The sequence below is a fragment of the Melospiza melodia genome, unplaced genomic scaffold (assembly GCF_035770615.1).
Source record: "Melospiza melodia melodia isolate bMelMel2 unplaced genomic scaffold, bMelMel2.pri scaffold_28, whole genome shotgun sequence".
NCBI lineage: Eukaryota > Metazoa > Chordata > Aves > Passeriformes > Passerellidae > Melospiza > Melospiza melodia.
The window spans coordinates 2,875,672-2,947,429 of NW_026948600.1; the positions used below are offsets into that span (position 1 = coordinate 2,875,672).

The 71,758-nt window shown below is 51.2% G+C and overlaps 1 protein-coding gene across 1 annotated transcript; it reads left to right on the forward strand.

Moving 5' to 3' along the window:
- Positions 1-18,517: 18,517 nt before the first annotated feature.
- On the forward strand, positions 18,518-57,821 carry LOC134433851 (olfactory receptor 14A16-like; the record flags this gene model as incomplete). Its single annotated transcript, XM_063182553.1, has 3 exons — positions 18,518-19,252; positions 56,972-57,337; positions 57,621-57,821. Coding segments are annotated over 3 exons (1,302 nt in total), but the record flags the coding sequence as incomplete, so codon positions are not given.
- Between the last annotated feature and the right edge of the window lie 13,937 nt (positions 57,822-71,758).

Here is a 71,758-nt window from a genome sequence, read left to right on the forward strand (position 1 = left end):
CTGCCATTCTGGCTTTCCCTGTAAATAGAAAAACAGATCAACATATGGTACTTCATCCCATTTTCCTTCTTGTTTAAAAAGCAACATTAACCATGAAATAGTGTTATATTTCAGAGTACCATATTTTGGCCATTTTTCGCCATTCTCCAAGGTATATTCTGGCTACCATGAATTACAATAATCAATCAACTTAGTTTTACATAATTCTTCCCCAAAATTACCCTGTTTCCAATGTGCTAATAAGCACCCCAAAGGAGAATTTTGCCGGATAGGGGTGTTATTGCCCAAAATCCCTTTAAGTTTCTCCATTTCAAATACACCACAAATGCCGAACCCGCAAGGCTTTCGCGATTGTCTTATGGAACGGCGCCTAGGCTTGTACCAACAGGAATTCCTTTAGCCCAACCAAGTGTAGCTTTCGCTGCATCTTATTTGGCAGGCATCCAAAACCAAACCAAAGTAAAAAAAAGCACCTTACCTTTATCCCGGAGACATTTGTGAGTGTCGGAAGCGGTTGCGGCCGATGGGCTCCCCGAGAATCCCTCGGTGCCAGCTGGAGCATGATCGAGTTGCGAACTCGCTCAGCAGCACCCACAAGTGTCCAATCTGGGGGTCCCAAAATGTTAACGTTCAAAAACATAATCACAGGGGATTTTATGTGGTGCTTTTTATTAAGAGCTCTGAGTGTCAGGGGTATATTCAACCCAAATCTGACTCCGACCATACATCCTAAATGATCATGTTTTATACTCTATCATTACATAACTTTCATGTTAATTATTAAACTTATATTGTTCTATTGTATACATAAATTTAGCCCCTCTCTGAACTTCCAACATAGTTTCTCATTATTCTTCTTATGGTTGTATAATAATTATATTTAATTACTAAACAATCATCACATCTAACAATTATATAATTTTTCATACTGCTTACGCAGGTGCAGTTGATATGGGAAAGCACAAAACTTAACATTTTAGATTCTATCTTTAACTTTTTCCAGGGCTCCACTATCATTTTCAGAGATGGTGGATCCTTTTCACATAGTAGAGAAGAGCCAGAGAAAGAAAAAAATAATTCCAAGAGCAGCTGGGAAGACCCAGACTGGACACCAGGAGAAAGGAATTTCCCTGCCAGGGCAGGGCTGTGGTGCAGCACATCCCCCAGAAGGAGCCTGGAGCAGCCCAAGGCTTTGTGTGGGCAGGCAGGAGGCAGAGCTGTCCGCAAAGGAAGGGGCCAGCCAGGTGGGGAAGCCAGGGGATGCCGACAGCCTGCAGGGACAGAGACACAGGTTTGCTCAGCATCAGAGACACCTTTTCCATGATTGTCACCATCTGTCATCAATGCCACCAGTGTTCTGCTCTACCTGGAACCTGGGGAGACTTTCTCAGTCCTGTCCCTCAGATGGATCTATTTAAAGTATGAGAAACTTCAGTGTTTCACTCTCTTTTTGAGTCCTTGAGAAGTTTTTTGAGCCCTCTCTGAGAGACTGAGTCTGATGCAAAGAGCACCAAAGCCCCAGGAGGTTCTTTAAAGTCCCTGTGCTGTGTCTGTGCTGCTGAGCTGGGCCGGGCTCCTGGCCCAGAGGCAGCTCCTTGCAAGGGCAGTGCTGCAGAGAGACAACTCTGGCCAGGAGCAGCTCCTGTGCACAGCCCAGCAGGGCTGGGGCACTGCCAGGGCCCCTCAGGGACACCAGCAGGGCACAGACAGAGCTCACAGGGGCTCAGCACTGGCAGTGGCTGTGGCATGTCCCAGAGGGGGCTATGTCACAGCAGCACCTCTGTGGCTGTGTCATAGAGGCACAGAGCAAATGTGATGTCAGAAAGGGGCTGTGTGACAGCACAGAGTGGGCTGTGTGAGGTCACAGATTGGGCTCTGACATCACAGAGTTTGTTGTGTGAGGTCATTGAGCAGATACAGCAACATGGAGGGGATTGTGGGACATCATAGAGCAAGCTGTGACACCATGGCATGGCTGTATGGCATCATGGAGCAGGCTGTGATGTCAAAGTGTGTGTTGTGACATTACAGAGTGGCAGTATGAAATCACAGAGAGGGTTTTGTGACATCACTGAAGGGATTGTTACATCACAGAGCTGGCTGTGATGTCATGGAGTAGGATGTGATGCCACAGTGCAGACTCTGCCATCATAGAGTGTGGCTCTGTGACACCAGAGAGTGGGTTGTGACATCACTGGCTGACTAAGTAACATCACAGAACTGGCTGTGACATCACAAAACAGACTATGATGTCACGGTGTGACTGTGTGATATCACAGAGTCTTCTGTGACATCACAGAGTGACACAGACATATTTTATGAAAGATCCTTTGCCAGGATTTTTCTCCTGAGAAGCTGAGAGGCCTTAGAAACAAAAGGTAAACAATAATTATCTGTTGCTGCGGAATGCAACTGGTACATCTTTGATTGGTCTCATGTGGCTGTTTCTAATTAATGGCCAATCACAGGACTGTCTCGGACTCTCTGGTCAGTCACAAGATTTTATAATCATTCCATTCCTTTCTACTCCTTGCTAGCCTTCTGATGAATTACTTTCTTCTATTCTTTAAGTATAGTTTTAATATATAATTTTCTTTTAATATAATATATATAATAAAATAATAAATCAGCCTTTTGAAACATGGAGTCAAGATTCTCTTCTCTTCCCTTGTCCTGGGATACCTGTGAACACGACCAAATCAGAGCAGCGGTATCACAGCACAGGGTCACATCTCAGAGTTGGCTCTGTGACATCACAGGGGCTGTGTGAGGTCACTGGGGAGGTCACTCTGCCCCAGCCCCGCTCACAGTTCCCCCCCAGAGTAGTCCAACCCTGCCCGTGCACACTGGGGTGCCCTGTCACCCCGGGTCCCCCTGCCCCCAGCCCCGCAGCCTCCCCCAGAGGATGTTCCACGAGATCGACCCCAGAGCCTGACACGGGGACAGGGGGCCGGGGCCCTGGGGGTGGCACAGGGGGACAGGGACCCCCCGGCAGCGTCCCCGTGTCCCCCAGGGCCAGAGCCTGGGCCAGGGCTCCTTCACCCTCGTATGAACGAGGGCTTGAGAGTGCTGAAAAAATCCCCAGCAAGGGAACAGCAAAAGCCAGATTTAATATTAAGGGACAGCATGGCAAACTTCCTCGGTAAGAATCACTCTGCTCCTGACTGGACACTTCAGGCACACCAAGGAAACAAAGGAACAACAAAACCAAACCAAATCCAGGCAATCAAACCAAAAATTACCCGAGAACTGCGTGTGTGTGTGTGTGTGTGTGTGTGTGTGTGTGTGTGTGTGTGTGTGTGTGTGTGTGTATGTGACACAAGGAAAGTGAGGGCAAGGATAAAAGGAATACGGCCTAAAAGCTTAACAGAGCTCAAACTTAACAGGACTTAACATAACCTTGACTGATACTTTTAAACTTGACAATTTAACAAAAGAACAGCACTTAACAGTATTTAACCTAACTTATAACTTATGACTTTGCAATTCAACAGAGGAATTACATTTAACAGTATTTAACTTAGCTAATAACTTAAACTTAACATCTTAGCAAAAGAGCAACTCTTAGCAGCATTTAACTTAGCTTAGACCTTGTGACTTGACCTTACTTACAGGCATGACTGACTCAGCTATCCAAGGCACTCAAACCTCTCAGAGAGCAGCATTTCTGCCATATTTCCCCAGCACAGGCACTCCTCTGTGCACACAGAAACTAAGAGTCAGTTGTCGAGATCCGCCTGAGTGAACGGGTGACGGATGATTTTTTGGTGCAAAATAACCAACAAGGCACAGGGGGTTTGCAGTAACAAATCAACAAAATGCGATTTTATTGATGATAACCACAGCTGAATATGCGTTTGGTTAGGGAATCTAGGGAAGAAAAGGGTAAGACAAGGGAAGAGGGAAGAAAGAAGGCCAGGTGGGGTATAGCTACCGAAACGTGTCATTGTCCTTTGGGGGTCCAGCCGTCGAAGCTCACTGGTGCACATCCCAGGGAGATCTCAAAGCATGGTCAGATTGCACCCCAAAATATACTGTTTTTCGTTGGGGGAAGGGTGGCCAAAATAAGGTTTCCAAGGAGGGGAAAAGAATAGGAACAAAAGGAGGGGGTGCTTATTCCATTGTTTTCATGGCCGAATGCTTCGCATGTGCGTTTATTCTGGGCAGTTTTCCCCCTTCGTGCACAACCCCCACCCTGAGCTGGAGGGGGTTCAGTCCCAGGGGGTGCCAGGGGGGTGCCAAGGGGGTTTCTTGTCTTGTCTTGGCTCCTTGATGAAGAGGCTCACATCTCTATTTGTCTGTCACAGTAGTTGAAGGCAGGCAAAAGGGGTCTTCCCTTGGAGAGGGGGAACCACTCCAGAGCTCAGACCAGCCAGGTCAGGAGGTAGGGAGAAAGTCCAGATCCATTGTTCAGAAAGGGCAGCATGCCCCTTTCGAGTACAGCATGGCATGTTCTGCAAACACCACCTGTGAACACATTGAATAAGCATAAGACTTTCTTTCCCAACTGGCTCAACAGTTTTTACCCTTTCAGTGTCTTTTCTCTTCATGACAGTTGTGAGGCAAAAATGAAAGATTTTTGGACAGACCCTCACCTTCAGTGCAAGGCACCTGTGAGAAATTCCCCTGAAGGCAGGAAATGTTCCCTGTGGATGCTTTGGCATCTACCCAGTGGGCAAAGGGTTGAGCCTGGAGGAATGGGGGGATCGGCCCAGGCTCCGTCCTTGTTCAGGATCCCTGAGTGCAGCAAACAGGAGAGTTCCTGGCTGGGAGAGGCCCCACTCAGAGGGAGTCGCTAGCCCAGGAGTGTCACTATAGGACACAAAAGAACACAAGCTCACCTCGTTTTTCTCAAGGTGAAGTAAAAAGGGGAAGTTTATTTTCTGACTCCAACATTTACAGTTTTCCAAAAGTGACAGTGGATTGGAGGGTCACTGTCCCATCTCTCCAATGACACTGGACAAACCAACAGTGCATCAACTCTCTCCTCCTCCATAAAGGAATGCAAAACAATGAGTTATTTACAGAAAGTGTGTGAGAAAGTTCACTACAAGAATGTCAACATCAGAAGGCTTAGAAAATCTTAAAATACCAGGGTGACATCTCACCCTTTTCCATTTAAAAAAGAAAAAGAGAAAAGAAAACGAACAATATGAAAAAGAAAACATGAACAATGTTCAGTGCCCACTTGCAGAGGAATCATCAGAGTGATCACTCTCATCATCTGCATCTGACAATTCACCCGCTTGATGCCTTTCAGGTTGGTCACGGTTTCCATCTTGCTCATCGGCTGGATTCTGTCTCTGCGGTCGCAGGTCAGGGCGAACACACTTCGAAGGTACCCAGCATACCCAAGTATCTGTGGATACACAAGCATACCTGCGCCCCAAAGCGATAAGGTCATAGGGACCTTCCCACTCTTTGGTGAATAAATTCCACACCCGAACCTTCGCTCGATGCTGATGTGCCTCATCTGCAGTCTGCAACGAGAGATGATGATTCAAAGTGACAGGATTATTTGAGTTCTGTGGCTCTGTGAGATGATTGACTGTGCACAAAACTTCTGCCAACCGACTGTGCAGGGTTTCACCCTGCATTCCCCATTTTTGTTTTTGAAGAACCCGCTTCAGAGTACCATGAGTGCCTTCTACAATACCTTGACCAGTCGGAGAATGAGGGATACCAAACTTGTGCGAGACACCCACAACTGCAGGAACTGCCGTACCTTTCGCGATGCGTAAGCAGGACCACTGTCGGTTTTCACAGCAGAAGGTATGCCCAGAACGGCAAAGGTCTGCCTCCAGTGGGCAAGGACATCACGGGCCTTCTCCCCAGTGTGAGTCAAAGCCCACATCGCAGAGGAGAACATGTCCACTCTGACATGCACATACTTGAGCCGGCCAAACTCGGCAACCTGGGTGACATCGGTCTGCCAAAGCTCGAAGGCCCTAAGGCCTCTGGGATTTACCCCTGCCGGCAAAGGCGAAGCAAGTGCATGGCAGTCATCACATGACTCGACAATGTCACGAGACTCAGCTGGCATCAGCTGAAACTGCTTCTGCAGGGTATGTACGTTCTGGTGAAAAAACCCATGGGATGCCTTGGCCTGCGTGAGTGTATCAGGCTGAGGCGCTCCCCACACTGGGTTAGCCAACTTGTCAGCCCTCACATTACCTTCCACTATAAAACCTGGCAAATTGGTGTGACTCCTCACATGCAGAACATAGAATGGATGAACCCGGGACTGAATGGCACATCACAAGGTCTTCAGTAAATGAAACAAGGCAGGATTACTGACCTCCTTCAAAACGGAATGACCCAACCTCTGTGCAATATCAGCCACATAGGCAGAATCCGTGACTAAGTTGAAAGGTTCCTGGGAAAATTTCTCAAATGCCATAACAGCAGCTCTCAGTTACAACCAATTGGGCTGACCCATCCTCATGGCCTTCCAGAACCTGCCACTCAGATCCATCCCTCCAGGTAACAATGGCTTTTCCTGTTTTCCCTGAACCATCAGTGAAGACGGCGGGTCCTTGCACAGGCTCCTGACTATTTTTGGGCCGCAAAGAGATTTGTGTGAATTTTGCCATATGCAGTAGCCTATGACTGGGCAGATGATAAATGACCTGCCCTGAAAAATTTTCCAGAGCACTCTGCAGGCACACACTGTTTGCAAAGCTCCAGTCAAAATCCTCCCGTTGCACCAGGAGTATGATCTTTGCGGGATCCACACCCATCAATTGCAAACATCATTGCCGGCATTTGATTATCAAGCGAGCAATCAGCTCAAACAATGCAGCTGCCGTCTTCTGCGGCTGATGGGACAGGAAAACCCATTCCAACACATGCAAGGAATCAGACCATTTTTCACTCCATTGGCCAATGATGCCCGTGGGATACGAATCCGGAGTGATGATGAACAGAGTGACATCAACGGAGGGATCAATGCGATAACCTTGGCAAGCATTGAAACAGCTTGCTGAACCACCTCCAATGCCTTAAGTGCCTCAGGGGTCAGTGTGCGAGATGACTTTAGATCAGAGTCTCCTTTCAACAAATCATACAGAGGAGACAGCTGTGCGTCGGCTAGCCCCAAATACGGACGTAACCAAGTGATGACACCTACCAATTTCTGAGCATCATTCAGTGTCTTCACAGAATGCACAAATTGCACCTCCTGGTGACAGACCGTCCATTCCAGAATTTTGATCTCCAAGTTCTTCCAAGGTGGTTGTTTTTGAACCTTTTCTGGAGCCACCTGTAGTCCATGAGCATGCAAAGCATTGAGCAACCAAGGCTGAATCCTCAGCAGCTCATCCTGGGTGGACACGGCCACCAAAATGTTGTCCATATAATGATACAGAAGTACATCAGGAAACTGCTTGCCAACTTCACACAAGGCACAGGCCACATTCCACTGGCATATGCAGGAGAATTGTGCGTGCCCTGGGGCAATGTCCTCCATTGATATCTCTGTGCAGGTTCAGCCTCGTTAATCGCTGGCACTGAGAAGGCAAACTTCGGTCTGTCATCGGGATGCAAAGGAATCGTAAAGAAACAATCCTTCAGATCCACAATGAGGACTAGCCACTCTGCGGTAAGCATGGTAGGCGATGGCATGCCCACCTGCAATGTTCCCATGCCCATCACGGCATTAACCTTACGGAGGTCTTGCAACAACCTCCATTTCCCAGATTTCCTTTTGATGCAGAAGAACGGAGTGTTCCAGGGAATGGTAGAAGGCTCCAGATGACCCTGGTCCAACTGTTCCTGCACCAGATTCTGAAGGGCGACCAATTTATCTTGAGGGAGGGGCCACTGCTTCTCCCAGACAGGCTTGTCCAGCAGTCACCGTATAGGAGGCGCAGGACACACTTCATCGCAGTGGCCCACATCAAAAATCTGTCTCGATGCACATCCCCCGGACAGACAGAACATCCCTCCCCCAGAGGTTAGGAGGAGTTGAAGTAACATGAGGCCTAACCCAGGCTGTCTGTCCCTCTGGGTTCATAAGCAGCATGGGCCGCAGGCTCACGTAGCATTGTGCCGTCCCTCCCAGGCCCACAACAGACGTCTCCACCGGATCCAGGGACCACTCCGAGGGCCAGGCAGCAAGTGAGAGAATCAGGATGTCAGCACCGCTGTCAAGAAGCCTGCAGAGGTGGATCTCCGACGGCGTCGCACCAGGAACAGACAGGGTACACAGCATCTCGGAACGATCCTTGGTCAGGACCGCAGTCCAGTGAACTTGAGGCAGCCCAGTGGATCCAAAGCCACCAGCTCCACACAACTGGTCAGCTGACCTGCGAACAGAGGACTTAAAAGGCACAAGTTGAGCAAGTCGTGTCCCTTTTGGGATCATGATGGGAGGGGGTGGGTGTGGAGACCATGGCACAAATCTGCCCTGTGAAATCTGCATCAATGAGCCTCAGGTGCACAATGATGCCCTGAAGGGTGGCACTGGACCTCCCCACAAGGAGAGCACTCATGCCCCCACCCAAGGGACCAAAGGCATCCAGGAGAGCCTTGTGTATTTTACAAGATTCTAAGACAACTGTTGCTGCGGTGCAGACATCCACACCTGCTGATCCATGGGTGCTGGCTGCAAGCTGGCAAAGGAGATCTCCATTGGCTCCTGGGTATTGAGAGAAGCTTGTGTCTGGGCATGTCCCTGCTGCACGCTCCGCTTCACGTTTCCCGAGTCCGGTAAACCCTGGCCATTAATGTGAACCTTGCAGATAATGGACATGTGATTCGGCCTACCACACTGACCGCACAAGAACATGGGGAATTTGACCTTCTGTGCTTTCTTCCCCCGCTTCTTGCCAGCCTGCGCAGTCCCCTGCTGTGGTCACCTGCCCTGCGGTGCCGTCCAGACTGGCTGCACAGCAGCAGCCACAGCAGCCAACTTCCAACCCGAGGGGATGATGTCTGCACAGGCCTCTGCCATCTGGGAGACAGCAGGAAAACCAGGCACAGCCGCTATGACCCTCCTACAAGCATCATTGCAATTACATCTCACAAGGTCTGCAATCACAATCCTCTTTGCCACAGGATCAGGCACCTGCCTCTCCACAGATGCAGTCAGCCTTGCTACAAATGCCATGAAAGGATCATCAAATCATCCCCCTGGACAATGGTCGCAAATGGCTGCCTCGGAGCAGCCACTTCCAGGGTCTGAACAATCACTGCCATGCCCAGTGTGTGGCACTGGTCAAGCACAAGGGGATCGAATCCACTCTGCCCCTGAGTATTTTCATAAATCCCTGTTCCCAAAAGCATGTCAGTGACATCCACACGCCTGGGGTCCTGTGGCCCCAGCACAACATTTTGCTCCACTGCATCGGCTGCCAAATGAGACCACTTGGTCTCAAAAACATCAAACTGCACGGGGTCAAAAAGACAGGACGCCACACGACGGAGGTCATGAGGCGTCAGCACGTCCATAGCAACCCTCCGGAGAGTCTACATAACCTCAGCAGACCCCAAACCATGCTGAGCAACCGCATCACGGACTTCCCCCTCCAGCTTATACGAAAGGGGTTGACGGGTGTTATGAGTAACACCCCTGAGAACAGGGAAAGGCTGGGAAGCCCCTGGCAAAGCCACAGCACCTGCTGTGTCCCGGTCCTTGGGCCCCAGAGGGACAAGAGTAGATGATCGACTGGGAGGCAGGTCAACACCACTCACCCCTGCACCCCCTGCAGCACCGGCAGAGCCAGAGGACCCCACTCTGCAACCCTGCGGATGCTGTGAGGAGGCAGGCTCAGACATCTCATCGGTTTTAGTATTGGCTTCTTGCCAGAAACACACAGGGTTCCTCAGACACACAGTCACCTGGCATGAGGGAAACATCCACAAATCTGACAAGGAGGCGCCACGGCCCTGGGAACCCACTAGCCTCCCGCTGGCCGTGTCGGCATTCGCACTAAAGGTAAATACCTCAGCACCCTGTCGCACCGCAGACACAGCAGGGGGCGCCTTGGCAGGCACAGGTGCCAGCACGGCCTGCAAACCCAGTGTGGACTGGGATGAGACCAGCGCGGGGCCCCCGGCACCCAACATGGGGGAGGAGGGGGATGCCATAAGAGGCGGGACCCGCGGAGCCACATCACTGCAGAGCAGCACAAGGGAGACTGGCACAGCCCCTATGAGCATCCATCCTGAGCCGCAAGACTCCACAGCGGGCACTGCCCCGGCTGAGTGGAGTGGGGCGGGCTGCCTGCCTACCAGAGTGGGGCCAGACAGAACACTGTCCATGGCCCCACACCCCCACGGCTTCCACTGACTGCGCATCCCTGGCAGACTGCACAGACTCAGAGATGGGTAAAGCCACCCTCCCCACCAATGAGCCCAACTCGAAGGCGGTTGGACCTGCTCCTGCCGTGCTCAGGGGGAACGTTGTGGAAACATCGCAGTTTGGACAAAGAGTTGTCACCGAATCAGACTCAATCCGAGGCAGAGGCTGATCCTCAAAGGCTGGAAGGCACAAAGAGAGGACAGCACGCCCTCCGCCCTGCCGCCCACGCAGGGCGAGGCAAGGATGACCTGCCGAATCCACAGAGCCATCCCCCAGTTGGACCTGTTCCCCATAACACCATCCTAGGTCCAGGGGGAGGGCTCCACATCACACAGAAACTCAAACTCTCCCTCGTCCACGTCCGAGACAGGAGCGCATCCCTGGGAAATCTGAGAGGTGCAAGAAGCAGACCCCTGCCAAAGCTCCTCACACTTCTTCCACTACATCAGCAGCGATCCCACTTCTACAGTGCAATCATCAAAGAGGGCCTGCATGAGGCGGACCCCCATGAGAAACCGCGCCTCCCTGGAGAACACCTTCGCAGGGTCCAAAAAGAGCTCTCGCTCTCGGGCCCACAGAAACAATCTCTCAAAATCATCCCAGGAAACAGAAACTTGTTTCCACTCCAGGACCCCTGTCTAGACATCCAAAATGAGGGAATCCTCCTTGAAACCCACAGCGGTTGCCATTAGCCCAAGAACAGCAGGCAAAGCACCAAAGAGGGGGAACAATAAAACCTCACCAACTATCTGCACTCTGTCTGAGCCTGGGCTGCAGTACACTTAGGCAGTCACCAGATCTCACTGTAGAACACAAAAGAACAGAAGCACACACCACTTTTCTCAAGGTGAAGGAAAAAGGGATATTTTATTTACTGACTCCAACATTTATAGTTTTACAAAAGTGACAGCGGATTGGAAAGTGACAGTGCCACCTCTCCAATGACACTGATCAAAATAACAGCCCTTCAATGCTCTCCTCCTCCATAAAGGAATGCAAAATAATGAGTTATTTACAGAAAGTGGTTGAGGAAGTTCACTACAAGAATGTCAACATCAGAAGACTTAGAAAATCTTAAAAATCAGGGTGACACAAGTCTGGCTAGACCTGGTCTCTGGTGACTGCCTCTCTGGTGACTGCCCCTGCACCACTGGGGCTCACTTGTTTCCTTCCTATGGAGACCATTGTGACACTGCGGAGCATTGTGGATCCAATGGGCCATGGTGACACTGCAAGCCCTTTTGGAACCTGTTACACTGTTGGGCCTTAAGGAACCAAGAGGAACATTGTGACCCTGCAGGGTACCACGGATCCAAGGGGGCACTGTGACACTGTGGGGCCTTGTGGAACCAAGAATATCTTTGTGGCTCTGTTGGGCCCCATGGTCCCAAGGGACCAGTGTGAAGCAGCAGGGCTTTGTGGAACCAAGAGGCCATTGCTGCATTTCAGGGCCTCGTGGAGCCAAAGGGCTGTTGTGATCCTGCAGGGCACTGTGGATCCATGCAGAGCATTGTGGCATTGCAAGGCCCCATGGAATCATGGAGACCATTGTGACCCTGCAGGACCTCAAGGAGGGAAGGAGCCATTGTGACACTATGGGAAGTTGTGGAAACAAGGGAATCATTGTTGCACTACTGGGCCCCAATGGAACCAAGGGGCCATTGGACTCCCAAAGTCTATTATGGCACTGTGGGGCCTTGGGCTTGTTGAACCATGGAGACCATTAAGATCCTTTAAGGACTTGTGTAGCCAAGGGGCCATTAGGACACCTTAGGGCCTCATGGAAGCAAGGAGCCATTGTGACACTGCAGGGCCCTGAGGAAGCAAGGGAACATGAAATATGTGTGGCTGCCTTGGTCTCTCAGGGGTCACCTGATAGGTCTGGCTGACCTTGGAATGTGGAAGGCCTCTCCCATCTGCCCCTGAAACACTGGGGCTCTGGGCTCTTCTTTTTATGGAAAAGAGCTGTCCATTTTTTCCAGGCATGGCCAAAATTTGGATTCCACTTCCAAATTTCTGTGTATCCAAGGATTGCTGCCAGACAAAAGTTGCCAGGACAGACAAGTCTGGCTGGTCTTGACTCCTGAGGGGCACCACTTACCTGTTTTCCAAACATTGGAAAGAGCTCTGTGCTTTTCTTTTTATGAAAAAACTCCATCCCTCTTCTCCATCCACAAATGTTTTAAATTAGGACTCCACATCCATAATTTCAAATTTCCAAGGGTTGCTCCAAGCAAACCTGCCAGGACAGACAGGTCAGGCTTGCCTTGGCCTCTGGTGGTTGCTGTTCATCAGCTCCTGAAACATGGGGACTCTGTGGTTTCCTTTGCATGGAGACCAAAGTGACATTTGTTAGCCTTGTGAAATGAAGGAGCCATAACCTTGTGAAATGAAGGAGCCATTGTGGCACTGCAGAGCACCATGGATCCAAGGGACCATTGTGACACTGCAGAGCCTCGTGGAACCAAGGACATCATTGTGGCTCTGTTGGGCCACATGGTCCCAAGGGGCCAGAGCAAAGCAGCGGTGTGGGAGTTAGCCTGGCTGTAACTCAGAGTCAGCCAGATTTTACCCTAGAAGACCTGGGCACAAGTTTGAAGCCCTGGGAATCATTTGTTTAACCTAGGGTGAGCTTGAGAGTTCCCTCATATGCCTTTAGTGTTGTTATGCTAAGTTGTCCAAGTTCTCCTCCCCTATTTGTTACTTGTTTCCCCTCTTTGATTTTTGTTCTAGAGTGTTCTACCCCCAAGTGTATACATTGTTGCTTCGCCTTTATCTCAGATCTTTGGATCCCACATCCCTGGTGCTGTGCTCGACTTCTCCATGTGTATTGTTTTTCACCCTGTTACTAAAGTTTTTTTTGGTAACTCCATTGATCCTGCTTGTAGGAGCATCGAGGGGTAGGACGGTTGGGATGGATGGAGATGATAGATCTCTGAAGCCAGGTCTTGAACTTGTGGTTTATTGCAAAGGGTGTGTGTCAGGACCCAGGACATCCCTCTGGCTGTCCTGAGCACCAAGACCCCTGCCAGGGGTCTCAGAGACCCTGGCACAGAGCCCAAAATGCCTGTGGTTTTGATTATGACCCATGGAGCAAATTACCAACATTGTATGAAGGTCAGCAGGGCACAAAAGGTTAAGTAGAATATCAGTGAAGTTAGCACAGGGGAGAAAAGTAGATTTTAGAATTTTTGGTATGGGGGTTCAGGAGGCAGGATGGAGGGAACTGGGTGTATCCAGCCTTTCTCCTTCTTCTTCTTGGCCTCCATCTTCTGCTGTGATGTTGGCACTTAGAGGTTGCTTTAGAGTAGAAGCTCACTGTCTAACATAGGTGATAGGTTTTGGAAAGTAATTGCAAACATTGTACATGTAGTTTTTAGTATAAAGACATAACACTGCCCCAGGGGCAGGCAGAATGCCTCGGACTGTCTTGCTGAGCTGACCTCAGCAGGGCAGGAGAAAAGTTTTTACAGATAAAATAAAATAAACAACCTTAAGATGGAGAAATGAAGAGCCCTGACTCCTTCTTCAAGCGCTGGGCTGGGAAAAGAAACTTTTGAACTTTTCTCAGGGTCAATCTGACCAGCTAGACATCCCAACAGGTGTGGGTACAGGGGCCTTGTTTGGAGCTGCCAGCCACAGCTTGGAGCAGGCCCAAAAGAGGAGCTCAAAAGAGGCGCCCAAAAGGGATGTCCAAAAGAGGAGTTCCCATTACAATACAATAAATCTTCTTCTGTGACACATATTCTAATTTTCAGTAACCACTCTAGTACAAGATACAAATCTTATGGCATTTACATACAACCTATAAGAAACTTTACATTGCCATACTGTGTTATATTTTAAACCCTAAAAACTACTCTTTGGACCCCTTCTGCCAAACTAGTAGGGTCTGCTCTGACCTTTGGACCTGTCTGCAAGCAGAGGGATTTGTTTCATCAAAAGAAGATTACCTTCAGCCGGCCATACCATTTTTTTCCAGTTGTTCAGTAACTAAGGCTTGGTATCTAAAAGCTTGCTTTCATTTCAATCTCACTTACAGTTTCTCTATTCTCAAAATCTTTTGCCAGGCAATCATATTTATAAGGCTTTCCTGTTTCATCTTCCCCAGCATCTGCTCCTTTTCATTTTCACCACCCTTGCCCTGAAGTTGGGGAACCAGAAAGGTTTGTCAGAGCCACCCTCATTGTGACATTTGGTGCACAAACAGGGACCCTGATATTCAGTCATGTCAGCTGGGGTTAGCTGATGGATAGGCCAGTGCTCCCCGGGATTTTGGATTGTGCCAGGCCAGCAGATTCATCATTGTTTCGAGTGCCTCAGCCAGGATCCACAGGGACAATGACAGTTTCAGCTGCGTAGGATTGCAGGTGGGTTTGGGGAAATACAGGACAATTAATGCCCATTTTGCTACTGTGTTTTTACAATACGCATCCACATCCCATAACTGATTTGGGGTGTTCCAGTGGCTGTTCCACCTAAGGCGGAGAAAGAGAAAAATGGGCAGCCGGATGTCCAAAGTAGAAAGGTGCGTATATGGATGCTTTAAGTTAATTCTCACTGATCATGACCAAATATCTTCAAAGAACAAATTAAAATCAATCATGAAGTGGATCATTAAAAATTTTCCAGATGTCCCTCACCCTGACCGTCTTCCCTCCATCTTGGCTGCTCCACTTCCTGCTACCACAACCTTCTCTTCCACCCTGAATGAACCTCCAGACTCCACCCCCGCAACCACAGGTTATGCCTCCACGGTCAATCATTCCCCCACTACCCTGGGCCTTGCCTCCAGAAGGCCAGCCTGGAAGTCTGCCATCCTAGGTCAAGGCCCTTCCTCCCCAACACCTGACGCCTTTTGCATCACCCTCTGGCAACAATATAACCCTGTATTCAAGGTACTAAGCCCAACTGTCACACTATTTCTAATCCAAATGTTTCTCCTCCAAGTCATTCTTCCTCCCCAGAAGACAGTTTGGACTCCTCAGAGCCACCTTGCCCCTCAACCCCAGAAGATCCCTGGGAAAGTAAGAAGACTGGCATGTAGTCTCAAAATTCCTCATTGCCCCTGTATGTTATAAAAGAAGGGGGCAGAATCCCAGGTATCAGCCATTGGTTTACGGGGAAATCAAGGATCTGTGTAGGGCAGCTAAAGACCATAGGAAGGACTTAGCTTGTTTTAATGGTCTAATTAGGGCCATGTTTACAGCACATGTCTTAACCCCCTATGATCTAAAATGTATTATGACCATGTTGCTGTCACCTATAGAATACACCCTGTGGGAAAGGGGATGGAAGTGTTTACTAAATCAATAATAGCAGACAATGCTAATAATGAGGCAAGATCTGAATTGACAATCAACCATCTAGCTGGAGAAGGACAACACAGCCTACCAGATGATCAAGAAGCAGGTATCCCCAGAGAAGTATTGGATGATATCAAAGAGATGGCTTTGCAAGCTTTAATCCAGGTATCGGATGGTAGCACCCTCAATATGGACTACCTTGGGTGGCTGCAGCTAAAGCTTTAGGACAATTAGACCATCTTGGGTGCCTGTTACGTAAGCAAAACAATGCTGCCTCCCTCACATTGAGTTGCCCGCTCTCAGACATAGAGACCATCAGACATGCCACCTTGCAGAACAGCAATAGAGTTTTTACTATGGGCACATGGGGCATGGCCGTGTAGACTCTGAGGACATGTGTTGCATGAACTTCTCCATCCACAGCAAGTCAATCCACAAGAGCATTCAGGTACTGAAGGAAGGGGTCAAGAAGCTTTAAGTAGAAAACAAAGACTGGGTCAATAAACTCTTCCAATCCAAGGGACTAAAGAGTTGGATGATGTCTAGCTAAAACAGGACTATTAATTTTCTTACTGATTGTTGCTGTATTGTTAATTGTCCCATGATTGTTTGGATGCTTTTAGAAAGTCTTACAAAATTCTCTCAGTTCCATCTTTGTTGTAAAACAGAAAGGGGGAAGATACCCAACACAAGCTCCTCATGGACCCCTTGGAGGAGAGAATTGGAGACCAGGATGGCACAAAAACCTCTCAGAGACTCAGCGTGGGAAGGAAAATTCTTAAAAGCACCTAAAAGTATTCTTAAATCCATAAAGTATCTTAAAAACCTTGAGTTTCTCAAGGCATTAATGAGCCCCACTGAGTGTCAGTACAAAGCTCTCAAGAGATTCGTTAAAGCAGATAACTGGGGCCTTGAGTGAACAAACCTCTCACAGAGTCTGTATCAAAAGGGAAACACCAAGTACCTTCAAACAACTGAAGTACCTTGAAGCATTAATGAGCCACAATGAGTGTTGTTACTGACAAAGCCTCTCCAGGGACTAATTACAGCAGATAATTGCAGGCCAGGATTGCATAAACCTCTCAGAGACTGCAAGGCAAAAGCAAAACCCAAAGTCCTGGGAAAAACCTGCAGTCCCTGCAGGGAGCATTAAGGAGGCCCCAGGGCCATTGCTGAGCAAGGTTCCCCAGGGACTCCTTCTAGCAGATCCTTGAGGCCACTGGGATGTGGGCTAGGGGAGGATGCTGAGGGCAGGACAAGGGGCTGACAGTGCCCAGCCTGGATGGGGCTGTGCCAGGAGGCCCCAGTTCCTCAGGACAAGGTGTGTCCTCCCAGCCCTTGGTGGCACAGACCCTGCTTTGCCCCAGGGCACCAAGACTTGGCTTCTCTTTGTCCCCACCTGTCATCACTGCCTCCAGTTCTCTGATCTGCCTGGGGCCTGGGGACACTTGCTCAGTCTTGTATCTCAGTGGGACCCATTAAAAATCCAAGAAAGTTTGGAGTGTGATTCTGACTTGGAGTTCTGCAGAGGTTTCTTCAGCTCCCTCTCAGGGACTGATGTTCAGGACCTGGGCACAAAGCCCCAGAGGCTCATTAAAGTCCTTATGCTGTGTCTGTGCTGATGAGCTGGGCTGGGCTCCTGGCACAGAGGGAGCTCCTGGTAACCAAGAAGAGCTTCAAAAGCACATTTGTCTTGATGAGCAGCTCTTCTGCCAGCCCAGCAGGGCTGGGGCACTGCCTGCAGCCACCCCAAGCACAGCAGAGAGGCACAGAGAGCTTCAATCAGTCAGGGCTGGGAATGTGCTGAGAAGTGCCTGGGGCAGAATCACTGCCAGCCCTTGGCACAGGAACCTCTGGCTGCAGGACAATGCAGCTGCAGCTCCTGGAGCCGTCTCCTCAAGCTGGAACATCCCAATGCCTACAGACTCTGTGAGTACATTCTCTGATTGTCTCTTGTGCAGAGCAGCCAGGGGTGCCCAGGGCTGTCCTGCAGAGCAGGGTCCTGCAGCCCAGGGCGCTGTGCTTGGGCAGGGACTCTGCTGCCTGCCAGGGACAGCTCTCAGCCAGCCCTGGCAGCTGCTCACAGTGCTGGGGGACAAGATCTGGGTGGGAGGAGACAGCTGGTAAGGCTTAGAAGTGTTCTCCTTTTGTGGGGAGGATGCTGCAGGGTTCAAGACTGCTCCCAGCATGACATTTAACTGAAGAACATTTCCAAGTATATTATGCAGGGAGCGGAGCGAGGCAGGGACTGCATAAAAGGGAAAATCCTGCTTTTTTAAAGTACTGCTCTGGGTTGTCTTGATGGGAAATTGCACACAGATATTCATCTTGCAGTCCAGGATGAGAAAAAAAAATTTTCTCAGATGTTGCTAAACCAGGCAGTGACAGAAAACAGCACAGGGCCCCTTAGAAACTGCATTTTGTCTTGTTTATCCAGCCTCCTCAGGGTGGCTTTGAGGTTGCCATCAAAGCCTGCAGGTCCAGAGCTGTCCCTGGGCAGTGCCAGAGCTGGGAGGGGTCTGCAGGGCAGAGCTGAGTCCCCAGGACTGGGCTGAGCTCTGGCAGCACTGGCAGGGCCCAGCCCTGGGCACAGGGAAGCAGCTGCTGGCAGGGACAGCTCCAGCCAGCAGAGCCCTGGGTAGGGAGTGTGTGGAATATGCCCCGAAGCTGTGCTGGGATATTTAAGGTCCTCTCCAAACCCAATTATTCCATGATCACTTTTTTTACAGATCCAAATGCCAAGGCACAGCAAATGTCCAACAGCAGCTCCATCAGCCACTTCCTCCTGCTGGCATTCGCACACACGCGGCAGCTGCAGCTCCTGCACTTCTGCCTCTTGCTGGGCATCTCCCTGGCTGCCCTCCTGGGCAACGGCCTCATCATCAGTGCCGTAGCCTGCAGCCACCACCTGCACACGCCCATGTTCTTCTTCCTGCTCAACCTAGCCCTCAGTGACCTGGGATCCATCTGCACCACTGTCCCCAAAGCCATGCACAATTCCCTCTGGGACACCAGGAACATCTCCTACACAGGATGTGCTGCTCAGCTCTTTTTCTTTCTGTTCTTCATCTCAGCAGAGCTTTCCCTCCTGACCATCATGTGCTACGACCGCTACGTGTCCATCTGCAAACCCCTGCACTACGGGACCCTCCTGGGCAGCAGAGCTTGTGCCCACATGGCAGCAGCTGCCTGGGCCAGTGCCTTTCTCAATGCTCTCATGCACACAGCCAATGCATTTTCCTTGCCCCTGTGCCATGGCAATGTCCTGGGCCAGTTCTTCTGTGAAATCCCCCAGATCCTCAAGCTCTCCTGCTCACAATCAAACCTCAGAGAACTTGGGCTCATTGTAGTTAGCCTTTGTTTATCATTTGGCTGTTTTGTGTTCATTGTTTTCTCCTATGTTCAGATCTTCAGGGCTGTGCTGAGGATCCCCTCTGAGCAGGGACAGCACAAAGCTTTTTCCACCTGCCTCCCTCACCTGGCTGTGGTGTCCTTGTTTATCAGCACCGGCACATTTGCTCACCTGAAGCCCCCCTCCATTTCCTCCCCATCACTTGATATATCAGTGTCAGTTCTGTACTCGGTGGTGCCTCCAGCCCTGAACCCCCTCATCTACAGCCTGAGGAACCAGGAGCTCAAGGCTGCAGTGCAGACAATGATGACTGGATGCTTTCAGAAACGTTGAAATGCTTGCCAATTTCTACAAATAAATGTAATAAAAATAATCTTTGATACTTCTGTTTGTTTTCATTTTGGAAGTTCTTTTTCTTTGTTTTACTTTTTTCATATTATCTAAAAATAAATGTAATTCCTTGTGACATTTCTCATTATGTTTCTCTCCACCTTCCCTGTGACCACAGCCCATTTCAATGGGGAGCTGCACTCTTCGTGGCTTTAAATGAACTAAAGGATCTCCCAGCAGAGTTTTCTGCAGAGATGCCTTTTTGTTGCCTTCTCTGGAGCTGCAGCAGCAATGTCTGTGTTCAGAGCTGGGACAGATCAGTTCTGGCCCAGCAGCTGTGCCCAGCAGCAGCAGCACTTGGTGTTGCCAGTGCTGCTGCCGTTGCCCTGCCCCGCTGCCCTGGTGGCCCTGGTGTTGCTGTAGGGCCTGAGTGCTTTCGGGGCCGGGCACAGTCCTGGGGGTGGCAGTGCTGGGGCTGCAGCAGGAACAGGCCAAGTAATATGAATAATTTGTAATATAAATAATTTGTAATATAAATAATCTTTGATAGTTCTTTTCGATTTGTTCTTTTTCCCCCTGTGTTTTAGTTTTATTATATTGTCCACAAAGTAAAACCATTGTTTGAGCCATTTCTCATTTTGGTTCTCTGCACCTTTCCTGTGCCCACAGACTGTGTCAGTGAGGGGCTGCGCTCTTGGTGTCTTTAAAGGAGCTAAAGGATCTCCCAGCAAAGTTTTCTGCAGTGATCCCCTTGTGTTCCCGATTCTGGAACTGCAGCAGCAATGTCTGTGTGCAGAGCTGGGGGCAGATCAGTGCTGAGCACATCAGCTCTGGTCCTGCTGGCCACACCATTCCTGATCCAGGCCAGGAGCCATTGGCCTTCTTGCCCACCTGGGCACTCTGCTGGCTCATGCCCAGCCTGCTGTCCATCAGTCCCTGCAGGTCCCTTTCTGCCTGGCTGCTGTCCAGCCTCTCTGTCCCCAGCCTGTAGTGCTGCAGGGGTTGCTGTGGCCAAAGTGCAGAACTCGGTACTTGGATTTGCTAAATCTCACATTGGTGGATTTGGGTTCTGGATCCAGCCTGTCCAGGGCCCTGTGCAGAGCCCTCCTATGCTCTCACAGAATCAACACTCACATCCAGCTTGGTGTCATCTGCAAATATGTCCTTGGTTCCATGGGGCCTCTCATTGTCACAATGGCCTCCTTGTTACACCAGGCCCTGCACTGTCACACTGGTCTCCTTTGTTCCATGAGGCCATGCAGAGCAACAATGGTCTCCTTGGTTCTGTGGGGCCCCAAAATGTGACAATGGGGCTTCACAGTGTCACAATGTTCTCGTTGGTGCCACAGTTTCACAGTGGCCCCTTGGGTCCATGGGGCCCCATGGTGTCACAATGACCCCATGGTCACATAAGGTCCCACACTGTTACCATGGTCTCTGTGGTTCCAGAAGTCCCCTCAGCGTCACAACGGACTCCTTGTTTCCACAAGGCCACACAGTGTCACATTATTCCAGATTCCTTGAGTCCCCATCGTGTCACAGTGGCCCCTTGGTTACACAGGATCCTACAGTGTCACAATGTCCCCTTGGTTCCACGAGGCCCCACAGTGTCACAATGGCCCCTTGGCTCCTCTCGGCCCTGGAGTCTCCCAATGGTGCCCTTGGTTTTGCAATGCCAAAATGGTGAAACCCCTTGGTTACTCGAGGCCCTGCAGTGTCACAATGGCTTCTGTGATCCCACAAGGACTCACAGTGTCACAGTGCACTCTCTGGGTCCATTTGGCCCCAGAGCACAACAATGGACCCCTGGTTCTATGGGGCTGCATGGTGTCACCATGGTCCTCTTAGTTCCACAAGGCCCTGCAGTGTCACAATGGCCCCAGAGTGTCCCAATCATCACAGAGTGACAGAATCAAATAGGCTGGAAAAAACTTTTGGATCATCAAGTCCAACCAATGTCCTAACACTGCCTTGTCACCCAGACCATGCCACTAAGTGCCACTGGAGAGGGACAGTGACTCTGCCACCTCCCCCCCTGGCCAGCCCCTTCCAATGCCCACTCATCCATTCTGTGAAGAACTTCTTCCTATTGTCCAGCCTGAACCTCCCTTGGTGCAGTTTAAGGCTGTGTCTTCTTGTCCTGCCCTCCAGCAGATCAACACTGACACCCAGCTTGGTGCCATCTACAATTTGTGAATGGTGGACACGATCCCCTCAGCCAGATCACCAGTGAAGATATTAAACAGGACTGGGCCCAACACAGATCCCTGGGGGACACCACCAGTGCCTGAATACCAGCTGGGTGCAAACCATCCCCACCACTCTCTGGGCCCAGCCTCCAGCCAGCTCTTAAATCTCCCAGCAAGGAGGGAACCTGCCCAAGCCATGGGCTGCAGCTTTTCCAGGGAATGCTGTCAGAGACAGAGTCAAAGACTCCGCTGGAGTCCAGATAGACACATCCACAGCCTTTCCTGCATCCACAGGTGGGTCACCTGGTCATAAAAGGAGGTCAGGTTGGTCAGGCAGGACCTGCCACCCCTAAATCCACTCTGGCTGGCCCTGACCCCTCGGCCATCCTGTGGGTGCCCTGTGATGGCATTCAAGGTGATCTGTTCCATAACCTTGCCGGGCACCCAAGTCAGGCTGACAGGCCTGGAGTTCCCCAGATCCTCCTTCCAGCCCTTCTCGGGGATGGGCTCACACTGGAACCTCCAATCCTATGCGACCTCCCTGCTGAACCAGGACTGATGTTAAATGATGGAGAGCAGCTTGGGGAGCTCATCCACAGCTCCCTCATCCCCCTGGGATGGATCCCATCCAATGCCCATACCTGTGAGCATCTGAGTGGCTCAGCAGGTCACCCACTGCTTCCTCCTGGATTACAGTGTGGCTGTTCTGCTCCCTGTGCCCAACTACCAGCTCAGGAGAACACTTGTCCTGAGGATATCCTCCCCTAATATTGAAAATTGAGATAAACAAGGTGTTAAGTAGATCAGCCTTTACCTCATCTTTAGTTACTATCTTCTCCACTGTATCCAATAAAGAGTAGAGGTTCTCCTTATCCCATTGTTTGCTATTAATTTATTTATAGAAATATTTTCTATTATTTTTCACGAAAGTGTCCTAGTTAAACTCTAATTTAGCTTTCACATCAAAACTTTTCTTTCTGCATGACCTTACAAAATCCTTAAACAATTTCTAAGTTGCCTGACTTTATATCTAAAGGTGATGCTCACTCTTTTTTCCCCTGACTTCCCACAAAAGCTCCATGGGCAGCCAGGACAGTCATCTTCCTCACCAGCTCATCTTTTGCCACACTGGGACAGGCTGCTCCTTCCCCCTTAAGATTACTTTCTTGAAATGTGCCCATCCTTCCCGGACCCCTTTGTTTTTAAGGGCTGTTTCTCTTAAAAAAATCATTACCTGATTTGGTACTCCCCAAATCTGCATCCTAAACAGGCCAAAGTCTGCCCTTCCTAATTCCAGTGTAGAAGTTTTGTTCCCGCCTCTCCTTCTTTCACAGAACTTTGAAAACTTGATTATTCCATGGTCACTGTGCCCCAGGCAGCCTCTGAGCCCCACATCTGCCACCAGCCCTTCTCTGTTTGTGAACAGCAGCAGACAGAGCTTTCCTTGGCACTGGGAGTGTCACCAAAAATTCAGTAAAACAGAAAACTCCTTAACACCAATGTAGCATTAAGAAGCAGAATTTTTTATTCAGGAGGATGCGTGGGGGAGAGCTCCTCTCAAAGCTGTGCATGCTGAGAACAGGGAAGTTTCTCTTTATTTTCTGTATTTTGCACATACATTCATTGATTGTCCTGGACTAAACATACATATGATAATCATTTCCTCAAAATCATTAACACGTTTCCCCTCCCCTTTTGCATGAATTCTTCTGTCCTGGGGGTCTCTCTGGTGGTCCCTGGTGGTCGTGGACCCCAATGTTCCCATGGGCCTGGCTGAGCTGGCAGGACACTGAGGCTGCTGAACTTTCAGTTCCCCTTCTCACACAATGGGCACTGTGTGGTTTCCACAGGCCTGGGGTTGTGGAGAACAAGCTCCAGGTGTGAGCTCACCTGGTGTAGACAATTTATCATCTGGTAACATGAGGTCACAGAGTGAGCTGTGACATCACAGAGTGGGATATGTGAGAGAGTGGGATATGTGAGGTCATTGAGCATCTATGACATCATATACTGTCTCCGTGACATCACAGAGCCAGCTGTGACATCACTGGGCAGAGATCTGACATCACAGAGCAGATGCTGACATCAGAGATTTGGTTGTGACATCAGAGTCCAGCTCTGTGACATAAGAGAATGGTCTGTGACATCACAGAGCAGCCTGTAACATCACAGAAGGGCTGTGTGACATCCCAGCAGGGCTGTGTGAGATCACTGGGTTGGTCACTCTGCCCCAGCTCCCCCTCACAGTTTCTCCCAACAAGTCCAATGCTGTCCATGCCCAGCAGGGTCCCTGTCCCCCGGGATCCCCCCAGCCCACCTGAAACCACAGCCTCCACCAAAGAATGTTCCACAGGATCCACCCCAGAGCCTGACAGGGGACAAGGGGCCAGGGCTGTGTGACCAGGACATCAAGGAAAGGGATTATCCAGGTCACTGTGGCCTGGGTTGGGTTCCCCAGGGCAGGAAAGATGTCTGGCAGCTGGAGCAGGGTCTGGGAAGGGCCTCAGGGGTGGAGGAGGGCTGGAGACCTTGGGCTGTAAGCAGAGGCTGAGGGAGCTGGGCTTGTCCAGCCTGGAGCAGGGAAGGCTGAGGGGCTCCTCATCCCAGCCTGGCAGTGCCAGCGAGGAGGGGATGGAGAACACAGAGCCAGGCTCTTCTCTGGCGGCTGGTGGGAGACAAAAGCCGATGGGTGGAAGGAGAAAGAGGAGAGATCAGCCAGGGCATGAGCAGATGAAATGAGTCAGGCTGGTTTCAGCATTTCCTCAACACCAAGAGCAGCCTGACCTCCCTTTTCCATCCATAGATTCGCAAATCAGGAATTGTTTGAGCTGTTCTATCCTCAGTCCAGGATGAGCATCCTGATACAAGAACTTAATTGTATTTATATCTATCACAGAATCACATTTGTCTAAAAATAATTTTAGTATGGAAATCACTTGTGGATGGTGGACTCATCAGATTCTGCTGGGACATTGCACATAGCTCAGGGAAGAGTGAGATTGTTATTAAATTGTTTCCTGTTCAACTGTGGTCTTTTGGCCATGAAGAGAAACTTTCTGTGCCTCTGAGTCTCACCAGTTCCTGACCCCCAAAGGACACAAACTTGATGAGTTGTGGTTCCCACTCCAGTGGTGGCACATGGACCTCCCTCCATACCCAGAGCAGAGCTCCCTTGTCCCAGAGAGTCCCTGGCAATGCAGGGATGAAAGAAACAGGACAGGCTGTGGGGATTGGGGCAGGGCACAGCCAGGGATTTGGAGCCTGGTTGTGAGCCCAGGGCAGGACCCGGCCCTTGGCCTTAGTGAACCTCATCCCATTGTCCTGGGCCCATGGCTCCATCCTGTCCAGATCCCTCTGCAGAGCTTCCTGCCCTTCAGCACAGCCACACTCCCACCCAGCTTGGGCTCACCTGGGAACTGACTGAGAGTGCCCTCGATGGCCACATCCAGATCAACAATAAAGAGATTTCACTGACTGGGCCCCAATCCTGAGCCTTGGGGACACCCCTGGATGTGACTCCATTCCTCAGCTGCTCTGAGTGCCGGGGGTTGGGTGAGGGAAATGGTGGGGATGTGTGTCAGGGATGTGTGCCAAGGCCTGAGCCCCAGCCCCTGGCCAGGCAGATCCTGTCCCTCACTCCTTGCTCAGGGCTCTTGCCGCAATGGGCACTGGCATGTGGGGATGTGCAATGGCAAGGGCAGGAGCATGGGGCGGCCCCTGCCAGGCTCCTAAGCAGGGACAAGGAGGCAATGAGGCCCCAGCCCTGCAAGGGTCACTTGTCCCCTCCTGGCCCCAGGGCCAGCAGCCATGGCCAAAGTGCTGCCCAAGGTGGCTCTGTCAGGGCTGTCTTGCAGCTGCTGCCCATCCCTGTGCCCTGTGCAGCCCAGGCTGTCCCATGGTGTCCCTGCCCTGTGCCTCTGTCCCTGCAGGCTGTCGGTATCCCCCGGTTGCCCCACCTGGCTAGCCCCTTCCTTTGCTGACAGCTCTGCCTCCTGTCTGCCTCTGCCTGCCCACACAAAGCCTTGGGCTGCTCCAGGCTCCTGCTGGGAACGTGCTGCACCACAGCCCTGCCCTGACAGGGAAATTCCTTTCTCCTACTGCCAGTCAGGGCCTCCCCAGTTGCCCTTGGCATTAATTCTTTCTTTCTCTGGCTGTTTTCCACTATGTCAAAAGGATCCACCATCCCTGAAATCTCCCTTTAAACACTCTCATGGCTCTGCTCCACTGTCCTCAGTCTCCACCCTACTGAGCACAGAGCTCCTTTGTCCCTATACAGAGCTCATGTGCCCAAGGCCTCCAAACCCCTCATTGGGACATCTCTGGGCCCTCTCCAAGGTGTTTCCAAATGAAAACATTCAGCTCATTGTCTAAGAAAATCACCAGAGGACAGGGCCAGCCTGAACTGACTGTCCTGGTTACTTTTGTGTGGGAGCAATCCTTGGATATATGGGATTTTGGAGGCCAAATTCTAATTTTGGCCATGGTCCCTGGACAATAAGGTCGGTTCTTTTCCATAGGACTGAAGCAACAGAGCCCCTCTGTTTCAGGGGCAGATGAGAGGTGACCACCAGAGGCCAAGGTCAGCCAGAGCTGGCAGGTTTTGTTTCGCAAGATACCCTTGCATAGAGGAAATTTTTTAGGGAGAGTACCAATTTTGGCAATGGGCATCTGAAAAGTCAGACAGTTTTTTTCCACAGCATGAAAAGCACGGAGGCCCAGTGCTCCAGGAGCTGATGAGAGACAGCCCTTGACTTCCTAAGATCAGCCACAGCTGTCACGTAGCCACTGGGTGACCAAAGCAGTCAGACCTGTTCCATGTTCCCTGAGTTCCATGGGGCCCCACAGTGTCCCAATGGTCCCTTGCTTCCAGGTGGTCCTTGGGGATGTGGTTTTGAGGTGATGATGGTGCTGCCAGGGTGCCGGTGGCACTGGGTGAGTGTCAGGGTCTCTTCCCACCTCAATGACTCTGGGATTCCCTGCTGAGCACTCTGGCACCAATCGTGTCCCATGCGTGCTGTTTGGGGCTGGCCTCAGCAGTGACTGTGGGGATGGGCAGTGGCAGCCCATCTGCCGCAAGATCTGCCAGCCTTTGGGCCCTGCCTTCTCCTTCAGACAGCTCCAGGATGCTGCCTTCATGCCAGCTGTCATCCTCCTCCTCCTCCTCCCACAGCAAGGGAGTGGGCCCGAAGCTGAAGATGCTGTTACCTTCACAGCAGTCCTGTGGCAGGTCTGTGCTGCTGCTGTCTTCCTTCATGGAATCATCTTGGAGTTCTCTGAGCTCTGGTTCACTGCAGTCTTCCCAGCTGCAGAGGTCTTGGGAGCTGCTGAACTCTCCCTGGGACAGTTCTGGCTCTGCCTCACCTTGGCACTCTTGGCAAAGCTCAGTCTGGCTGTAGGATTCCCAGTCTTCATCATTGCCAGCTGAGGTGCTCTTCTTACTCTTCTTCTCTGCCAGCACTGAGCCCTGCTCTGCCTCTTCCAGCTGCTCCCTGGGGCTTTTGGCTCCCAGTGGGCTGGGTGAGGGGCTGGCCAGGCAGCAGGGGCTGTCTGGAGCAGGCACTGGGCTCTGTGTCCCTGCTGATGGCACCTCCTCCCTGGGGGCAGGAGAATGTGCCTGCTTCTCCCGCCTGTTCACACTTCCTTCCCCTCATTGGCTCAGCTTTGGCTCAGTCCCCTCCTTTTCCACTGGGGGCAGCTCCTGGACTATTGCCCTTTGTTGCCACTGGCGGGGCTGTTGCTGTGCCCCATCTCCCCATAGCACCCTCACAGCCGCCTTCCACTGCTGCAACTCGTGGGCACTTCTTGCTCTGCGTGGGGACGCTTTCTTGGCTGCCATTGCTGGCACCGACTGGGACAATTCACAGCTTGTTGCCTTTTCTCTTAGACCAAGCTCTCGAGCCCCAACATCTGGCCCCTTGTCATCTCTGTCAGGTTTCTTCTCTTCCTCCTCCTCCTCAGTGTCTGACCGTGGCCAGGCTGAGGCACCCACTGCCCCCACCAAGTGCCCGCTGAGGGCCTGGTCTTGCCCCCAGCTGGGCAGGGGGCTGGGTGACTGGAAGGAGTTGAGCTTTCTCTTGCTCTCTTCCATGTCGGAGCTCCTGTAGCACGGACAGATCCCAGAAGCTGCTTCCTTCTACGAGAGTAGCTCTCACAGGACTGGGCACTCCAGGGCTCTGTGCTCCTTATATACACCCTTAGTCATGGTGGGGCTCTCTGATGTCACAATGGTCTCTGGACACCACCATGCCCTACATCATCAAGGGCCCTGCGTCACAAAGGGCCACACCCAGCACCCTTCAGCAGCTGAGCCCACTGGAAGCTGCATTGAGAAGCCCCTGGCCTTGGGCACTTGCAGCCCTTGCTGTGCCCAGGCCCTTCCCGCAGTCTCACAGTGCACCCACTGTGTCACTGTTATGAATAGGAACAGGGCCAAACTTTCTCTGGAGAAAGAGGTTCTCGTTTATTAAAATACCTGCAAGGAATGAAGTACCCAGGATTAGCCCAAGCACCCACACAGCGAGCCAAAACCAGAACAGTCCACTACAGCCAAATGCACTGGGCTCTCTCCAGAAAACAAGTATCCAAACAGAAGAACCCCGACAATACCGATCTTCCCCCATTTATAGCCCCCTTTGAGTCCAGGATTGGTCCATTTTGGATCCGCATGGTGATTGGTCCATTTCCAGGCTTTTCATTGGCCTTTAGCGCCATTCATTCTGGACCAATCTTTTCTGCAGGGCTTCAAATGATTGGTCAGATCTTCCATCCAATCGCTCTTTAACCTCACCTTGCCCCACTAGACTGCCCTTCCAGCAAACCCTGGACCCTTCTCCTAGAACATTCTAATAACCCCCCAACCTCTTAACATAATGCAATTAAAATAACATAATAATACAATGTAATTCAACTATACCTTATTTAACAAAACTTTTCCTTATAACACAAGCAGGCAATTTAACACAAGCAACTATTTCACTGAGCATAATTAACAAAGAAATAAAAACTATATCTTTAGAAAAAAGTTACTTTAACATCACACATTTAAAATCCCTTTTAATATTTGCAAAAACCCAATATTATAATATTTATCTATAACAGGGTGAAGGAGCCCTGTCCCAGGCTCTGGCCCTGGGGGACACGGGGACACTGCCAGGGCATCCCTGTTCCCCTGTGCCACCCCCAGGGCCCCGGCCCCCCGTCCCCGTGTCAGGCTCTGGGGTCGATCTCGTGGAACATCCTCTGGGGGAGGCTGCGGGGCTGGAGGCGGGGGACCCGGGGGGACAGGGGACCCCGCTGTGCACGAGCAGGCTTGGACTGCTCTGGGGGGAACTGTAAGGGGGGCCGGGCCAGACTGACCTCCCCAGTGACCTCACGCAGCTCCCGTTATGTCACACAGCCCCTGTGATGTCCCACACCCTGTGATGTCACACAATCCCTGTGATGTCAAACAGTCCCTGTGACCTCACACAACCGCCGTGATGTCACACTGCCATCTGTCATGTCACACTGCCATCTGTCATGTCACACAGCCCCTGTGATGTTAGACAGCTGCTCTGTGATGTCACAGGCCACCTGTGATGTCACACAGCCCCTGTGATGTCACACAACCACTCTCTTGTGTCACATAACCTTGATATGAACTCATTCATCTGCTGTGTGATTTCACAGAGCAGCTTTGCGATGAACACAGTCACCCTGTGATGTCACAGACTTCTCTGTGACATTACACCGCTGCTCTGTGATATCATACTCTATGTCACAACCCACACTGTGATGTCACAGAACCACCTTCTATGATGTCACAGATAGCTCTGTGATGTCACAGCCCCCTCAGTGCTGTCACACAGCCCCTTGCTGACATCCCAGCTGCTCTGTGCCTCCATGACACAGCCACAGAGGTGCTGCTGTGACACAGCCCCCTTGGGGCAATCCCACAGCCCCTGCCAGTGCTGAGCCCCTGTGAGCTCTGTCTGTGCCCTGCTGGTGTCCCTGAGGGGCCCTGGCAGTGCCCCAGCCCTGCTGGGCTGTGCACAGGAGTTGCTCCTGGCCAGAGCTGTCTCTCTGCAGCACTGCCCTTGCCAGAAGCTGCCTCTGGGCCAGGAGCCGGGCCCAGCTCAGCAGCACAGACACAGTACAGGGACTTTAATGAGCCTCTGGGGCTTTGCTGCTCTTTGCATCAGACTCAGTCCTCAGAGTGTGCTCAAAAAACCTTCTCAGGGACTCAAAAAGAGGGTGAAACACTGAAGTTTCTCATACTTTAAATAGATCCATCTGAGGGACAGGACTGAGAAAACATCCCCAGGTTCCAGGTAGAGCAGAACACTGGTGGCAGTGATGACAGCTGGGGACAAGCAAGGGAAAGGTGTCTCTGCTGCTGAGCAAACCTGCGCCTCTGTCCCTGCAGGCTGTCGGTATCCCTGGCTGCTCCACGTGGCTGGGCCCTTCCTTTGCTGACAGCTCTGCCTCCTGCCTGCCTCTGCCAGCCCACACAGAGCCTTGGGCGGCTCCAGGCTCCTGCTGGGGACGTGCTGCAGCACAGCCCTGCCCTGCCAGGGAAATTCCTTTCTGCTGGTGTTCAGTCTGGACCTCCCAAGCTGCACTTGGTGCTATTAGGTCTTCTTCAGGCTTATTCCTACTATGAAGAAAAGCTCCAGCCTCTCTGAAACCACCCATCCATCCCTCCCAGGCTATTCCCTTTCAGTCCTCAGTCTCTACACCACTGACCACAGAGGCCGCAGACTCTCCCTGCTGGTTTTGTGATGAGGCCTCCAAACCCCATTCTGGGAGATTTTTGAGTCCTCTCCAAGGTCTGTGAAAAGGGGAAAATAGCATTTGAAGTTATTTTCTCCTAAATCCTACAGTGACAGAGAACGGGTCAGTATCTTTAAACTGAATGGGGACAAATTACATTTGTTAGAAGGAGGAAATATTTTACAATTAAGAAAGTGACAGGAAACTGCAGCTGTTTTTCCAGAGAAATGGATTCCCCATCCCTGGAATTGTCCAAGAGAAGGGGCTTTGTGCAACCTTGCCCATTGAAACCCTCTCATCCCCAGTGACAGAATTCCTGCATTGTGGGTTCTCTGATGTGCTGGGTGCCCTCACAAGGATTCTGGCCAGAATGTCTGCTGAGGGCAGCCAGGCTGCTGCAGAGGCAGTGACCTCACAGCCATCACCATGGCAGACCTGTCCCCTGGGCCTGGCTCTGCCCTTTCCTCTGCCCCTGCCTTGTCTCTGCTGGCATGAAGAGTTTTGTCATTAATATCTTGTCCCCAGGGTGCTGAGGCCAATGGCTTCCCAGTGAGGCTCCTGAGGCAGAAGTGGCTTTTCAGAGCCCAGCCAGGAATGAGCCCTGAGGCAGCAGCTCTGCAGTGGTGGCCACAAGGCCGGGCTGCCAAGGGAGGCTTCTGGCCATGGCCTGCAAGCAGCTGCTGCTGCCAAGGTGCCTTTGGTGCCTCAGGCTGTCCCTGGCACAGCTCCTAGCACGGCACTCTGCCCTTGTGCCCGAGCCCTTCCCTGTGCTGGGGCTGGCCTGGGGCTTTTCCTGCAGCGGGACCTGCCCTGATGATGGCACAGGAAAGGCAGTTCCTGCTGGAGCAGGAGGCTCTGCCTGCAATGGGCTCCAACAACTCCAGACAGGTCCTGTTTGCAAAGCCCCCAGTGGGAAATGAAGGAGGGGTGTCACACTGCTTTGGGGGTGAATAATGCTGAAACCAGCCTGACTCCTCCATCTCAAAGTTCAACATCCTCAGAGGGAGCTGAAGCTGTGGCAGAGCTGGAAAAATCCCCAGAGAAAGGAACAACCAAGTGACACCACTGAGAGCTTCTGCAGAGCTGCTGAGCTGGCCCAGCCTGGGCACATCTGACTGACAGGGCAGCACCTCAGACGAGAAAAGCCCCATCCCAAATTTTAATGGCAGCATCTCCTGACATTTCCCTTCTTGAGGGGTGTGGGGATTCCTCCCAGCAGTGGGGACACCCTCAAGGTCACTGTTCCAGGCTGAGCCAAAGGGAATTGCCCATGGTCATTGGTCTAGGGGAGTGACATCATTCTCTGCTTAATTACAGGTTTTGCTTAATACAGTTGCTTTGAAATAATTTCCTAGTGCTCTGTATAATATATTTTACGTCTCTGTGGTGGTTTGACCAGGAAGAAGTGGGAATTCTGGGATGTTGTGGTCAAACCAATGGGTGCTTGGATTTTGATATTGGCACCTGGTATAGCCAGTGGGTTTTAGGACACACCTCCGAGAACACCCAGGGGTTAAAAGCAGAGCTTCGGCCCTGGGAGGCTCTCTTGGGACTTTGAGGGATGGAGGACGGATCTCCCTTCCCCCGTCCAGCCACTGCTGCTGGGCGGCGGAGGGGCAGCCATGTGGTAGGCCTGGGCCTGGACAGAGATGGGAGTGAGGAGGCCTTGGAGGATGAAAGGGTGGAGAGCAACAAGAGACATCGGGCAGCCATTCCTCCCCCCCCCCCCTTCCCCCTTGGAGACAGACAGACAGAGAGAGAGAGAGTGCAGCCTGTGTCGTTACCTTGAAATTCAGTAAATATGTGCTGGCAGCAGGCAGCCCAGCTGAGGAGATGGGGGGGGGGGGGTGCAGCCAGGAGTCCAGCCGCCTGGAGGAGGTTTTTAACCCTTTTTTTGGACAATGAAAGCCTTACAGAATATTAACCCTTCCTAGACGAGAGATAAGAGTGGAGGAGGACGAAGGAAATGAATGAGTGATGGAGGTCTGGACCAGAGAGAGAGAGAGTGAGAGATGTTGAAAGAATGGAGAAGATGGAGTGGCATGTTATGCTGGACTCTTTCGTGTAGCCATGGACAGAGCCATGTTTCCGTGTGATACAGAGACTGAGTCCAGGGGGAGAAATGTCCCAGTGCCAAAGAAGATTCAGTGTGGGTACCCCTCGGCCCCAGGGGGTATATAAAATATGGGGGGGATAGATGTCCCAAAGGTCAGAAGGTGAGATACTGAGCTTTTCTGGAACTGGACAAAGCATCCTTAGAAAGACAACCCTGGAAGCAGCCCTGATCCCTGTTCGGTGGTGAGAGCACTGGAACAAGGACGGAAGAGGCCACCATGACACATGGAAGGACTCCCTCTCCTCTTGAGGAGCTGAAAGTTTGAGCAATCTAAAGGGTTGTGTTGGACCCAGAACTGGTGATTTTGGAGGATGTATTGTATTGAGATTTTAGGGGGGAGGAGGGGGAGAGTGTTTTTTGTGAGGTTTTCATTTTCTTCGTGTTTTTTTTTTTTTCCTTCTTTCTTCTTTTGTGTGTAGTTTAGTAATTGTTTGTGTGTAGCTTAGTTAATAAAATTTTCTTTATGTTTAAGTTTGGAGCCTGCTTTGCCTATTCCTGGTCACATCTCACAGCAGACACCGGGGAGAAGGTGTACTCATGGGGGCTCTGGCTTTGCCAGGCCCTAACCATAACAGTCTCTTACATCCTGGCATAAATATTTCTGATTAAGGCAATTTTGTCTAATCATTACCATAATAGAGAATACATATTTATATAAATATATCTGCCCATGACAGGAACTCTGTGAGTGTCTGGGACATCCCAGGCTCTTTGGCAGCCTGGGGACACCTGGGATGTCACCATGGAGCCCCCGTGAGTGCCTGTGACAGATCGGTGCCTTTGCAGCCCAAGGTGCCCTGGGATGCCACCATGGAATGGCTGAGACTGCCTCTGACCCCACGGCTCTTTACCATCCTCAGAAAGCCCTGGGTGGTTTTCATGGAGCCCCTGTCTATGCCTATGACATTGCAGCTCTGGAACAGCCTGGAGACTCCTGGAAAGTCCCCATGGAACCCCTCTGATGGCCTGTGGCAAATCTGTTCCTTAGCAGGCTACCATCACCAGGCCTCTGTTGCTGTGGTCAGTTTCCATGGCAACCATCACCAGCCCCCTGTTGCTATGGTCAGTTTCCATGGCAGCTCCATGGATACCCCATGCCAGAGGTGGTTGCCATGGACACCAGCTCAGGCCTGCAGCCTGAGCCTGTTGCCATGGCAACCATTGGCAGCCCCATCCCCAGGCTCATGTGATCCCAGAACACCAGAACTGGCTGAGCTGGGAGGGACCCATCAGGATCCTCCAGTCCAACTGCTGGCCCTGCACAGGACACCCCAACAATGCCAGCCTGGGCCTGACAGCGCTGTCCAAACGCTGCTGGAGCTCAGAGAGCCCTGGAGCTGGGACCCGTCCCTGGGGAGCCTGGGCAGGGCCCCAGCAGCCTCTGGGCAAAAACCCTTTCCTGACATCCAATCGGAGCCTGCCCCGACTCAGCTGCAGTCGTTCCCTCCACTCCTGTCCCTGGGCACCAGAGGGAAGAGGTTCCCACAGCCCCAGCCAGGGACCCACTCCCAAGGCTGTTGCCATGGCCACCAGGGCTGCCACCAGCTGGGATGCTCGGTTTCCACGGGCTGGGGTGCAGGAATGGGATACTCCAATTTCCTGCTCCCGCTAAAACCGCGCTGCCCTCACTGCCCTCCCGCCTCCCATGGAAAGCACAAAAGGCAAAGATCCCAGGCTGGGATAAGAGCATTTTATTGGGAACAACAATGAGATAAGGAACAAACAGAAACAGAAATGATATTGATAACAGAAGGGATAAATGAAACAGTTTACTGGGAAAACTAATACACCAACAACAGGCTCTTCCTGGCCACAATTTCCCCTGTCTGGAAAGGACACCCTTCTCCTCAGGGAGAGAGAGAGAGTCCCTTTCCTGCCCCTGGCAATGTTCTGAGGTGCGAGTGAATGTAATGACACGGCCATGGCAAGACCCTCATGTTCTTCCATCCCACACCATGTCTTTGGCAAGGGCAGGAAAAGGGACAGGTGTCTTTCCAGCATAGACCACGGGAAACTGGATCACCAGGGTTCTTCCCAATGTGGGTTCTCCCATGGGGAATGAAGCTGGAGTGCTGCATGAAGCTGTTCCTGCATTTTTGGCATTGCCCGGGGCGAGAGGCAAAGAGACCCCTCAAGCATCCCCTGGGCACTGGACAAAATAATTTGGCAGAAATCAAACTTGACTCTGCATAAATCACTTTGATGAATATTTGATTTTCCCACAAGTCAGATGTGATGAAAATGCAAACAAATCCCAAACATTAATAAACTGACTGTACAAGCAATTTTGTGGCAATTCCAAGTTCCACTGGTTCCTGCCCAGCTCCAGCTCAGCTGCTGGCACATTCTGATAAAAGTGTGAATTCAGCCCAATACAGATATCATAAAAAGGAAAGGAAACTCTTTGTAGCTGTCACAAAGGCGACATGGATGAAGAGAAAAATGATTCTCACATTTCGCAAAGCACTCAAGCCTGGGAATTCAGGAGTTATTTGGGAATTTAGCTACTTGAGCTGAGCTTCTTTAAGGACTTTTAGCAGCCTTGTGTTCCTCACCATGGGGTGAATGAACCTTGTCAGTCTCGCTGGTATCATTTGCTCCCTTTCCTCCTGTGATTTTAAAAAACATTTCAAGGAAGGATGTCACAGACATTTTTTCATAAAATCCTCTCTTTTAGGATTTGTCCTTTCTGGGAGGCTGGGGCCCCAGAAGGAAAATGCAAACAATAATTATCTGCTGATGTGGAATGTAACAGGAGCATCTGTGATTGGTCTTCTGTGAGTGGATTTGCTGACCACTCACGGGAGAGTTGGTCCTTGCTTTCTGCTGGACACAGAACTTTGTTATTCATTCTCTTCTTTCTATTCTTAGCTTAGCAAGCCTCTGCAACTTTTCTCTTTATTCCTTTTAGTATAGTTATAATGTATTATATATCATATATCAATAAATCCAGCCTTCTGATCATGAACCAAGATTCTCGTCCACTTCTCTCACCCTGAAGACCTTCATCAGGTCGCTGTAATAGAAGGACAACAAAATATTTTCTTTACACTCCGGGCCCACAAAGGCGATTTACCTCCTCGGTTCTCCCATAAGTCACTCAGAGGAAGCTGCAGCCCAGTTTCAAAGAGTTCCTCCAGAGAAAACCACAACCTCCTCAGAGGAGGGAACCATGGTGTTGTCAAAGGCACTTGGGGTCAGAGAACAGTGCCTAAACTCACTGTGCCAAAATAATTTCACAGTCTGGTGAGTCTGGTTAAGAAAAGTGTTAGATTCCTCTGCCCCAATTAAGGTGATAATGAGACCAAACCCAAAATGAATTTTATTGAACAGTAAATGGGATAGAAAAAGGGGGACAGGAAGGGAATGACAGGAAAAAGAGCCCTCCCCTGGGGCAGGGTAAGTGTGACATTGTCCCCTGTATGCGTGGCATTCCCAGGGTGGGGGTTTTACAGCTGAGCCAGTTTGGGTAAGGGGGGTGGTGTTCACCCCCTGAGCAGGGATTACCCCACTGCTTCAGGTTGCCATGCAAGATGTAACCAAATGCATGTTTTCAATCCCCACCTTCAGCAACTGCTATAAACAGGTGGGGCAGTGTTCTTTATCTCTTTCATGACTCAGCCCTGATAATGCCCTCCAGGGGAGATATCTCCTGTGAATGGGCCATTGAGTGTCAGTGCAGGACTGATAAAATTCCATCCACTGTGGGATGCTCCGCCCAGGGGGAGGATCCAAGCATTCCTACCAGGATATTAGCTGACACTTTGCTACACCAGTAGCAGCTTGCCTACTAGATTGCCAGAGGACAAGAGCTCCATAACCACCACTGGACCTCCAGAGGAAGACCAGACCCTTCTACAGGATCACTGCTTCGACAGAATCACCTTCATCTCTCCAACAGGACTGCTGCCACCACCCTGACCAACAGGGTGTCAGGTTATATCCTGACTGTGTCAGTTTAAGGCAGTGTTTCTGTATCATTGCCTTGATCTTGGTTTTCTTTTAAATTGTAATTCTGGTTTAGACCCTCCCCAGGTTTGACTTTAAACCAGTACAAAAGACAATGTGTGCACCCTTTGTTTTCTTCCCAGAACAGGATTTCCCATTCCCAAACCTTGATTGGATGGAGAAGGAGGCTGTGAGGAAGAGGAAGGATCCCCGGGACACCCAGATAGGTGAGGAGGAAGTCAGATCCTATTTCCCCCTCTCTCCTGCTCTATCTCCCAGCCCAGCACAGCCCCTGGCTGTAGGACAACTCTGCTGCCAATGCCATTCTGCTGGGGATGCACGGGGGGAATCTCCTTCCCCTTCCCTGTGGCATGGAGGCAAATCCCATCTTGTCCTTGTCCTTCCTTCCCCAGGGAAGGAACTGAGGATGGAGACCAGGGAGGAAAAATCTGCATGGCAGAACCTCGTGAAAGAGGCCGCTTTGAGTGATTCTAACGCACAGGAATCCAACAGGGAAGAAAAACCTCAGACATCCCCCATGAGGAGGGGCTCCAAACCCAGCCCAGGGTGCTCTGAAGAAGAAAGAGCCACCCTGAGCCAGGAAGGTGGGCAGAGCTTCAACCAGAGTTCAGAGCTGGTGGTCCATGAGCAGCTTCATGATGGGGAGAAGCCCCACAAGTGCTTGGAGTGTGGGAAGAGCTGTAGGCAGAGCTCCCACCTGATCAGCCACCAGATGATCCACACCGGGGAATGGCCCTACAAGTGTGGGGAGTGTGGGAAGGGCTTCAGCTACAGATCCAACCTTGTGACCCACCAACGCATCCACACGGGGGAGAAGCCCTACGAGTGTCCCCAGTGTCAGAAGAGGTTTCAGACCAGTTCCAGTCTCCTCCAGCATCAGCGGATTCACACTGAGGAGAGGCCCTTCCTCTGCCCTGAGTGCGGGAAGGGCTTCAAGCACAACTCCAACCTCATCAATCACCGGCGCATCCACACTGGGGAGAGGCCCTACCAGTGCGCCACATGTGGGAAGAGGTTTCAGACCAGCTCCAGTCTCCTCCAGCACCAGCGGATTCACACAGATGAGAGGCCCTTCCACTGCCCTGGGTGCGGGAAGGGCTTCAAGCACAACTTCACCCTCATCATCCACCGGCACATCCACAAAGGGGAGAGGCCCTATGAGTGTCCCCAGTGTGGGAAAAGCTTCACCAGTAGCTCTCACTTGACCAGACACCAACGTAGCCACCAGTAAGGGATCCCAGCAAATGCCACAAATGCAGGAACAGCTTCATCCACCACTCCAGCTTCATTCCCCATGGGAGAACCCACATTGGGAAGAACCCTGGTGATTCATGTTCCCCATGATCCATGCTGGGAAGACACCTGTCCCTTTCCCTGCCCCTACCAGTGTCATGATGTGGCATTGAAAAACATGAGGGTCTTGCCATGGCTGTGTCATTACATTCACTCCCACCTCAGAGAATTTCCAGGTGCAGAAAAGGGACACTCTCTCTCTCTCTCCCTGAGAAGAAGGGTGTCCTTTCCAAACAGGGGAAATTGTGGCCAGGAAGACCCAGTGACTTGTGTTTTAGTTTTCCCAGTAAACTGTTTCATTTATCCCTTCTGTTATCAATATTGTTTCAGTTCTGTTTGTCCCTTATCTTGTCCCTGTTCCTAATAAATTGTTCTTATCCCAGACCAGAACCTTTGCCTTATGTGCTTTCCATGGGAGGCGGGAAGGCAGCGAGGGCAGCGCGGTTTTAGTGGGGGCCGGAAATTGGGGAATCCCATTCCTGCACCCCAGCCCCTGGAAACCGAGCATCCCAGCTGGTTCCAGCCCTGGTGGCCATGGCAACAGCCTTGGGAGCGGGTCCCTGGCTGGGGCTGCGGGAACCTCTTCCCTGTGGTGCCCAGGGACAGGAGTGGAGGGAACGACTGCAGCTGAGTCGGGGCAGGCTCCGATTGGATGTCAGGAAAGGGTTTTTGCCCAGAGGCTGCTGGGGCCCTGCCCAGGCTCCCCAGGGACGGGTCCCAGCTCCAGGGCTCTCTGAGCTCCAGCAGCGTTTGGACAGCGCTGCCAGGCCCAGGCTGGCATTGTTGGGGTGTCCTGTGCAGGGCCAGCAGTTGGACTGGAGGATCCTGATGGGTCCCTCCCAGCTCAGCCAATTCTGTGGTTCTGGGATCCCATGAGCCTGGGGATGGGGCTGCCAACGGTTGCCATGGCAACGGGCTGTGGCTGTGGCCTGAGCTGGTGTCCATGGCAACCACCCCTGGCATGGGGTCACCGTGGAGCCGCCGAGGGACTGACCGTAGCAACAGGGGGATGGGGGTGGTTGCCATGGAAACTGACCACAGCAACAGAGGCCTGGTGATGGTTGCCTGCTTAAGATCAGATTTGTCACAGGCCCTCAGAGGGGTTCCTTGGGGACTTTCCAGGAGTCTCCAGGCTCTTCCAGAGCTGAAATGTCATAGGCAGAGACAGGGGCTCCATGGAGACCTCCCAGGGCTTTCTGGGGATGGTAAAGAGCCCTGTGGTCAGAGGCAGTCTCAGCCATTCCATGGTGACATCCCAGGGCACCTTGGGCTGCAAAGGCACCGATCTGTCACAGGCACTCACGGGGGCTCCATGGTGACATCCCAGGTGTCCCCAGGCTGCCAAAGAGCCGGGATGTCCCAGACACTCACAGAGTTCCTGTCATGGGCAGATATATTTATATAAATATGTATTCTCTATTACGGTAATGATTAGACAAAATTGCCTTAATCAGAAATATTTATGCCAGGACATAAGAGATGTAAAATATATTATACAGAGCACTAGGAAATTATTTCAAAGCAACTGTATTAAGCAAAACCTGTAATTAAGCAGAGATTGATGTCACTCCCCTAGACCAATGACCATGGGCAATTCCCTTTGGCTCAGCCTGGAACAGTGACCTTGAGGGTGTCCCCACCGCTGGGAGGAATTCCCACACCCCTCAAGAAGGGAAATGTCAGGAGATGCTGCCATTAAAATTTGGGATGGGGCTTTTCTCGTCTGAGGTGCTGCCCTGTCAGTCAGATGTGCCCAGGCTGGGCCAGCTCAGCAGCTCTGCAGAAGCTCTCAGTGGTGTCACTTGGTTGTTCCTTTCTCTGGGGATTTTTCCAGCTCTGCCACAGCTTCAGCTCCCTCTGAGGATGTTGAACTTTGAGATGGAGGAGTCAGGCTGGTTTCAGCATTATTCACCCCCAAAGCAGTGTGACACCCCTCCTTCATTTCCCACTGGGGGCTTTGCAAACAGGACCTGTCTGGAGTTGTTGGAGCCCATTGCAGGCAGAGCCTCCTGCTCCAGCAGGAACTGCCTTTCCTGTGCCATCATCAGGGCAGGTCCCGCTGCAGGAAAAGCCCCAGGCCAGCCCCAGCACAGGGAAGGGCTCGGGCACAAGGGCAGAGTGCCGTGCTAGGAGCTGTGCCAGGGACAGCCTGAGGCACCAAAGGCACCTTGGCAGCAGCAGCTGCTTGCAGGCCATGGCCAGAAGCCTCCCTTGGCAGCCCAGCCTTGTGGCCACCACTGCAGAGCTGCTGCCTCAGGGCTCATTCCTGGCTGGGCTCTGAAAAGCCACTTCTGCCCCAGGAGCCTCACTGGGAAGCCATTGGCCCCAGCACAAGATATTAATGACAAAACACTTCATGGCAGCAGAGCCAAGGCAGGGGCAGAGGAAAGGGCAGAGCCAGGCCCAGGGGACAGGTCTGCCATGGTGATGGCTGTGAGGTCACTGCCTCTGCAGCAGCCTGGCTGCCCTCAGCAGACATTCTGGCCAGAAGCCTTGTGAGGGCACCCAGCACATCAGAGAACCCACAATGCAGGAATTCTGTCACTGGGGATGAGAGGGTTTCAATGGGCAAGGTTGCACAAAGCCCCTTCTCTTGGACAATTCCAGGGATGGGGAATCCATTTCTCTGGAAAAACAGCTGCAGTTTCCTGTCACTTTCTTAATTGTAAAATATTTCCTCCTTCTAACAAATGTTAATTTGTCCCCATTCAGTTTAAAGATACTGACCCGTTCTCTGTCACTGTAGGATTTAGGAGAAAATAACTTCAAATGCTATTTTCCCCTTTTCACAGACCTTGGAGAGGACTCAAAAATCTCCCAGAATGGGGTTTGGAGGCCTCATCACAAAACCAGCAGGGAGAGTCTGCGGCCTCTGTGGTCAGTGGTGTAGAGACTGAGGACTGAAAGGGAATAGCCTGGGAGGGATGGATGGGTGGTTTCAGAGAGGCTGGAGCTTTTCTTCATAGTAGGAATAAGCCTGAAGAAGACCTAATAGCACCAAGTGCAGCTTGGGAGGTCCAGACTGAACACCAGCAGAAAGGAATTTCCCTGGCAGGGCAGGGCTGTGCTGCAGCACGTCCCCAGCAGGAGCCTGGAGCCGCCCAAGGCTCTGTGTGGGCTGGCAGAGGCAGGCAGGAGGCAGAGCTGTCAGCAAAGGAAGGGCCCAGCCACGTGGAGCAGCCAGGGATACCGACAGCCTGCAGGGACAGAGACACAGGTTTGCTCAGCAGCAGAGACACCTTTCCCTTGCTTGTCCCCAGCTGTCATCACTGCCACCAGTGTTCTGCTCTACCTGGAACCTGGGGATGTTTTCTCAGTCCTGTCCCTCAGATGGATCTATTTAAAGTATGAGAAACTTCAGTGTTTCACCCTCTTTTTGAGTCCCTGAGAAGGTTTTTTGAGCACACTCTGAGGACTGAGTCTGATGCAAAGAGCAGCAAAGCCCCAGAGGCTCATTAAAGTCCCTGTACTGTGTCTGTGCTGCTGAGCTGGGCCCGGCTCCTGGCCCAGAGGCAGCTTCTGGCAAGGGCAGTGCTGCAGAGAGACAGCTCTGGCCAGGAGCAACTCCTGTGCACAGCCCAGCAGGGCTGGGGCACTGCCAGGGCCCCTCAGGGACACCAGCAGGGCACAGACAGAGCTCACAGGGGCTCAGCACTGGCAGGGGCTGTGGGATTGCCCCAAGGGGGCTGTGTCACAGCAGCACCTCTGTGGCTGTGTCATGGAGGCACAGAGCAGCTGGGATGTCAGCAAGGGGCTGTGTGACAGCACTGAGGGGGCTGTGACATCACAGAGCTAGCTGTGACATCATAGAAGGTGGTTCTGTGACATCACAGTGTGGGTTGTGACATAGAGTATGATATCACAGAGCAGCTGTGTAATGTCACAGAGAAGTCTGTGACATCACAGGGTGACTGTGTTCATCGCAAAGCTGCTCTGTGAAATCACACAGCAGATGAATGAGTTCATATCAAGGTTATGTGACACAAGAGAGTGGTTGTGTGACATCACAGGGGCTGTGTGACATCACAGGTGGCCTGTGACATCACAGAGCAGCTGTCTAACATCACAGGGGCTGTGTGACATGACAGATGGCAGTGTGACATGACAGATGGCAGTGTGACATCACGGCGGTTGTGTGAGGTCACAGGGACTGTTTGACATCACAGGGATTGTGTGACATCACAGGGTGTGGGACATCACAGGGGCTGTGTGACATAACGGGAGCTGCGTGAGGTCACTGGGGAGGTCAGTCTGGCCCGGCCCCCCTTACAGTTCCCCCCAGAGCAGTCCAAGCCTGCTCGTGCACAGCGGGGTCCCCTGTCCCCCCGGGTCCCCCGCCTCCAGTCCCGCAGCCTCCCCCAGAGGATGTTCCACGAGATCGGCCCCAGAGCCTGACACGGGGACGGGGGGCCGGGGCCCTGGGGGTGGCACAGGGGAACAGGGATGCCCTGGCAGTGTCCCCGTGTCCCCCAGGGCCAGAGCCTGGGACAGGGCTCCTTCACCCTGTTATAGATAAATATTATAATATTGGGTTTTTGCAAATATTAAAAGGGATTTTAAATGTGTGATGTTAAAGTAACTTTTTTCTAAAGATATAGTTTTTATTTCTTTGTTAATTATGCTCAGTGAAATAGTTGCTTGTGTTAAACTGCCTGCTTGTGTTATAAGGAAAAGTTTTGTTAAATTAAGGTATAGTTGACTTACATTGTATTATTATGTTATTTTAATTGCATTATGTTAAGAGGTTGGGGGTTATTAGAATGTTCTAGGAGAAGGGTCCAGGGTTTGCTGGAAGGGCAGTCTAGTGGGGCAAGGCGAGGTTAAAGAGCGATTGGATGGAAGATCTGACCAATCATTTGAAGCCCTGCAGAAAAGATTGGTCCAGAATGAATGGCGCTAAAGGCCAATGAAAAGCCTGGAAATGGACCAATCACCATGCGGATCCAAAATGGACCAATCCTGGACTCAAAGGGGGCTATAAATGGGGGAAGATCGGTATTGTCGGGGTTCTTCTGTTTGGATACTTGTTTTCTGGAGAGAGCCCAGTGCATTTGGCTGTAGTGGACTGTTCTGGTTTTGGCTCGCTGTGTGGGTGCTTGGGCTAATCCTGGGTACTTCATTCCTTGCAGGTATTTTAATAAACGAGAACCTCTTTCTCCAGAGAAAGTTTGGCCCTGTTCCTATTCATAACAGTGACACAGTGGGTGCACTGTGAGACTGCGGGAAGGGCCTGGGCACAGCAAGGGCTGCAAGTGCCCAAGGCCAGGGGCTTCTCAATGCAGCTTCCAGTGGGCTCAGCTGCTGAAGGGGCGCTGGGTGTGGCCCTTTGTGACGCAGGGCCCTTGATGATGTAGGGCATGGTGGTGTCCAGAGACCATTGTGACATCAGAGAGCCCCACCATGACTAAGGGTGTATATAAGGAGCACAGAGCCCTGGAGTGCCCAGTCCTGTGAGAGCTACTCTCGTAGAAGGAAGCAGCTTCTGGGATCTGTCCGTGCTACAGGAGCTCCGACATGGAAGAGAGCAAGAGAAAGCTCAACTCCTTCCAGTCACCCAGCCCCCTGCCCAGCTGGGGGCAAGACCAGGCCCTCAGCGGGCACTTGGTGGGGGCAGTGGGTGCCTCAGCCTGGCCACGGTCAGACACTGAGGAGGAGGAGGAAGAGAAGAAACCTGACAGAGATGACAAGGGGCCAGATGTTGGGGCTCGAGAGCTTGGTCTAAGAGAAAAGGCAACAAGCTGTGAATTGTCCCAGTCGGTGCCAGCAATGGCAGCCAAGAAAGCGTCCCCACGCAGAGCAAGAAGTGCCCACGAGTTGCAGCAGTGGAAGGCGGCTGTGAGGGTGCTATGGGGAGATGGGGCACAGCAACAGCCCCGCCAGTGGCAACAAAGGGCAATAGTCCAGGAGCTGCCCCCAGTGGAAAAGGAGGGGACTGAGCCAAAGCTGAGCCAATGAGGGGAAGGAAGTGTGAACAGGCGGGAGAAGCAGGCACATTCTCCTGCCCCCAGGGAGGAGGTGCCATCAGCAGGGACACAGAGCCCAGTGCCTGCTCCAGACAGCCCCTGCTGCCTGGCCAGCCCCTCACCCAGCCCACTGGGAGCCAAAAGCCCCAGGGAGCAGCTGGAAGAGGCAGAGCAGGGCTCAGTGCTGGCAGAGAAGAAGAGTAAGAAGAGCACCTCAGCTGGCAATGATGAAGACTGGGAATCCTACAGCCAGACTGAGCTTTGCCAAGAGTGCCAAGGTGAGGCAGAGCCAGAACTGTCCCAGGGAGAGTTCAGCAGCTCCCAAGACCTCTGCAGCTGGGAAGACTGCAGTGAACCAGAGCTCAGAGAACTCCAAGATGATTCCATGAAGGAAGACAGCAGCAGCACAGACCTGCCACAGGACTGCTGTGAAGGTAACAGCATCTTCAGCTTCGGGCCCACTCCCTTGCTGTGGGAGGAGGAGGAGGAGGATGACAGCTGGCATGAAGGCAGCATCCTGGAGCTGTCTGAAGGAGAAGGCAGGGCCCAAAGGCTGGCAGATCTTGCGGCAGATGGGCTGCCACTGCCCATCCCCACAGTCACTGCTGAGGCCAGCCCCAAACAGCACGCATGGGACACGATTGGTGCCAGAGTGCTCAGCAGGGAATCCCAGAGTCATTGAGGTGGGAAGAGACCCTGACACTCACCCAGTGCCACCGGCACCCTGGCAGCACCATCATCACCTCAAAACCACATCCCCAAGGACCACCTGGAAGCAAGGGACCATTGGGACACTGTGGGGCCCCATGGAACTCAGGGAACATGGAACAGGTCTGACTGCTTTGGTCACCCAGTGGCTACGTGACAGCTGTGGCTGATCTTAGGAAGTCAAGGGCTGTCTCTCATCAGCTCCTGGAGCCCTGGGCCTCTGTGCTTTTCATGCTGTGGAAAAAAACTGTCTGACTTTTCAGATGCCCATTGCCAAAATTGGTACTCTCCCTAAAAAATTTCCTCTATGCAAGGGTATCTTGCGAAACAAAACCTGCCAGCTCTGGCTGACCTTGGCCTCTGGTGGTCACCTCTCATCTGCCCCTGAAACAGAGGGGCTCTGTTGCTTCAGTCCTATGGAAAAGAACCGACCTTATTGTCCAGGGACCATGGCCAAAATTAGAATTTGGCCTCCAAAATCCCATATATCCAAGGATTGCTCCCACACAAAAGTAACCAGGACAGTCAGTTCAGGCTGGCCCTGTCCTCTGGTGATTTTCTTAGACAATGAGCTGAATGTTTTCATTTGGAAACACCTTGGAGAGGGCCCAGAGATGTCCCAATGAGGGGTTTGGAGGCCTTGGGCACATGAGCTCTGTATAGGGACAAAGGAGCTCTGTGCTCAGTAGGGTGGAGACTGAGGACAGTGGAGCAGAGCCATGAGAGTGTTTAAAGGGAGATTTCAGGGATGGTGGATCCTTTTGACATAGTGGAAAACAGCCAGAGAAAGAAAGAATTAATGCCAAGGGCAGCTGGGAAGACCCAGGCTGGCACCAGCAGAAAGGAATTTCCCTGTCAGGGCAGGGCTGTGGTGCAGCACGTTCCCAGCAGGAGCCTGGAGCAGCCCAAGGCTTTGTGTGGGCAGGCAGAGGCAGGCAGGAGGCAGAGCTGCCAGCAAAGGAAGGGCCCAGCCAGGTGGGGCAGCCAGGGGATGCCGACAGCCTGCAGGGACAGAGGCACAGGGCAGGGACACCGTGGGACAACCTGGGCTGCACAGGGCACAGGCATGTACAGCAGCTGCAAGACAGCCCTGACAGAGCCAACTTGGGCAGCACTTTGGCCATGGCTGCTGGGCCTGGGCCTGAGGCCAGGAGGGGACAAGTGACCCTTGCAGGGCTGGGGCCTCATTGCCTCCTTGTCCCTGCTCAACAGCCGTGCAGGGGCCGCCCCATGCTCCTGCCCTTGCCATTGCACATCCCCACATGCCAGTGCCCATCCTGGTAAGAGTCATGAGCAAGGAGGGAGGGACAGGATCTGCCTGGCCAGGGGTTGGGGCTCAGGCCTGGGCCCTTTGTGTTCCTGACACACATCCTGGTGTGCTCAGCACCAGAGACATGTTTCACTTGCTTGTCCCCAGCTGCCATCACTGCCTCCAGTGTTTTGCTCTCCATGGAACCTGGGGACACTTTCTCAGTCCTGTCCCTCACAGGGATCTCTTTAATGTACAAGAAACTTCAGTGTTTCAATCTGACACTGAGTTCTTGAGAAATTTTTGAGCCCTCTCTGAGGGACTGTGTCTGATGCAAAGAGCACCAAAGCCCCAGAGGGTCATTAAAGTCTCTGTGCTGTGTCTGTGCTGCTGTGCTGGGCTGGGCTCCTGGCCCAGAGGCAGCTCCTGGCAAGGGCAGCGCTGCAGAGAGACAGCTCTGGCCAGGAGCAACTCCTGTGCACAGCCCAGCAGGGGTGGGGCATTGCCAGGGCCCCTCAGGGACACCAGCAGGGCACAGACAGAGCTCACAGGGGCTCAGCACTGGCAGGGGCTGTGGGATTGCCCCGAGGGGGCTGTGACACAGCAGCACCTCTGGAGCTGTGTCATAGAGGCACAGAGCAGCTGGGATGTCAGCAAGGGGCTGTGTGACAGCACTGAGGGGGCTGTGACATCACAGAGCTATCTGTGACATCATAGATGGCGGCTCTGTGACATCGAGCATGATATCACAGAGCAGCTGTGTGATGTTACAGAGAAGGCTGTGACATCGCCGACAAGACTGTGACATCACAGGGGGACTGTGACATCGCAGAGCTGCTTTGTGACATCACACAGCAGCTGAATGACTTCATATAGATCCTGTGTGACATAACAGAGTGGTTGGGGACATCACAGGAGCTTTTATGAAATCACAGGTAGCCTGTGACATCACAGAGAGGTGTGTGACATCACAGGTGGCCTGTGACATCACAGGGGGGTATGTGGCATCACAGGTGGCAGTGTGACATCACAGGTGGCAGTGTGAAAACACAGGGGCTGTGTAACATCACAGGGGCTGTGTGGCATCACAGGGCCTGTGTGGCATTACAGGGTCTGTGTGAGGTCACTGGGGAGGTCACTCTGCCCCGGCCCCTCTCACATCTCCCCCCAGAGCAGTCCAACCCTGCTCATGCACAGCAGGGTCCCCTGTCCCCCCGGGTCCCCCTGCCCCCGGCCCCGCAGCCTCCCCCAGAGGATGTTCCACGAGATCGACCCCAGAGCCTGACACAGGGACGGGGGGCCGGGCCCTGGGGGTGGCACAGGGGGACAGGGATGCCCTGGCAGTGTCCCCGTGTCCCCCAGGGCCAGAGCCTGGGCCAGGGCTCTTTCACCCTGTAATGAACGAGGGCTTGAGAGTGCTGAAAAAATCCCTGGCAAGGGATCAGCAAAAACCAGATTTAATATTAAGCAGAAGCAGCACAAAGTTCCTTGGCAAGAGTCACTCTGCTCCTAACTGGACACTTCAGGCACACCAAGGAAACAAAGCAATATCAAAACCAAACAAAATCCAGGCAATCAAACCAGAAATTAACCAAGAACTGTCCCTGTGTGCATGTGTGTGTGTGTGTGTGTCTGTGTGTGTGTGTGTGTGTGTGTGTGTGTGTGTGTGAAACAAGGACAGTGAGGGCAAGGATAAAAGGAATAAAGGGATAAAAGCTTAACAGAGCTCAAACTTAACAGGACTCAACTTTCACCTTAACCTTAACTGATACCTTCAACTTGACAATTTAGCAAAAGAACAGCACATAACACTATTTAACCTAACTTGTAAACTATGACTTAATGATTTAATAGAGGAATAACATTAAAAAATATTCAACTTACAACCTATTAAACTTGACTTTGCAAAAAAAGACTTAACACAATTTAACTTATTTCTCATGATGTAGCCTGACCTACAGGCCTGACTGACTCAGCTATCCAAGGCACTCCGACTCCTCAGAGAGCGGCATTTCTGCCACATTTCCCCAGCACAGGCACTCCTTGTGTGCACACAGACACCAAGAGTCAATGCAAGGCACCTGTGAGCAATTCCCCTGAGGGCAGGAAATGCTCCCTGTGGATCCCTTGGCATCTCCCCAGCAGGTGAAGGGCTGAGCCTGGAGGAGTGGGGGGATCGGCCCAGGCTCTGTCGTTGTTCAGGATCCCTGAGTGCAGCAAACGGGAGAGTTCCCGGCTGGGAGAGGCCCCACTCAGAGGGAGTGGCTGGCACAGGAGAGCTCCAAGGGCTCCTTTTGGAGCGCTGTTTGTAGGGCCCCAAGAGAGGGGCTTCAGTCCCAGCCATGGTTCATCCTGGCCGCACTTGGCACCAACAGCTTTCTTTGGCAGTGTGAGAACAGGGATGTTGTGCCACTGAGGGAACAAAAACAGTTCCCAGGGTTGCTGCTGAAGGAACCAGGAGCTGGTTGGGCAGCATCAGTGCCTGGAGCAGACAGTGTTTGTGATGATCTGCAGAGGAGCTGAGCCCAGGGGCTGTTGGCCAAGGCCAAGGCCCAAGGAGCATTTCTCAGCTGGCAGGGTGGCCTGAGAAGGGGAGGGGAGAATGCATCAGCACAGGGCCCATGGCACCAAGGGACCATTGTGACACTGTGGGATCCTGTGAGACCAAGGGACCACTGTGACACTGTGAGGCCCTGGGAGACCAAGGGTCCATTGTGACACTGTGGGGCCCTGTGAGACCAAGGGACCATTGACACCTTGTGACTCTGTGGGGCCTTATGGAATCATGGAGACCACTGTGACATTGCTGAGCCTCATGGAACCAAGGGGACTGTACTGACACTGTGTGGCTCCATGAAAGGTAGGGATCATTGTGACACTGAGAGGCCCCATGAAACCAAGGGTCCATTGTGACACTGCGGGGACTTTTCAGACTGTAGAGACCCTTGTGACATTTTGGGGTGTCACGGAACCAAGGGGCCATTTTGACACTGCAAGACTCCATGGAGCCAAGGGTCCAAACTGTGACATTGCAAGAATTCATGGAGCCATGGAGAGACCATTAGGACATTTCACAGACTCATGGAATGAAGGAGACCATTGTGACACTGTGGGGCACCATGGAATAAGCAAAGCATTGTGTCACTGTGAGGCCTCATGGAACCAGTGAGACCACTGTGACCCTGGGAGTCCCCTGAGAACCAAGAGGACCATTGTGATACTGTGGGGCCTTGTAAAACCAAGAGGCCTTTGTGACACTGCAGGGCTGCATGGAACCAAAGGTCCATTGTGACATTGCAGGGCCTCATGTCATCAGTGCTCCATTGGGACACTGTGGAGCGAAAGGAGATCATTGTGACACAGCAAACTCCCAGGGTCCAAAGGTCCATTGTGACATTGCAGGCCTTGTGGAACAGAGGAGTCCTGTGATATTGTGGGGCCTGGGGAACCACGGAGACCATTGTGACACTGCAAGGCCTCATGGAATCAGTGGGACCGTTGTGACACTTCGGGGCCTTGTGGAGCCTAGGGGACATTGTGACACTGCTGGACACCATGGAAACAAGACACCATTATGGCACTGTGGGGCCTCATGGATCCAAGCCACGATTGTGACACTATAGGGCCCCTGTTATGGTTTTGCCCTGGCAAAGCCAGAGCCCCCATGAGTACACCTTCTCCCCGGTGTCTGCTGTGAGATGTGACCAGGAATAAGCAAAGCAGGCTCCAGCTTAAACATAAAGAAAAGTTTATTAACTAAACTACACACAAACAATTACTAAACTACACACAAAAGAAAAAAGAAAACACGAGGAAAATGAAAACCTCACAAAAAACACTCTCCCCCTCCTCCCCCCTAAATTCCCAATACAATACATCCTCCAAAATCACCAGTTCTGGGTCCAACACCACCCTTTAGAATGCTCAAACTTTCAGTTCCTCAAGAGGAGAGGGAGTCCTTCCAAGTGTCGTGGTGGCCTTTTCCGTCCTTGTTCCGGTGCTCTCACCACCGAACAGGGATCAGGACTGCTTCCAGGGTTGTCTTTTTAAGGATGCTTTGTCCAGTTCCAGAAAAGCTCAGTATCTCACCTTCTGACCTTTGGGACATCTGTCCCCCCCATATTTTATATACCCCCTGGGGCTGAGGGGTACCCACACTGAATCTTCTTTGGCACTGGGACATTTCTCCCCCTGGACTCAGTCTCTGTATCACACGGAAACATGGCTCTGTCCATGGCTACACGAAAGAGTCCAGCATAACATGCCACTCCATCTTCTCCATTCTTTCAACATCTCTCACTCTCTCTCTCTCTCTGGTCCAGACCTCCATCACTCGTTCATTTCCTTCGTCCTCCTCCACTCTTATCTCTCGTCTAGGAAGGGTTAATGTTCTGTAAGGTTTTCATTGTCCAAAAAGGGTTAAAAACTCCTCCAGGCGGCTGGACTCCTGGCTGCACCCCCCCAATCTCCTCAGCTGGGCTGCCTGCTGCCAGCACATATTTACTGAGTTTTGAGATAACGACACAGGCTGCACTCTCCCTCTCTCTGTCTGTCTCCAAAGGGGGGAGGGGGGGGGAAATGGCTGCCCGATGTCTCTTGGGGCTCCTCCACCCTTCCATCCTCCAAGGCCTCCTCACCTCCCATCTCTGTCCAGGCCCAGGCCTACCACATGGCTGCCCCTCCCCCGCCCAGCAGCAGCGGCTGGACAGGGGAGGGAGATCCGACCTTCGTCCCTCGAAGTCCCAAGAGAGCCTCCCAGGGCCGAACCTCAGCTTTTAACCCCTGTGTGTTCTCGGAGGTGTGTCCAAAATCCCACTGGCTACACCAGGTGCCAATATCAAAATCCAAGCACCCATTGGTTTGACCACAACATCCCAGAATTCCCACTTCTTCCTGATCAAACCACCACAGCCCCATAAAACCAAGGGAAGATGGAACAGGTCTTGCTGGTTTGGCCTCCCAGGGGCCACCTGACTGGTCCAGCTGACCTTGGAACATTACAAGTCTCTTGTCATCTGCTTCTGAAACACTGGTACTCTGTGCTTTCCTTCCCAATGGAAAAGAACTGTTCTCCTCCAGGCACCTATGGACAGAATTGGGATTTCACTGCCAACATTGCCTGTTGTGACAAACTGGAGGAGATTGTTGGCTCAAAACATTTTGTGCACAGGGGAGGAAGGGGCAGGTCCAGCCTTGCCCTGCCCTATAAACGCAGCCCTGCCCTGCCCTGGAACCCCAATCCCCCCAGAGCCTCTATCCCAGCCCAGCAGTGGCTGCCAGTCCCTGGCACAGCACAGGCAATGCTCCACAGCCACCTCTGCAGCCCCAGCCCAGCTCCTGAGGTACCAAATGAGCCCAAGTCCGACCTGGGGGAAGGGCCCAGGAAGACCAAGGGGTATTTAAGGCTGACCACAAGGCAAGCACACATATTGACCCTACATCCTCTTGGAATTTCCATCTGAACTTGGAATTTTCCATCTGGAATCCAGGACTTGGTAGCTGTGTGTGTGCTTCTCTATGGATATTTTTTGTTTATCTCTTTCTGTGTCTATTTCTTCTATTTCTGTTCTCTTGCAAATCTTGAGTAACTTAAAACTGCACAGACTTAGAGTTTGTGAAGGTGAATGGTCCAGTTTAAAGCTTTGATAAGTGGTTTGGTTTTTTTTCATTGAATGTCATATTAAACCATTTGCCAAGTTTCCATAATTTTCTAATATTACTAGTAAAGGCTGTTTTGTTCTTTTAAGCTCCTGAGGATCTCTTGCCAGAATTTCCGCAGTGCGTCCAACTCAGAGAACACAAACAATTGTAATTCCTTTTAAATGTCTCCTTGAGAGAGTTGTTTAGTGGATGGGGATCAGGGCTTGTCTGTCCTGCTTGGCACAGCCCAGGCAGGGCTTTCCCAGCCACATTCCACACTCCATTTCCCAGCTGGAGCTGCTGGTGCCTCTGAGTTGTGCTGCCCCAGCCCCAGGGATGCTCTCCTTGTCTGCCCATTCCCCCACGGTCTCTGGGCAAGGATGGCCTCAGTGGGGGCTGCTGAAATCCTGAGCAACTTGAACACTGCTGCTGAATTTTACAACTCCAGAGGCTTGTTTAGCCTTCAGCTCTTCAGTGCAGGAATTTAGTGCCCTGGGGCTCATTGACATTCAGAACACTTTAACAAGCCAAGCCTCTGGGAATAATTTGATTTCAGTTTCCAAATAATTTGTGGTTAAGTAGATCTCAGTAGTGTATTTAAAGTGAATACCTGATATTTAAAAAGACAGCAAGAAAAGATTTCTTAGATCCTGTTTATTTTTTTTCCCCTGTTAATTCATTGATACATGCAATCTCCAATTGACACTGAATCCAAGTAGCTCATCATGCAGTTTGAATAGATATGAAAATCAAGACACTTCATGGCTGACAATCAATCAGACTCTGTCCCGACCCCCACACCACCATTTCCTGCATCCAAGCCCTGGCACTCAGAGTAGCCTTGTGCAAATCTGAGCTCCCTCCAGCCCAGGCTGCACCTGCAGCTTTCAGCTCTTTGGCTCCAACTCCCACCTGCTTTCCTTGGAGAAGGAACTGCCCGAGACACAGAAGAATGTTCATTTCTTGTCAGCCAGCAAAGGCAAGGGAAGGCACAGCTCCATCAAATGCCAAAGTCATTCTCCTCCCTGCCTCTGCCCTGCCTCTGATCCCCACAGCCTGTCTTGTTTCCTTCATCCCTACATTGCCAGGGACTTTCTGGGACAAGGGAGCTCTGCTCTGGCTACAGAGGGAGGTGCAAGTGCCACCACTGGGATGGGAAGCACAACTCATCAGGTTTGTGTCCTTTGGGGGTCAGGAACTGGTGAGACTCAGAGGCACAGAAAGTTTCTCTTCATGGCCAACAGATCATAGTTGAACAGGTTACAATTTAATAACAATCACAGCTCTTCCCTGAGCAATGTGCAACACTCCTAGCAGTATCTGATGAGTCCACCATCCCCAAGTGATTTCCATACTAAAATTATTTAGACAAACATGGTTCTATGATCAATGTAAACACAATTAACTTCTTGTATCAGGATGCTCATCCTGGAGTGGGTGTAAAACAGCTCGAACGATTCCTGATTTGCAAAGCTGTCAGTGGGGGATGGAGAAAGGGAAGTCAGGCAGCTTTTGGTGGTGAGGAAATGCTGAAACCAGCCTGACTGATTTCATCTCTTCCTGTCCTGGCTGATCTCCCCTCTTTCCCCTTCCACCCATTGGCTTTTGTCTCCCACCAGCCGCCTGTGAAGAGCCTGGCTCTGTGTTCTCCATCCCCTCCTCGATGGCACTGCCAGGCTGGGATGAGGAGCCCCTCAGCCTTCCCTGCTCTGGGCTGGACAAGCCCAGCTCCCTCAGCCTCTGCTGACAGCCCAAGGGCTGTAGCCCCACCTTGGAGGCCCTTCCCAGACCCTGCTCCAGCTGCCAGACATCATTCCTGCCCTGGGGAACCCAAAATAGGTCTCAGTGACCTGGATAATCCACGTCCTTGGTGTCCTGGTCACACAGCCCTGGCCCCTTGTCCCCATGTCAGGCTCTGGGGTGGATCCTGTGGAACATCCTTTGGTGGAGGCTGTGGCTCTAGGTGGCCCGGGGGGATCCCGGGGGACAGGGACCCTGCTGGGCATGAACAGAATTGGACTTGTTGGGAGAATCTGTGAGGGGGAGCTGGGGCAGAGTGACCAACCCAGTGACCTGACACAGCCCTGCTGGGATGTCACACAGCCCCTCTGTGATATCACAGCCTGCTCTGTGATGTGACAGCTGGCTCTGTGATGTCACAGAGGGTCTCTATGATGCTGTAGCTTCTCCATGACCTCACATAAACCAATCTGTGACCTCATGTTACCAGATGATAAATTGCACCAGGTGAGCTAACACCAGGAACTTTTTCTCCACAACCCCAGGCCTATGGAAACCACACAGTGCCCATTGTGTGAGAAGGGGAAGTGGAAGTTCAGCAGCCTCAGTGTCCTGCCAGCTCAGCCAGGCTCACTGAAACATTGGGGTCCACAACCACCAAGGGCCACCAGAGAGACCCCCAGGGCAGAAGAACACATGAGTGAAGGGCAGGGGAAATATGTTAATGATTGTGGGGAAATGATTATCATATATATGTTTAGTCCAGGACAATCAATGAATATGTGTGCAAAATACAGAAAATAGACAGAAACTTTTCTGTGCTTAGCATGCAGGGCTTTGGGAGGAGCTATCACCAGTGCATCTGGCTGATTAAATAATGCTGCTTCTTAATGCTACACTGGGGTTAAGGAGTTTTCTGTTTCACCAAATTTTTCGTAACACTCCCATTGCCAAGGAAAGCTCTGTCTGCTGCTGTTCAGAAACAGAGAAGGGCTGGTGGCAGATGTGAGGCTTGTAGGCTGCCTGGGGCACAGTGACCATGAAATAATGAAGTTTTCATAGTTCTGTGAAAGAAGGAGGAGCAGCAACAAAACTTCTCCACTGGAATTAGGAAGGGCAGACTTTGGCCTATTTAGGATGCAGATTTGGGGAGTACTGAATCAGGTCATGATTTTTTGAAGGAAAGCTGCCTTAAAAACAAAGGGGTCCAGGAAGGATGGACACATTTCAAGGAAGTAATCTTAAGAGGGAAGGAGCAGCCTGTCCCAGTGTGGCAAAAGATGAGCTAGTGAGGGAAATGCCTGGCCAGGCTGGGCATAGAGGTTTTGTGGGAACTCAAGGAGAAAAAGGACTGGCACTGCAGGAAGTGTTTAAGGATGTCTTTAGGTTATCAGAAAAAACATCAGAGCATTGAAAGCTGAATCAAAACTTAACCTGCCCCGTCCTGTAAAAAAAAAAAAAGTTTGTATAAAAATGTTTTAGCAAAAGGAGGGAGAAGTGTCCCGTCCTCGGCTGTTTTTGATGGCCTGGAAAGGCTCAGGATGGCCTTGGGGCAGCCCGCGCTCCAAAGGACGAAAGGAGTCTTCAGATTTTTTCAGTCTTCAGTGTTTATTAATTCTTATCTACAATATCTTCTCTCGGCCCGACAGAGGTCTACACTGACTGCCCTAGGGGCGGTCACTTGTCTTTATACCCAAAACTACGTATAAGATATTTACCTTTTCTCCCCAATACCTTTCACCCTTATTGACAAGTACACATTTAATAAGAACCAATCTCAAAGTGCCACCACCACCACAGAAGATGGACGACAAGAAGAAGAAGAAGGACAGAACACGCCCTAATTCCTCCATCTTGTCTCCCTAGAACCCCCCTGTACCAAGATTCTAAAACCTGTGTTTCACACTATAATTAATCTATCTCTTCACCATTTATCCCCTTGTGATCCTCCCATCCTCACACAGGTGTCGTCTCCTGTGCAGGATCAAAGTCCAACCACCAGACACTTCTGGCAACATTCCAGGACACCCGAGTCCCCCAAGGGCTGTCTCGGCGACTCAGCACATCAGGACTGCCGTGCTGAGATCCCACAGAGAAGGAGAAACTCTACTATTTATTGGATGCAGTGGAGGAGATAGTAACTAAAGATAAGGAAATAGCTGAACTGCTTAACACCTTGTTTGTCTCAATTTTCAATACTAGGACAGGTTGTCCTCAGGACAAGTGTTCTCCTGAGCTGGCAGATGGGCACAGGGAGCAGAACAGCCTCCTGTAATCCAGAAGGAAGCAGCTGGTGACCTGCTGAGCCACTCAGATGCTCACAGGTGTATGAGATTGGACAGAATCCATCCTAGGGGGATGAGGGAGCTGGTGGGTTAGCTCCCCAGGTGTGGGATCTCAGCACCTCAGGACGGATGTGCCGAGTCACCGAGACCACCCTTGGGGGGCTCGGAGGTCCTGGAATGTTCCTAGAAGTGTCTGGTGGCTGGACTTTGATCCTGCATGGGAGACGACACCTGTATGAGGACGGGAGGATTTCACTGGGATAAATGATGAAGGGATAAGTTAATTAGAGTGTGAGATACAGAGTTTAGGATTTCTGTACAGGGGGATCTAGAGAAGTAAGATGGAGGAATTGGGACGTGTCCTGTCCTTCTTCTTGTCGTCCATCTTCTGTGGTGGTGGTGGCACTTTGGGATTGGTTCTTACTAAAAGTGCACTGGTCAATAAGGATGAAAGGTATTGGGGAAAATAGGTAAATATTGTATACGTAGTTTTGAGTATAAAGATAAGTGACCGCCCCGGGGGGCTCTCAGTGTGCTCATGGCTGCCTTGCTGTGCGGACCTCTGTCAGGCCGAGAGAAAATTTTGTAGATAACATAATAATAAACACTGAAGACCGAGAAAATACCTGAAGCCTCTTTTCGTCCTTTGGAGCACGGGCTGTCCAAGGCCACCCCGAGCCTTTCCAGGTCATTAAAACAGCCGAGACAGCGACAAGAGGCATCCGCTGTGTGGGCTACTCCCCACCACGCGTGGGGGGTGTCAGCCCTGAAGAGCTGAAGAGCTGAAGATCCGAGAGGGCAGCTCCAAACTTGGACGAATTCCCAGGAGAGCACTGATAACTCCTGAGGAGAGAAGCAAGAAGAAAGAAGAAGAAAAAAAAAAAAACGGCCAAGAGAGTCTGCAAAAAACAGCAGTCACTGAGAATTACATCTCTCAGCTTCTGCCGAAGAAAGTTCGTAGCAGAGAAGCCCGGATCGGAACCAGAAAGGCACCTCTGGATCCATCTCCTGTGACCTGCTGATCGGAGATTGGGAGCCTTTGGACCGCTCTGACGACAGAGATTCGGTGAGAAGGTCAAAAATAAGAACATGGGGGGCACACTCTCCCAGGAACAGCTGGGAATTTTGTCCGCCTTACAAGGCGTGGCTGAATCATACACAGAAGGGATCCCAAAGAAGGAGTTAAAACAGCTTTTATTGTGGGTGAGGCTCAATTATCCATTTTCAGAGACACGTCTGCTATTCAAAGTAGGTTTTTGGCAGGAAATTAATAGACATTTATATCTCTTAGCCACGAAAAAAGATGAGACAGCATTAAAGCTGCTCTCGCCAGCAAGAATAATGCTAGAAGGCATTTCTGTGCAGTCGAAAAGACTGGAAAAGCAACGAGAAGTTGCGGGACCCTTAGAAGAAGGGGGAGGAGAGCAAGTCTCTCGGCAAAGGTTAGCTCTGGCCTCAGGTAGCCAGGGGGAAAAGGCTCTCGAGGAGCAGGAAATAATATCAAAGCCTCCGATTCCAAGACCCAGAAACCCCAGGAAACCCTTAAAATGTCCTGAAACCCCAGAGAGTACAGGGGATTCAGGATCCGACTCAGACTTGAGATTGGAAGGGGGGATGCAATGGGGGGGAAAAGGGGTCGGGAGAAGCGCTTTCTCGCTGCGGGCGGCGGAGCGGCGGCGGCAGAGCAGGGCGGCCAGGCTGCGGTGATGCAGGTGTAGGCGGGGGGCGCGGGTAAGGAGGTAACGGGAGACATGAGTTCCGGTACGGCTTGTGTCAGCACAACGCCGGGAGTGGTGGCCGCTCCGGCCGGCACGGTGCCAGAGACGCGCGCAAGGGACAGGACTCGCAAAGACCCGGGGGGGAGTCACAAACCAGCGCAGGGGCGTTAGACACAGGTGGCGAATTGGGGGGAGTGGTACAGCCCCAAAGGGCCACCGTAGAGAGACACAGGAGACGTGCGGTTGTGATGTCAGACCCGGTGCGGAGGTCAGCTCGGATCGCGGAGCAGGCCCAGGTGCCGGCGGGGGGCAGGCTGCGCACACCGGTGGGGGGAGTGGACACAGCGTCAGAGGAGGAGGAGAGAGATTTTGGGACAGACCGAGAGGAGGAGATTTCAGAGGCGGAACGAGGGGGAGAGAGTGATGTTAGCTCAGGAGGGACAGGGAGCGGCTCGGAAAGCACGCATGCGCGGAGAGCAGAGCGCGGGCGGAGGCGAGCCCGGTCCCCTGTGACGTCTCGGGCGAGGAGGGGCTGTGCTCAGGATTCTACATCCCGGGGCTCCACCCCCTCTCCAGACTCGGTGCCTTTAATCAAAACCCTCGGAGTCCAAGTCTCTTCCCTTCAAGGGAGACGTTCTGGAGTTCGAGCTCCATTTTCAGCTGAATTAAAAGCCATGCAGACTCGGTCTCAAACGAGATCGCAATCAGGCAGTCGGCCGGAAGAGGAGCAGTCGAGTTCATTCCGTCATCCGAGCCACGGAGTCCAGTGACAGCACCACCTCGTGGGGTAATGACAGAAGTGCACGACATGCCGGATCTGTTCGGTGGAGCCACATCGCCATCCCGTGGCGAGACTGCAACAATGCAGCAATTTTTTCCAACACTATACAAAAGGAAGAGTACTTCTAAGAAGACAGTGATAACACAACAAATGGATTATCCATCAACTTTGGGATTTCGTGAAGACGATGAAAGTTCAGATGAAGCACAGCAACAAGGAGAAGATGTCATACAGATCACAGCATCGGAAGGTGTTCCGGCATGGATGCGGTCAGCAGCAGAAGCAGCAAAAAGATTCTTGCATTCATTTGATACAGCAAAAAAGAAATATCAACAGGATCCTCGAGTTTCCTTTTCGGATTTAGGAGCGAGGCCAAAAACCTCAAGGTGAAAAATGAGGTATGATGAATCACCGATGACATCCACAACACCATTATTCATGCAAATCCCAATGGAGTCTCAAGAGGAGGAATTTCAAGAGCCGGTGAAAACAATGGATTGGAAGTGCATCAGAAAAGCGTTGGCAAAAGAAAAGCATTTATTTCCGGGATCAGGGGATCTGACAATGCCGGTGACATATGATGCCCAGGGACAGAATCCAAGATGGGAAAGGATGGGTCATGAGACACTCAAAGACTTAGGGAAGGCGGCTCAAACTTTTGGGCTGAACTCACAATATTTCAAACAATTACTAAGAGGGACATTCACCACGTATGACCTCACGCCATATGATATTCGAAGCATTGTGGCAATGATTCTCACTGACACACAGAGTCTCATCTGGGAAAAAAGGTGGAGAAAGTATCTTTCTGAGTTGCAGAATAGATATCAAGGTGGGCCAAACGCAAACCTCACAGAAGCGCAGTTAGCAGGGGATCCTCCAGATGACAACCCACGGGAACAAGCAGTGCGGCTTCCACGAAGAGTGTTAAGCGACATCAAAGAAGCAGCACGAATGGCAATCATGCAGATTACACCAACTGGAGCTCCGGATGTTCCATTCTCTTGCATCAGGCAAGGTCCCACAGAGCCATTCATGTCGTTCATCGATCGACTCACACAAGCCATGGATCGACAGGTGACGATTGAAGAAGCAAAGAGGCCTCTCTTGGAGAGCTTGGCTTTTGGCAATGCCAACCCAGATTGTCAACGGGTCATTAGCGCCATGCCAGGACGGCCATCCTTGACAGAGATGGTGGAGGCATGCAGCAAGGTGGGGACACCTCAGCATGTCGCATCGATTGTGAAGAACGAATTAAGAGAGGAATGGGAAGAACAGATAAAGAGACACTCAGAAAGGCAATCAGAGGACAAGACATTAGAAAAGATACTAGAAAAAATACTCCATCAGCAGGACAAGAACATCAACAAAGTTCTTGCAATGATGCAGAAGAAGAGCAATCCCCCAGGAGGACAGTGCTACAAATGTGGGGAGTTTGGGCACATGAGAAAGAATTGTCCACGAACACATACACCAGCGCCAGAACAAAGAGCGGAAAGGCCAATTTGTGTGCGGTGCGGAAAAGGAAGACACTCTGTGAAAGAATGTTATTCTCAGACTGACGTGGAAGGAAATCCATTACCGCATCCGGGAAACGGCAGAAGGAGCACGGCTGTAAATCGCCAGCACTCTCAGACACAAGTACTGGCAGTGGCACAAGAGCAGACAGGGCAATCATCAGTGAGCGACAGTGAGCAGATGCCTTCAGCAAAACCCTCAGTCGATTCCATAGCGACCCACACCTCCTCCCACCAGGGGCACTGTGTGCATTGGCAGCTTCAAAACTAGTATGCTTTCTAGACGAAAATCATGCAGAGATACCAACGGGTATCCGCAGGGATTCATACAAAAAACAAGACTTCTTGATAGTTGGGCAAGAGAAATGCAGTATCCTTGGACTCATAGTTTATCCTATGGTTGTCTCAGCAGACAAATTACAGAATTGACAGTTTTGGCAAGAGCGCTTCGTCCACCATTGACGGTACCGGAAAATACTGTGGTTGCAACAGCTTTCGCCTTGCCGCCGCATGCAGTTAGGTCATGTCGATCTTCGACGAAGAAGGGTTCCCTATGAAGGAACATGTTGAAGTACACACAACATGGGTGAAGCACATAGGTTGAGATCAACCCACGCTTACATGCCAATTGACATGTGGAGACAGGACGATAGCAATCAGAGGTATGCTCGACACAGGGGCAGATGTAACAGTAATATCGTACATCTTTTGGCCACGCAGTTGGAGCTTGGTCGCGCCCTTGGGTTCTCTCTCAGGCATAGGGGGAGCATCTCTGTGTCTGCAAAGTGAGAATTCCATCGTTGTCACGGGACCAGGAGACAAGACGGCGATCATTCGTCCTTTTGTCATCCAAAAGCCGATCACAGTCTGGGGTCGGGACCTTTTGGCACAATGGGGCGCGAAGATCGAAGTGGATTTTTAATAGGGGTCACTGCGGCACTCGCCACATTGAAGTTGACATGGAAAACCAACGATCCAGTTTGGGTGCATCAGTGGCCCCTTGAGGGGAAAAAGTTGAGTGCTTTGAAAGACCTGGTCCAAGAACAATTGCAGAAGGGACACATCAGGCCAACAGACAGCCCTTGCAATTCTCCAGTGTTTGTCATCAAGAAAAAGCTATCGGGCAAATGGAGGTTGTTACATGATCTCAGGAAGATCACTGAAGTCATAGAAGACATGGCACCACTTCAGCTGGGACTTCCATCTTTCTCAATGATTCCCAGAGAATGGCAGCTTGTGGTCATTGACCTCAAGGATTGTTTTTTCAGTATTCCACTCCATCCAGATGATGCTTCGAGATTTGCCTTTTCCGTTCCGAGTACCAACAAGGAAACGCCTCTGCAGCGGTACCATTGGGTCGTCCTTCCACAAGGACTAAAAAATTCTCCGACGATCTGTCAATGGGACGTGGCATGAGCTTTGGCACCAGCGTGGAAGAAATTTCCGATGGTGAAGATCATTCATTACATGGATGATTTGCTCATTGCAGCGTCAACACAACAGGAGCTGCAAGAAGCTTGTGACTGTGTGATTGGAGAGGTGCAAAAGGCAGGTCTGGAAATCAGCATTTCGAAGATTCAGGAGGTTGCGCCTTGGAAATATCTAGGGTGGAAAATTTCAGAGAGAATAATAAAACCTCAGAAAATGGAGATCAGCACTAAGATCAACAATTTGCATGATTTGCAACAGCTTTTGGGAGAAATCAACTGGATGAGGCCAGTTTTGGGAATCACAAACAGCGACATTCCAGCGTTGCTCGATCTTTTGAGAGGAGACACAGACATTTGATCTCCCAGGATACTCACGCCAGAAGCGAAGAAAGAGTTGGAGAAAGTCACAGACGTGATACAGAAAAGGCAGGCACATCGATTTGTTCCAACATTGCCTTTTCAGTTGGCAGTGCTGGGGAAGAAAACACAGTTCCATGGTTTGATCTTCCAAAGGGATGAATCACAAAAGGACTCTTAGATAATCATAGAGTGGATTTTCCTACCACACAGGCCCGCAAAAACAATTCTCACAGATTTGGAGATGGCAGCACAAATCATCATAAAGGCGAGAACAAGGTTGCTGACAATAGCAGGAAGAGAATTCTCAGTCATCAGATTACCTCTGAAGCGAGACTATTTTGATTGGGCAATGCAACAATTGAAAGACTTATTAATCACGTTGTTAGCGTTCCCAGGATCTTGCACAGTCCATTTTCCACAACATAGAATACTACAATCACAAATATGTTACAGAGCAAAGCCAAGAATAAGTGAAGAACCTTTGGACGGGATCACAGTGTTCACTGATGGCTCAGGGAAGACACACAAGTCGGTGATCACGTGGAGAAACTCAACGACAGGGATTGGGAATCAGACGTGAAGATGGTTCAGGGCTCTCCACAAATTGTGGAGTTGGCAGCCGTTGTCCGAGCATTTCAGTTGTTCGAACAGCCTCTCAATCTGGTGACAGATTCTGCATATATTGCGGGTGTGGTCAAGAGATTGGAGGGTTCGCTCTTGAAAGAAGTCAGTAATGAGGTTTTATACTCATATCTGACAAGCTTGAAAATATTGCTAGAGAGCAGGGAAAGAGAATATTTTATCACGCACATTAGAGCGCACACAACACTTCCGGGGTTTTTAGCGGAAGGGAATGCTCAGGTAGACAGGTTGACAATGCCCATTTCGCAAACACTTCCGGACATTTTTGAGCAGGAAAGATTAAGTCATGCGTTCTTTCATCAGAATGCACAAGCGCTGATGGAGTCCTTTCGTCTCACAAAGAGTCAGGCGAGGGAGATCATTAGTGCTTGTCCAGACTGTCAGCTTGTGCAGCCACCTTCTTCTACCGGAGCAATCAATCCGCGGGGACTGCAAATTCTCCAATTGTGGCAAGCTGATGTCACGAAGTATCCATCCTTTGGGAGGCTCAAGAATGTTCATGTTTCTGTAGACACATTCTCAGGTGCAGTCTTTGCTTCAGTACATGCAGGGGAAGCAGCAGACCATGCTTGTCAACATTTTCTGCAAGCATTCGCATCATTAGGTGTGTCTCAGGAGATAAAAACAGACAATGGTCCAACGTATACAGGCAGGGTGCTTGACAAATTCCTGAAAAGATGGGGTGTCAAACATACGTTTGGTATTCCACATTCGCCCACAGGTCAGGCAATCATTGAGAGAACACATCACACCCTGAAATCCCTTCTGGACAGAAAAAGAAGGGGTGAGCCAGAGGCAACACCTCACATGAAATTAAATAAGGCGTTGTATGTGTTGAATTTCCTAAATAGTTCATCCTCAGAACCTAATCCAGCAATCGTGAGACATTTTCTAAACAGCACACAGGCAAAGCTAAGGGAAAATCCTATAGTTTTGATCAGAAACCCAGAGACAGGACAAATAGAGGGTCCTTTCAAACTAATCACTTGGGGCAAGGGTTTTGCTTGTGTTTCCACAGATCGAGGTCTGAAGTGGGTGTCGGCACGACACGTGAAGCCATTTCGAACGCGAGAACAGGAGAACGCTGATCTGAGAAACAAAGAGACGAGCACTCAGACAGAAGTCGAGACTCAGACTGCAAAAGACGACTCAGAAGAGAAATAAAAAGAAACTAAGGACTTTGGGGATTTTTCCTTTAGGGTCTTGAATGGAAAACAAAACAATGATTTCACACAAAAGCGAAGTCATGAGTTTCATGATGCTTATGTGCATCATTCTTTCATTCATTGCAATAAGACAATGGGGAAAATTTACCTATTAGTCAACCAAAGCAAAATGTATGGGAGACTTTAGCTCAAGCAGCGAATTTGGATAGTATTTGCCTGACACATTCGAGGCCAGGGAAACCATTTTCAGCATGCATGGTTGGATTGCCAGTGGATGAATGGCCAGTTCCAGGGCACTCTGCAGTTAACATCTCGCAGGTCATTAAAGACCCTGTGAAAGAGTGGTGTGCTTGGACACATCTTCTTCCTGTGGCTTCTACAGAACCTCAGGAATTGGGAATTTTTGGGTCCATGACAATGGAACTCTGCATGCAGTTTGAAACTCCAAAGGTCACAAAGGCAAAAACTATCAATTTGACTCCCAATCATGAATTCTATAAAAATGCATCAGCATGGTGTAAATATACAGAGAAAACTGCCAGAGGATCGATCCAAGTCCCAGTGCAATTGCCACGGGGATTGTTTTTAATTTGCGGGGACAGAATTTGGCACGGCATTCTTGCTAATGCCACGGGAGGTCCATGCAGCATTGGGGAAATTTCAATGTTATCGCCTGATTTGAACTTGCTAAGAGAGAAAAAGCGCAAAGAAAAAAGATCATTACAACATTATGCGGCAGATTGCAATGACAAAATATTTTCTTGGAACAAGGCAGCGAGAGTTGCTACAGCAATCTTCTCACCTCAAACAGCATCAGGGGTGGCCTTGACTCAAATCGACCGCATGGGTTGTTGGTTGAGCAAACATGCGTGGTCTGTGTCTGTCGCATTGGATGACATGTTAAAAGACATCAGTGGTGTAAGACAGGCGACTTCAAAACAGAGCGGCGATCGATTATCTATTGCTCGTTCACGGACATGGGTGCGAAGAATTTGAAGGGATGTGCTGCATGAATCTCTCAGATCATTCAAGATCAATTCATGAAAGTATTCAAAACATAAAGGACAGCATAAATAAACTTGGAGAGATCACAGGATCATGGATCGATGATCTGGTAGAATTCTTTGACATCTCTCCCATATAGAGAGGAATTTTAAAGATAGGATTCTATATATTAATAATTCTCTTAGTCCTCATACTTGTTGTCCCATGCATCTTTGCATGTCTAAGACGTCTCATGAGTCAGGTAGCAAAAGAGGTCTTTTTAGTGCAAACAGAAGGGGGAGATGTGGGATCTCAGCACCTCAGGACTGATGTGCCGAGTCACCGAGACCACCCTTGGGGCGCTCGGAGGTCCTGGAATGTTGCCAGAAGCGTCTGGTGGCTGCATGGGAGGCTACACTTTGATCCTGCATGGGAGACGACACCTGTATGAGGATGGGAGGATTTCACTGGGATAAATGGTGAAGGGATAAGTTAATTAGAGTGTGAGATACAGAGTTTAGGATTTCTGTACAGGGGGATCTAGAGAAGTAAGATGGAGGAATTGGGACGTGTCCTGTCCTTCTTCTTGTCGTCCATCTTCTGTGGTGGTGGTGGCACTTTGGGATTGGTTCTTACTAAAAGTGCACTGGTCAATAAGGATGAAAGGTATTGGGGAAAATAGGTAAATATTGTATACGTAGTTTTGAGTATAAAGATAAGTGACCGCCCCGGGGGGCTCTCAGTGTGCTCATGGCTGGCTTGCTGTGCGGACCTCTGTCAGGCCGAGAGAAAATTTTGTAGATAACATAATAATAAACACTGAAGACCGAGAAAATACCTGAAGCCTCTTTTCGTCCTTTGGAGCACGGGCTGTCCAAGGCCACCCCGAGCCTTTCCAGGTCATTAAAACAGCTGAGACAGCGACACCCCAAGCTGCTCTCCATCATTTATCATCAGTCCTGGCTCAGCAGGGAGGTCCCAGAGGACTGGAGGTGCCAGTGTGAGCCCATCCCCAAGAATGGCTGGAAGGAGGATCTGGGGAACTCAGGCCTGTCAGCCTGACCTGGGTGCCCAGCAAGGTTATGGAACAGATCACCCTGAGTGCCATCACAGGGCACCCATAGGATGGCCGAGGGATCAGAGCCAGCCAGCATGGATTTAGGGGGGGCAAGTCCTGCCTGACCAACCTGGTCTCCTTTTATGACCAGGTGACTCACCTGTGGATGCAGGAGGTGGGTGTTGTGTGCCTGGATTTCAGCAAAGCCTTTGACACTGTCTCTGACAGCATTCCCTGGAAAAGCTGGAGCCCACAGCTTGGGCAGGTTCCCTCCTTGCTGGGAGATTTAAGAGCTGGCTAGAGGCTGGGTCCAGAGAGCGGTTGGGGTGGTGCTGCATCCAGCTTGTGTCCAGGCACTGGTGGTGTCCCCCAGGGATCTGTGTTGGGCCCAGTCTTGTTTAATATCTTCACTAATGATCTGGGTGAGGGGATCGAGTCCACCATTCACAAATTGCAGATGGCACCAAACTGGGTGTGAATGTGGATCTGCTGGAGAGCAGGACAAGAAGACACAGCCTTAAGCTGCACCAGGGGAGGGTTAGGCTGGACAATAGGAAGTTCTTCGGAGAAAGGGTGAGTGGGCATTGGAATGGGCTTGCCGGGGGGGGGGGTGAGAGTCACTGTCCCTCTCCAGTGGCACTTAGTGGCATGGTCTGTGTGACAAGGCAGTATTAGGGCATTGGTTGGGCTTGATGATCATAAAGGTCTTTTCCAGCCTATTTGATTCCGTCATTCTGTGATAATTGGGACACTCTGGGGCCATTGTGACACTGCAGGGCCTTGTGGAACTAAGAGGACCATGGTGACACCTTGCAGCCCCAGACAACCAGGGGTCCATTGTGGTGCTGTGGGGCCAAATGGAGCCAGGGAGTGCACTGTGACACTCTGGGTCCTCGTGGAACCACAGAGGCCATTGTGACACTGCAGGACCTTGTGTAACCAAGGGGTTTCACCATTTTGACACTGCAAAACCAAGGAGACCATTGGGAGACTGCAGGGCCCAGTGGAACCAAGGGGCTGTTCTGACACTGCGGGACGTCATGGAACCAAGGGGACATTGTGACACTGCAGGATCCTGTGTAACCAAAGGACCACTGTGACGTTATGAGGCCTCAAGGGATCTGGAAGAACATTGTGACACTGTATGGCCTCATGGAAACAAGGAGTCCATTGTGTCACTGAGGAGACTTGTGGAACCACAGAGACCATGGTGACAGTGTGGGACCTCATGTCACCATGGGGCCATTGTGACACCATGGGGCCCCATGGAACCAAGAGGCCACTGTGAAACTGCAGCACCAATGACAAGACTGTGACACTGTGAAGCCTCATGGACCCAAGCAGACCATTGTCCTATTTTGGGGCCCCATAGAAACAAGGAGACCAGTGTGACAGTGCAGGGCTTGGTGTGATCAAGATGCCATTATGACACTAAGGGGTCCCATGGAACCAAGGACATATTTGCAGATGACACCAAGCTGGATGTGAGTGTTGATCTGTGGGAGCATAGGAGGGCTCTGCACAGGGCGCTGGACAGGCTAGATTCAGGGCCCAAATCCAACAAGGTGAGGTTTAACAAGTCCAAGTGCCAGGTCCTGCACTTTGGCCACAGTGCTACAGGCTGGGGATAGAGTGGCTGGACAGCAGCCAGGCAGAAAGGGACCTGCAGGGACTGATGGACAACAGGCTGGACATGAGCCAGCAGGATGCCCAGGTGGGCAAGCAGGCCAATGGCTCCTGGCCTGGATCAAGAATGGTGTAGCCAGCAGGAGCAGAGCTGCTGTACTCAAATCTGATCTGCCCCCAGCTCTGCACACAGACATTGCTGCTGCAGCTCCACAGAAGGCAACAAAAGGGCATCTCTGCAGGAAACTTTGCTGGGACAACCTTTAGTTCTATTAAAGCCACCAAGAGTGCAACTCCTCATTGACACAGTCAGTGGCTCCAGGGAAGGCGGAGAAAAACAAAATGAGAAATGGCAAAACAATGGTTTTACTTTATGGACAATATTGAAAAACTAAAACACGGGAAAAAAGAACAAAGCCAAAAGAACTATCAAAGAAAATTTATATTACAAATTATTTATATTACAAATTAATTATATTACTTTGCCTGTCGTTGCTGCAGTTCCGGCACTGCCACCCCCAGGACTGTGCCCGGCCCCGAGAGCAGTCAGGCCCTGCAGCAACACCAGGGCCACCAGGGCAGCGGGGCAGGGCCACAGCAGCAGCACTGGAAACACCAAGTGCTGCTGCCGCTGGGCACAGCTGCTGGGCCAGCACTGATCTGCCCCCAGCTCTGCACACAGACATTGCTGCTGCAGCTCCAGAGAAGGCAAAAAAAGGGCACCTCTGCAGAAAACTCGGCTGGGAGATCCTTTGCATCCTTTAAAGGCACCAAGAGCGCAGCCCCTCATTGAGAGAGTCTGTGGCCATGGGGAATGTGGAGAGAAACAAAATGAGAAATGGCACAAGGAATGGCTTTACTTTGTTGACAATATGACAAAATTAAAACAAAGGAAACAGATCTCCAAAATGAAACCATCAGTAAGTATCAAACATGAATTTTATTACAAGTGATTGGAAGTAATTGACCAACAGTTTAATGTTTCTGAAAGCATCCAGTCATCAGTGTCCACATTGCAGCCTTGAGCTCCTGGTTCCTCAGGCTGTAGATGAGGGGGTTCAGGGCTGGAGGCACCACCGAGTACAGAACTGACAGGGCCAGATCCAGGGATGGGGAGGACATGGAAGCGGGCTTCAGGTGAGCGAATGTGCCAGTGCTGAGGTACAGGGAGAGCACAGCCAGGTGAGGGAGGCAGGTGGAAAAGGCTTTGTGCCGTCCCTGCTCAGAGGGGATCCTCAGCACAGCCCTGAAAATCTGCACATAGGAGAAAACAATGAACACAAAACAGCCAAAACCAAAACAGACACTAACTGCAATGAGCCCAAGTTCCCTGAGGTAGGATTTGGAGCAGGCGAGCTTGAGGATCTGTGGGATTTCACAGAAGAACTGGCCCAGGGCATTGCCATGGCACAGGGGCAGGGAAAATGTATTGGCTGTGTGCAGCAGTGAATAGAGAAAGGCACTGGCCCAGGCAGCTGCTGCCATGTGGGCACAAGCTCTTTTGCCCAGGAGGGTCCCGTAGTGCAGGGGTTTGCAGATGGACACGTAGCGGTCGTAGGACATGATGGTCAGGAGGAAATACTCTGTTCCCATGAAGAACAGAAAGAAAAAGAGCTGTGCAGCACATCCTGAGTAGGAGATGTTCCTGGTGTCCCAGAGGGAATTGTGCATGGCTTTGGGGACAGTGGTGCAGATGGAGCCCAGGTCAGTGAGGGCCAGGTTGAGCAGGAAGAAGAACATGGGCGTGTGCAGGTGGTGGCTGCAGGCTACGGCGCTGATGATGAGGCTGTTGCCCAGGAGGGCAGCCAGGGAGATGCCCAGCAAGAGGCAGAAGTGCAGGAGCTGCAGCTGCCGCGTGTCTGCCAATGCCAGCAGGAGGAAGTGGCTGATGGAGCTGCTGTTGGACATTTGCTGTGCCTGTACATGGGGACCTGTTCATGGAGAAAAGGACAGTGAAGGGTTAGAAGAGATATCTGTAACCAAAATCAAAGATATTTCCCATATACCCTCCCCTGAAATACACACAGAAACACTTCTGTATTTAAGAGTTCTGTGGTTTTCTTTTTAAGCTTCCCCCATGTCTCTCCTGGTATTCTTGGATATCAAACCCTCAGTATTTCTGCTGCCCTCTGGTAGAACAGAGTGAGTTCCCTGAGGCAAGATGATGACTGGAGCGTGAGGGGAGATGGTCTGTCATGTTATTCTCTTGGGAGTTTCTCTGGGCTTTAACCATCCTCAGGTGAAGGATAATAACTTTCTTATGCTGCCCATAAAATATCACCAGGTACTGCTGAGAGCAGATGGATCCACCACAGCCCAGCTTCATAGCTGTAGCCAAGGACTCATGTTGCTCATTTCACCAACCCAGCAGCATTTTCCATGTCACAACACCTCTGCCTTTCCCCATTAATCTTATAACTCAGAGATTCTCTCGACAGGTTTGCATCCGGGATTGAAGCTCCCAGCTTGGACTGAAATCTCAGGGAGACTTCCAAGTCTCCTTATGATGGCATTGGATTGAGGGAGGTGCAGCTCCTTCCCTGGCTGCACTGACAGCATTGCCCAGAGCCGGGCACTGGGGACAGCGTCACCCTGAGCCAGCTGTGCCCCCTGCCAGAGTCCCCAGTGCCGGGCAGCTGTTCCCAGCCATGTGCTCTGCAGAGGCATCTGGGCCCGAGGCTGCAGAGCTGCCCCATGGCTCTGCTGCAGCTCTGCCTGCGCAGGAGGGGCTGCACGTCTTGGAGCCCTGGCCCTGAGGGCAGAGGCTTGGCTGGGGCACAGGAGGGAGGGGGCTTGTTCAGAGGGAGGGGCTGAACTGGAGGGGATCCTGTGAAGATCTCTAACTCTCCCTGCCACAGCATTTCTGGGTTTTGTTTTCTGTTATTGCCTGATCTTCTCTCTGCTTCCAGGAGATTTTCCTTCCCGCAGGTGTTTCCCTGTGCCTGATCTCTAACTGCCAGCACTCACAGACCCCAAATCTCTGTGCACTCTCCTTGGACTGACAGAACCCTGCCTGTTTGCAGGGCGCTGGCTTGGGGCAGGTTCTGTTTGCAGCTTGGAGAAAGGATAGCTCAGAGTGAGCCTGATGGTTAAGAGTAAAAGTGATGCTGGTGCTGTCCATGGGCAGAGTGGCGGCAAGCACATTAGGGATCTCCCGTGAACCTATTGACCACTAATAGGAACAGTTCAGATGTCTCAGAAACTAGTCAAAATTCATAATCAGCCATTAATATTTATACCCCCTTCCCTGCCATCAACCAGAAGTATGAAATGGAATACAAAATTGTTGGAAATTTCCACATTCTTATCAAAATTCTTGTCTTGGAAATATTCCATGACTGATCTGAACCCCTAAGCATGTCAGAGCTTCATGAGCATTTCACCTCCCCTGCACCAGAAATACTCAAGAGTTGTACTCACAGAGTCTGTAGGCACTGGGATGTTCCAGCTTGAGGAGATGGCTCCAGGAGCTGCAGCTGCATTGTCCTGCAGCCAGAGGTTCCTGTGCCAAGGGCTGGCAATGATTCTGCCCCAGGCACTTTGTAGCACCTTCCCAGCCCTGACTGATTGAAGCTCTCTGAGCCTCTGTGCTGTGCCCGGGCTGGCTGCAGGCAGTGCCCCAGCCCTGCTGGGCTGGCAGAAGAGCTGCTCATCAAGAGAAATGTGCTTTTGAAGCTCTGCTTGGTTCTGCAGCTCTACAGGAGCTGCCTCTGTGCCAGGAGCCCAGCCCAGCTCAGCAGCACAAACATCGCACAAGGACTTTAATGAGCCTCTGGGGCTTTGTGCTCAGGCCCTGAATATCAGTCGCTGAGAGGGAGCTGAAGAAACCTCTCCAGAACTCCAAGTCAGAATCACACTCCAAAGTTTCTTGAAGTTTTAATGGGTCCCACTGAGTGAGACTACAGAGAATGTGTCTCCAGGCCCCAGGCAGAGCAGAGAACTGGAGGCAGTGATGACAGGTGGGGACAAAGAGAAGCCAAGTCTTGGTGCCCTGGGGCACAGCAACAGGGTCTGTGCCACCAAGGGCTGTGAGGAGACACCTTGTCCTGAGGCACTGGGGCCTCCTGGCACAGCCCCAGGCAGGCTGGGCACTGTCAGCCCCTTGTCCTGCCCTCAGCATCCCCCCCTAGCCCACATCCCAGTGGCCTCAAGGATCTGCTGGAAGGAGTCCCTTGGGAGTCTTGGTCACGAATGGCCCTAGGGGCTCCTTAATGGTCACAGAGTTTTTCAAAGGACTTAAGGTTTGCCTTTTGCCTTGGAGTCTCTGAGAGATTTATTGCAAAAATGGCTTCCAATTATCTGCTTTAATGAGTTCCCTGAGAGCCTTTGTCAGTAACAACACTCAGTGGGCTCATTAATGCCTCAAGGTACTTCAGCTATTTTAAGGTACTTGGTGTTTCACTTTTAATACAAACTCAATGAGAAGTTTCTGCAATCATGGCCCCAGTTTTCTGCTTTAATGAGTCCCTTGAGAACTCTGTACTGACATTCAGTGGGCCTCATCAATGATTTGAAATACTCAAGGTTTTTAAGGTACTTTGGAATTTCCTTTCCACACTGAATCTCTGAGAGCATTTAGTGCCATCCTGGCCTCCAATTCACTCCTCCAAGGAGTCCAGGAGGAGCCTGCATTGGGGATGGACCTCAGTGGGACCCATTCATGCTTTGAGACACTTTGAGTGTTTCCTCTGACTTTGACATCTAGAAAGGTTTGTGCAATCTCCTCTCATGCCCTGAGGTTCCAGGGCTCACCTCCAAATGCACCACAGGGCTCATTAGGATCAAACAAGTCCTGACAAACCATGGCTCTTCCTTGATTTCCCTCTGCTCTCATGCAGTTCATCAGGAAGTTCTCTGTAGTGGTTTCAGTTCACCAATATGAGATTTCTTAGCCAATGCATCAATTAGTGTGGTGCATTCAGTGTTGGCTAATTACCTGTGCACTCATTAGAATATTCTTACTGATTTTCTGCTGTGAGATGGAATTAGGAGAAAGGCAAAGTGGGCTCAAAACTTTAAAAGGGTATAAAGAAAATATTATTATTAGTAAATCAAAGAAAGAGAAATAAGAATCAGAACAAAACTTTTACAATACTTCTCCTCTCTCTAAAACATTTTCTTTGTTACTGACAATGTAATGAGACAAAACCTAAAGGTTTCAGTTAGTTTACCACTTCTATAAGAGCCTTTCTTCAGTTCTCTTGGGTAGAGGAGTCTCTCTTTCTTTCTATGGAGACTTCTCCATAAGAAAATAATTCTCTCATTGCTCTCAATTTCAGTGAA